We start from the raw sequence: 66,630 nt of genomic DNA, 5'->3' as shown, positions 1-66,630 counted from the left end.
AGTCTTTTATTTTGTCTACAACGATAAAGCAGATGAATCTAACTTGATATTAGTCATTCTCGAGTTGGGCAACCAATCAAGATCTTTCTAGTATACGTCTTCTAGATTTTCGAGTGTATCAGGTATCGTAAATTTGGTTTTATAATATCCGAAGTTGTTATACATATACATTGTACTCCTTATACGTATATACCTCATAGTTAGAGATTCGACAATAACCTCCTAACTCTGCTCCGGAGGAAAGGTTTCTACAAGCGCCCACTTTAGTACTGTCAAGTCTAAGCCTGGTCGAGTAAAGTGGATCACGCTTGCAGTCGAAAGAATCGAGCAAAACCAGACCATGTTCTGGGTATCGAGTGGAAACACAATTGGGTCGGATGCCCTGCTGTTAACCGCACTCGAGATTCGAAAAAAGGACTAAAAACTCGACTGATCGACACCCGACTCCGAGCATAGTTAAAAAACCTTCGAAACTTGAAACGTTGGGTATAAGCGCATTTAATGCATTTAGATGGGTGTATAGAGATTCGCACAACATCATCCCACCTTTCACGCTGATCGAGGCACCATAGAGACAGGAGTGGTTACCAAAAAGGTGATAAATTTTGGGCTATTTTATCTGTACAAACCTGGATTGTAGCAATTCTTCCTCACTCTCTTTTTCAACCTTCTCTCGCAAGCCTCCATCTTTCTCCACCCAAACACGCGCTCCCGTCGGAAGACTTGGACTCATGGATTCCGGCTCCCCTGCGAAAACCTTTGCTCCTTTCTCGCCATAGAAGCAGCCCGACGCGAAGACCGCCAGCATCTCCCCCGAGCAGATAGACGAGATGAAGCACCTAACTAAAATTTAGGCGATTTCATTGATGAAAGAATCAAGGTTAAAAGAGCTTGAAGTTTAAGGGATAGTGTCTCATCACGATCTTGTCGACTGGAGGCCTATATCTGGTGTGGAATTCCCATCTTGCTAATTCGACTACAAGATCGTGGTTTTTAAATCCTTCTTCCAATGTGGATTCAACGCTTCCCCTTCTAGGTTCTCAATATACTCAACTGGTACCAAATTGAGCTCCACCACTTAAATCAAAACTCCATCACTATGCTTAGTATCTTTGTTCATCTTTGCGAAGCCTTCCTCAGCATCGAGCCTAGTTTGAATCTGTTTTAGTATTTTTATCATCTAAATATGAACAAGGAGATCAAGTGTGTCAGAGGTTGTGGTCTCCAGTTGCGATTTGGAATGGAAAACTCCTATATCCCAGTTGCTTTAATCTCCTGACAAAAATAATGGAAAAAACACTAGTTTTATATCTCCAACCCCGACTCAGTCCACTCCCCCTTAGTCTATAGAGGCTTCTTTTCCTTACAAAATCCATCCTGGACGAAGAAGCACCGTGAATCCAACCACACCACGTACTACATCACGAAGATTGGTGAACTTAGGTAAAGTGGCATAACTGGGTGGCACATAGCCAAAGACTTCATTAGTCGGAGGTCAAGTCCTTTGAAAGCGCGGCATCGCTTTGCCGGGAGTATTATGGAGACAAAGACAGCTCCAAGGACGCAGTCGGAGGTAAGATTTATATAGCAATTTGCTGCTTCAGTTATCGTAGTCAAGCTCTTTTGAATAACTTTTTCTTTCCTTTTATAGCTTTGTCTCCTCCAGATATTGTTGCTCGATTTAGCAAACTCTTCTATGAAGAAGCACAAGAATGCTTTGTGCAACCCTACTCCCTCACGAATCCTGGACCAGAGGTGGGGATTTCTCAAGTAAGAGAGCAATGCTGATTACTACTTATTCAACCTTGTTCGACTTTTTGATTTCAGGTCCTAGTCTTTCATCAAGAGCAGATCCTTACGACTGAGGTCCTTGGCCTTGATGACACTTTCTCTTCTGGAACCGGCGACAAGGGGAAAACACCAGTTGGTCGATGGGCCGAAGGGTCTCTTCTATCCAAGAGATCGTCTCCGCTATATGATCCAGTGCCCCTCAAGCACTCGCGGAAAAGAAATCAACTGGTACTAACATCGAAATGTCATATGATTATTTAATCACTACTCTGGCTATCGAGCACTTGCATACTAACGCTTGGTCTGTATAGATGGCATTTCTACAGGAGACAACCGGAGCCACTCCTCGATCACCTCCTCGAGTAACCGACATGTCTAGTGACTCGGTAAGAAAGGTAACCTTTATTGAGTTACCCTCCTCACCTTGGTCATTCTTCTGAACATTGGCTCGGTGAATCCAGAATGATGATAAATCATTGTGGGCTGGTTTCTTGCAGGCAATGATAGCTTTGGCTTCATCTGTCCCCTAGATGACCCCTCCAACATAGCTGATACCAGCTGCCGATATGATAAAGAAAAGAAAGTTACCATCAAAAGATAGAAGCCGAGTGTTTTGCCCGCATCCTAGTCGCCACAAGGATAGATCTGATTATTTGTCTTGGTTTACGGTCTTCCTTCCTATTTCTAAGCCAGTAGATGGTAGGTTACCATGCCCAGAGAAGTCGAAGGAGAAGGAAACAAGTGATCCAGCTAACTAGCCAGTTCTGGCTTCTTCTGACGCCCCACTTCCACCTCTTCAAGTAGAGCAAACTTCAGTAGATGCTCTTGAACCAAGCTTGAGACTCGATGCACCCGAGGCTTCTGCAAGCCCACCGGCCATTGATCCATGGGCGGCAATGAAATCTTACCTCGAGGCCATTTGCACCCAAGCAGAAGTTGTCAAAGCCTAGCTTCTGGCGATCGACCCCACGGGCTACCAGAAAACTCTAGAGGAGAAGAATGGTGAGCTAACCGCTCAAAAAAGAGGATTGAATGTCAGTTTTACCTGCATATCAGTAGTATGTGATTCGAACAATGAGCAACTAATGATAATTGCCCTTGCTCGTCTTCTCAGATCTTGAATCTTCCTTAAAAAACAATGTAACCCTTCTAGATGATGCGATGAAAGCCATCAATTGAAAGGATAAATAACTTGCAAGGCTCAAAGAAATTTCGAAGAAAGCGAAAGTTGATCAGGAAACGATGGTTGAGGCTTTGAAGAAAGCTGAAGCTGAGCGGGATGGAATAGAGTTACTGCATGCTATTTCCTTATCGATGAAATAGAGTTAGCACAAGTAAATGCAAATACTGATTAGTAAATGTTGTAACCATCCTCGCGTTTAGTTGACCAAATATCCGTTAACACCTGAAAACTCAACTAGATAGATGATTAGATGTGTTGGCCTTCAAGTAACCACTCGACTCAACCATAATAACGAGAAAAAGACTAGTATAAAACTAGAAACATGATAATATTTTGTAAACTTTCACCGGCTTATGCTTTGACCAGCGCGCGGATATGAACTCGACAGAGAACACACATAGAATCGATTAGAACTTCAGAACCTTATTAGCCGTTAGGCGCGAGATGTCTGACAATCTCTTGTATCGTTATGCCTTATTAGGTATAGTTATCCATCATCAACCCAACACATGCCTCTGCTAGTTCTATCCAAAGCAGTCGATGCAAAGTCAGATAAACTTTTGCAAAAAGTACCTTCTTACTGAATAAATATGGTATTACTATGTAGCCCCAATTCTCTGGTTGAGGAGGAAAACATACTCGATCGGAAAGTAAGAATGAACATACCTATACCATCGAAAGTATGCGATGTAGCCCTCGACTCTCTGCTTGATAATTGGATCAAGTGGAGAATAAAGTCATAGCATTGAAACTATGTGATGCAGCCCCCGACTCTCTGTTTGATGTGATAATCAAGATAAAGAGTAGAGATGTAGCATCATAAGATACCAGACATGGTTCCCAACTCTTCGTTCAATAACTAAGTTCGAGTAGAAAGTGGAGCATAAGCACTGTGATCAAACAATGTAACTCCTGGCTCTCTGGCTAACGTGATAGTTAAATATAGAGTGAAGTATAAGCATGAAAAATACATGATGTGGCCCCTGACTCTATGCTTGATGACTGGATCGAGCAGAGAGTAGATCATAAGCATCGACTCATTCTTCTGAACCACATACTCGAGGGTATAAGCCCCTTGGTGTATGACATCAATTATGTTATGGTCATTGAGTGAAAATTGAGTAGTCAGGTAGGTGAGCATTAAAAACTCACTCTCACTTGTGCTCGTTTTCACCATAACCTTTGATTTTAACGTGTCATAATGACACCACACCCCTCTTTGCAGTGATTAGACAAGTCACAATGCCTCAATAGTGCTTTGACTTCCACCCAATGCGACACACGACCGAGGCAGCCTCATCATCACGCCTGGCGCTATCGGATCTCAACAGCGCCCTTTTTGTAGTATGACCCGTTTCCACAACTATAAATAGGTACATCTGAGTTAGTCTATTTTCACCTCGTCTCCTTCCTTTCTCCCTGGCCATTGCCCAGTAGAAACTCGTAAAGCTTGAAACCACAACTTCCACTCCGTCGTCATGTCCCGAGCCATTTTCAGAAATATGAGGAGTAGGACCTCTAGCCCCAAGGATTCTCGCCATGGTTTCATCATCATTTCCTCTAACGAGGATAAATTGATCAAAAGGCCTAAGAGGAGAAGGAACATAATGTTCGTCGAAGGTCATTGGCCCTTCACCCACCACATCTGGCATTTCCTCGATGCCAATGCTGCGTAATGAGCAGCACATGAGTCGATGATGTGAACTATGGAGGAGGGAAATAAAGATGGTGGTGATCATGATGAGATCATTGACCAAGTTTCCAACAAGGTCTTCAGCGAGGGCCCCCCCGAGCCTCCAGGGGTGAAGAAAGTGTGGTCGTCTTCTCCGTTGACAACCATCAAATCACCTTTGCATCCTACGGAGGGCCACTAGACATCGTCAGCGTCAGTCAGCAGCTCTAGCAGGGTCTTCGACTCGGCCACCATCCCTGCACTTACACTAGTCGACGGCCGATCCCCAGGATGATCAGCTGCCACTCCGTGGAGGAACAAAAGAGATTCCTCAACTCATTTGAGGGCAAGTATGGATCCACATACTTCTAAACTCTTGGAGGTGATGGACCTTCACTATTTGTAAGAGCTAGGTGAATCCTTTTTGTTAACATAGTGTAATAGGATAGTCAGTCTGATCAGAATATAATCGACTTACCTTATCTATGAATGGAACCATTGGAGTTGGTCGATATGCCCCGAGTTTTTGAGTATCTCGCTGTTTGAAGTAGATAGTCGTACTGATCGAGGTTGAGTTACTTAGACTACTATATAGGACCCTTCCCACTTAGGTGATAACTTATGCTGAGTCTATTTCTGTACCGTTCGTAAAATAAGGTTCCCAGCAGTGAAAGTCCTGGGTTGGACTTTCTGACTGTGATACTTAGCCTCTTGAATGGATGCTCGATCGCGATACTCCTTGAGTAAATTGTTACCGTCCGCTCGTGATTGCTCTTGCCCTTATTCCAAGTAACTTTCCACTCAAGGCGATCCATACTTCAAATCGATCGGGAGCATTGCTTCTGCTCAGTAGACTAAGAAGAAAAGAGTTTCACCAGTGGCCCTATTAGTCAAAGTGATAATGGCCCATAGTACCGAGGGAAGCTCTTTCACCCATCGTTTTGAGTAGACTTTTAGCCTACCGAAAACCTGAGCTTTGATACTCTGCAGGACTATACCATTAGCGTACTCAACATGACTGTTACTTTGAGGGTGAGCTACTGAAGCGAAACAAAATTGATGCCAACTTCTTCACTGAACGCAATAAAGGTCCCACTTTTGAACTAGACATCGTTGTCTATAATTATCCGATGTGGAACTTTGAATCAAGTAATTATGCTCATCATGAACTTCTTAGCCACTTCCGTGGTTATCTTCCCCATAGGTTCGACCTCGATCCACTTAGTGAATGTGTCAATAGTCATGAATAGGAACTTATAACCACCTTGGGCCTCTAAGCCTCAAACAGAGAAAGGCCAAGAAAAATGGATTGTTTGAAGAGCTTGGGATGGTTGAGTGCTCCGTCTTCCGAAAAATTAGCAGCTTTCGCACTTTTTGACCAGCTCAGAAGCATTCAGGAGGGCAGTTAGCCAATAAAATCCTTGGTAGAAATCTTTTCTGATCAAGATGCGGTAAGAAGTATGATTACCACACACGCCTCCATAGATATCGAGCAATATTTTATTGCCCTCTTCCTGAGTGTTGTACTTCATCAAGATTCTATTATTTCCCTTTTGGTAGAGCTTGTCATCTACCAAAGCGCATAGCTTGGACTTATGAGAATTTTTTCTCTATAGACGCATCATCGCCATGGACCTCTCGACCTTCGAGATAGGCTCGAAATGGGGTCATCTAAGTTGGCTTGCGTTCAAGTAGTGCATCTACCATGTTTGCAAGTTCTGCCTCACTGATCTGACCAAACTGCTGGTCGAGTTAGACAACATCTGTTCGCCGAACTATCGGGATAGATGGTTTGAAGAGTTTCTCAAAAAAGACTCTCATGGGCACTGGTGCTCGAGAAGAAGCGAGTCTAGTAAGTTCATCTTTACCAGAGTTATCACTCCTTCTGATGTGCGTTACTTCTAGCCCTTTGAACTTTTCCTCGAGTTTTCGCACCTCGTTCAGATAAGTCGCTATATTATCGTCCGAGCATTGGTACTCCTTTTGCACCTGGTTTACGACTAGTTGTGAGTCCTCTTTCATGAGAGGCCATCTCATTCCAAGTGATGAAGTTATGTGGAGCCCGTTTACCAGTCTTTCGTACTTTGTAACATTGTTGGAAGCTTTAAATTTTAATTGAACAACGTACCTGAGTTCATCGCCCATTGGAGATTTAAGTACAATGACAGCCCCTGAACCCTGAAGCATGAGTGATCCATCGAAGAAGAGCGTCCAATGGTCCTTGACCACACTTAGCCTTGTTTCTTTGATGCTTCTCCATTCAGCGATGAATTTTGCTAGTACTCCCGACTTAACGCTTGCTTGCGGTGCATAGTATACGTCGAACTCATTGAGCTCGACTATCCATTGCGTGATTTGTCTAGTAGCCTCCTTGTTGCGTATGGCATCTTTCAGCGGATACATTGTCACAACAATGACCTTGGCCTTTGTATGACCGTCTTCCCTTCTTGTCTATCTCCCTTCGGTCAGGTAGTTCTACTTCCGATGCTAGAGGAGCAGACTACGCTTATCTCAGGAAATGAGGATAACTTAACAGAGCCCAAACTCATTTGAAATAGGTTTTCTTGCCTTAGGCTTAAATAAAAGATCAAGCTAACTTGTGAGATAGAGCAGTCTTCCAGGCTGGAACAGGATGGTCCCTTATGACTTCAACAAGAAATGGCTTGCATGGATCCCATCCTCCTCATCGAATTAAAGTAACGTAAGGTTTCAAAAGGACTTCCCTATTAGAGATACCTAAACCACCCTTTTGATAGAAAGATCTCAACAATGAAATGCGGAGAAAAGATGAGTTTTTTTTTATCCTGGATCTGACGTACCAGAGGCAGATGTTCAATTGGAACTTTGGTGAATAAAGTCAAGGACACATTTGAAGAAATTCTCACCGTCGGTCGGGATGGTTTGTGGATTACGAACAGCTATGATAACTGAACCTTGCAAGATAGTAATTACGACCCAAGAAGTCATGAGTACTTGGGCATGAATTTGGAAACATCCTATTTGCCAATAGAAGTGTTGGCCTACTTCTACACCCGATATATCGTATAATCCCTTGAGTGTTTTAATGGAACATGGTAAAATATTCATATTATCCTTTGATAGAAATTGAACTTCAAAAAAGTTCTTCTTCTTAAGAAGCAAATAGCATTTCCTATTGATTTGTCCTACGGCCCTGCCTATTTACTCGTCTAAACTCGTCACACAATGAAGCGCTTTTGAAAACCTTCCCCGAAACAGTGGGTATAATCTTCTATTGCCATGTACATATCAGCGGGCAGTGGGATAAGTCGAAGCATGCCAGCTTAAACCCTCAATCTCTAAAATGGAATTGAAAAGCTCCAGTTTAAATAATGGTACCGGGGAAATACCCAGGGAAGAATCATTCTTTGAATCATCCAGATCTATCAATTTGCGAATTCAATAAAAAATGGACTGATCCTCGGAATACACCATTATCTTTCGGGGATCTCCTACTCATCCCACCTCATCTGGTCTATTAGGTTCGGGAAGCTCGATCAACCCTGAAGAAATATGTGAAGAACAACATCTTCATTTCGGTTTAATAAGCTCCAGCAAACAGGTAAATTGGAGTTTTTAGTCCTCCAATGGAACTCCGCCAGGGTCTCATCCTGCTTTCATTAATATGATACAACTGAATATCTTCCCACACTCTACCTTTGAATTTGAAGTGGCTATCATATCTTTTTATCGGGCACTCAACACCTTTGATATATGAACAAGGCTTTTACCAAGCTCTTGACATGTTTTCTCTCGAGAGTCAGAGCTTCGAGACGACTTTCGCAGATGTTCAATCTTGCGAGGCGTATGAGCAAGATTTTGAGTACTCTCCCGACCTGTTAGAGGCCGGAGAACGAATGGGTTTTGGGAAATAGAGAACATGGACTCGATTGAACAAAGGTGGCACCGGAATGAATAGCCCACTTGTTTCGGGCAAGAATGAATGGGACTGATCGACTCAAGTTACCGAGCGACCTCCACTCTTTGACTCGAGCTTTTGCTTCTGGCACTTAAGGCAGCAGCATATGATGAAGAAATGGGCGGTAGATGATAATGAGAAAGGGCGCCCCTTGGCATTTCCTGTGGGGGAGCCTGATTGATCCAATCACAACGAATGATGTCAACCCCCTCTTTTGCGCCTAACTTGACTCTGATTCCCCCACTATGAGAGCTCTTCGGCTTGCTTGAGAAGAGTTTCACCTGGAGTACAACATTATATACCCAAGGTCAGTAAAAAAAACAATATAGAGGAGGAAGTAAAGAAGCTGAAGCAACTCTGCAAAGGATGGCTCGTGCTGGAAGAACATGTCGATCGAGGCTAGGGTTTTGAAGGAGGAGATGGCTTAAGCCATTTGAATGAAGGAATGTTGAAGGCAGGTGTGTAGCTGGGTGAAAAGGTTTGGCTGTTAGGAAAGTAAGTTCAAGCAGAAAGAATGGAAAGGATCATTTACCAAAAAAGATGTACATTCGAATGAAAAAAGAGGGCCTGTTTGAGAGGAAATAAAGAATATTCATTTGTGGATTCTTCTGAACAAGCAACAGGTTGAGAAACTAGCGCGAAAGCCGTTGCGCTAACGTGCATCCGTTTTCTTGCTCGGGAACGTCTCGTGAATCCAATAATAGGGCTTTAGTAGAGGAGCGAAGCGTGGAGGTTGAGAAATAAAAAGGACACACAGTACCAGACCAAGTAACAAGATTAGCCTTACCAAAACTGGATTTTCCAAAGAAAGAGGGGACAGATCCTGATGAGTGGGTGATTTAACAGATCTCCAAATCCAAAGGGCTAATCTGAGAAACCAAGTGAAGAAATAGCTCATTTTCCTAGGCAATATGAGGCCTTTCACACTAAAGGTAGGAACACCCGAAGCCTTCCCTAAACATGCGATAGAGTCTGAGGCTTCGACCGTCGCCACAAAGATTCTTATGAGGCATGCTTCTGACAGGCTGCCACATGGGAGGTACTGGAAGACTTTTCAAAGGGCTAAGTATAGGCACCGCCGGGAAAGAGTGGGGGGTTGAAGTGGAGTTGCCACGACGATTTCTGGTAAGTCGATTGCGGAGGAACTGAGAGGGAGAAGGCCGGGCTTCCCAGATATTATTTAGCACGAACTTCACTGCCGGTACAGGAATTCTATTTGGGTAATGAAAACAATGCACGCAGGGATCTTTTTAGCCAAATGATAGACCTCTATAAGGATCAAGTGAACTTTTATATTGAAAAAGAGAGGGCCTATTCAAAAACGAGGACCCTATCTAACAAATAGAGGAAAGGGCAGAAAGGCCTACTATACGTATACGTGATTAGTAAGCGGTTCAAGACATCGAACGAAAAAGAAAAAGAGAACTATTGAACAGTGTGATTGATCAGACAAGTACCAAGGAGCAAGAAAATAGCCATGACAATCTCACTCAAATTACAGGGACCTACACATATTAGTACAGTGTACCGGGGTCCCCAGCCAGAATCACGCGTGCAAGTTTCCCTGCATGTGGCTCATCCGTGCATTTATAAAGAAGGAACGACCTTTTTTACGAATGAGAGATCCTATAAAATGAAGCTTTTGAAGCATCCTTCTACCTGCCATGGCACCATATATCTGAATTAGTTAGTATATTGTACATGCACTATTTCACCAGGTGTCAGAATAACCACTATTTTTTCGGGTTTGAAGGCATAAGCGCTGCAGAGATCTTCTTTCATTTAAGAAGAAGCTACCGTAAAGAAGAGGAAACAAGGCATTTATGGGATACTGACTCCCATTATTTTCTCCTGGCCTCCTGAGTGGATCCAAAAGCTTCATGCTTCCTGTGCTGAATATCTTACGCCGGGCTGCAGTGATCATGCCCCAATCCTCGTCTTATTCCGGCTATCAGCTCTAGACCAAAGCCGTGAAAGTACTTTCGCATGTGGGAATCCCACCCCTATTGATGTAGTGCCACGGAATGCAGAAGGGAGCAGCAAGAAATAGATTTTGCAGGGAAGTGGGGCATAAAGTGTTTTTCTGTGCCAAGAAAAGGCCAAGAGATTCCCCATCTATATCCAATCGAGAATAGAAGCGAGTCGCTTCCTGCATCGGCTTGTAGTCTCTGCAGTCGGCACACGCATGCGCCCACCATCATGCCTCCTTGGTTCGGGATGAAGCCAAGCGAGACACACGATAGACGAAGGAAGCGCCCACCCAACAATGCCGTCCGCTTTTCTTTTCTGAGTTTCCTTGGATCTCTCCGACGAAGTAGCGAAAGCATGAAATGCTATTCACGAATGAGCAGTGCACCTAGAAATAGTGTCGTAGCTTCCGGGAAGACATCAAGGCTACATATAGCAACTTCTGCATTTACAGGTACCATAGCTTAGCGTTGTGTAGGACTTCACTCATGTAGTAAACAGGTTCCTGGACCTTAGCCTTTTCCTCGTGACATTCCTGCTCGACCACCAGTACCATACTTACAACTTATGGGGTTGCTGCAATGTGCAAAAATAGCTCATCTTTTTCGTTAGGCTGTGTTAGAATTAACGGAGACGATAAATACCTTTTTAAATCCTAGAAGGTGTTCTCCGCTTCTTCTGTCCACTCGAACCGGTCGTATTTCTTCAGTAGCTTGAAGAAAGACATCCCTCGCTCGCCCATCCTAGAGATGAATCGACTATGGGCTGCTATGCATCATGTTAATTTTTGAACTTCCTTCAGTGCTCAAGGTGACCGCATTTGGTTGAGCGCCTTGATTTTATGTGGATTAGCCTCGAATTGACACCAGGAAGCTGAGAAGCTTGCCGGATGAAATGTCGAACGAGCACTTCTCAGGATTAAGCATCATACGATACTTCTTGAGGTTATCGAATGTCTCCTTGAGGTTGTTAATCAATGCGTCTTTGGTTCTAGACTTGACTACAATATCATCGATAGAAGTTTCAATATTGCGACTGATCTGGGGTTGTAAGCAGATTTGAATACACTGTTGGTAAGTAGCACCAGTATTCTTTAAACTGAAAGGCATCTTTACATAATAAAATACATTGAAGGGAGTAACAAAAGCAATTTTCTCCTCATCCTCCACCCTCATGCTAATTTGGTGATACCCCGAATAGCCATCAAGAAAACACAGCAAGACACAACTTGCCGTAGAGTCGACAATCTGGTTGATACGAGGGAGAGGAAAATGATCCTTGTGATAGGCTTTGTTGAGGCTAGTAAATTCGACACACATTCTTCACCTGCCATTAGGTTTCTTCACGAGGACGAGATTTGCGAGCCACGTAGGATGACGAATCTCTCGAATGAAGCTTGCATTTAGGAGTTTGCCGACCTCCTCCTGAATAGCTTGCTTCCTATCCTCTGAAAACCTTCGTTGTTTTTGCACCACGGGTTTAGCGTCAGGTTTCACAGCTAGTCGATGCTCAATCACCTCCCTAGGGACCCCGGACATATCAGACGGTTGTTATGTAAACACATCTTGGTTCGCCTGGAGGAATGTGATGAGCTCGAGTTCCTATTTGGGATTAAGATCAACTCTTATCTTGACTGTCTTGTCTGATTCAGACGGGTCGAGGGGTATTTCCTTGACACCACCATCAATCTTCTTATCCCTGGCACCGTCATTGTAATCTCCTTTGGCAGCCTCGTTGGACTTGGAAGTGGCAGCAATACTTACAAATTTGGAATCCTCAACCTCAACAATTTCTTGATGTTTCTAGCGCTTAGACTTCGCACATTTTGAAGTAGTTGTCATCTGGCAGAAGTGCTCGACCATATATAAGCTTTGCTTATCACATTTGACCACTACGCGCTGATCCTCTTTGACAGTGATAACCCCTTTAGGGCATAGGATCTTGAGTGTTTGATATGCGTAGTGCGCCATAGCCATGATCTTGCCCAGCATTATGCGGCCTAGAATCAAATGGTAAGCCGTCTCAAAATCCACGACATTAAAGGTTAACTTATCTGTATGGAAGTTGCCATGCTCCCCGAACGTGACTAGCAGCTCGATTTGGCCAAGGGGCATATTGGATCAATTTGGGGTTATACCATGAAAAGGCTCAGCTCCTGCCTTGAGCTCCAACCTTGAAATTCCCATCTTGTCTAACATCTTAGCAAAGATGAGATTAAGCGAACTATCCCCATCAATCAATGTTCGATGTATCTTGATGTTAAGGATAGTAGGCTGGATCATGACCGGGTATCGTCCAGGGTGTGGAACCGCAGTTGGGTGATCTGCTTGGTTGAAGGTGATCGGGACCTCTGACCACTTGAGATATCGAGTAGACCCTGTTGGCCCCATGTTGACATCTCTCTCAACCACTTTGTACTGTTTCTTGGACTCGTACGTAGCAGATCCTCCGAATATGTGTGCCAAGCTCTGATTGGCCCCGCAAAATTCCGATTTGTCATCTTTAGCATCCGGCTTAGCCTGTTTGCAGTGATACTCAGCAACAACAGCCTTGAGCTTATCATCGACCTTCATTTTAATGATATGGCATTTGTCAAAGCTGTGTTGGTTGGTCTGATGGATGCGACACCACTTTCCACCACCTCGACTCAGGCCTTTGTTAACCCCAGTGTTGCGCGACTTGCTCCTATCGACTACAGCTATAGTCGTGTCTGGACCTTTATGCTTGTCACTAGGTTTATTATTCTTCCTCCTGTTCTTCAAGGACTCAGGATTGTCCTTGCCAGGCTAAGGGTTTTTGGCATGTGCCTGAGCTTTAGCATGCTATGCAGACTTGTCCGCCAACTCAAAGATCTCTTTGACCGTTTGGATCTTTCTAGTAGCTAACTTGCCGACCAGATTTATGTCCTTGATGTCTCGCTTAAAGGTGATGACGACTGACTCATCGGAGATGCCTGGGATCTTGTTGCACCTATCGCTGAACCTTCAAATGAAGTCTCGAAGAGATTCGTCTTTGCCTTGGTTCAGCTAATGAAGATCGCTCTCCGTTCCTGGGCGCTAGAATGCACCCTGGAAGTTGGCGATGAACTGAGCCTTCAGCTCGGCCCACAATCGCATCGGGTTAGGAGGCAAGTTCAACAACTAGGACCGTGATGGTCCATCCAGCACAGTTAGGAGATAGTTGGCCATCATCTTGTTGTGACCACCTGCCGCTCGGATAACAGTGGTATAGATCTGTAATCACTCATTGGGATTGAGCTTTCCGTCGTATTTTTGGATCGAACCCATTTTGAACTCCACGGTCCTAGTTCCTTCGAACAGGGGAGTCACGTCGATCATCCCGTCCTGGACATCTTTGCTCATTATATCATCAGTCGTCCTCATGATGTTCCTCGCGACGGTTGTCTATCACTCTCTATAGATTGTGCCGATCATGAGGGATGGAGTTTCTAGGGTCTTCTTGGTTCCTGCACCTCTGAATAGGGCAGTTACAGCTTGGCCCGCAGGACTGCGCTCAACCCCGACCACTCGAGCTTCTCATCTGCAATTCCTCGACTCAGGGATGTCCGTGTCCGTGGCTTCTCAAACCAGCACCTTGACGACTTTGGTGCCTAGAGCTGTTAGGGTTGTTTACTCGAGCAGTCTGGATCTGAGCCGCATCAAATAAAATCTTCACTTGATTGAGCATTCAAAGTTAAAGGATTCGCTGAATCCAACTCGGGGAAAGACCTTAGAATCAGATGAGCTCCCTAGATGTTAGCCTCTGGAGTACTGAATTCACCACTACCGAGGTTGGGTTGCGGTTGTGTCAATGAAGCATTGTGACAGTTGTTCTGAGAGTATTCGTTCCTCGATCTCGGGATCAGAGCTGGTGGAGGGGTTCTTTACACAGACAATTTCTTATGCCGTCCGTCTCTAAAAATCGCTCAGACGATTTGCCTTATAACCCATAGGTATAAAAACAACCTAAATGTTTCGAAAATTAGTTTTTTAGTGGTGACCATGCGTGAATTCGACCTCACCATTTGTGACCAGCTGATGAGCTCGTGTGAGCTTCAGATCTCCGGCAGATTTATTGCTCGATACAGCTAGAATACAGCAGCCCAGATACGGCTACACTACGTCGCATGATGAGTAGGAGTAGCAGAAGCAGTATCCCGGCCGTGTTAAAGCGTCCCGTGCGCGAGTAAATGTGTCGCGCGGTCACGCGTTCCCTATGAGCGCCACGGCGGCGCGCTCCGGCGTTGCGACGCCCCCCCCCCCCCCCCCCCTCGGCTCTCAGGCAAGCGTCTTGCCTAGCTGCTTGCTACTTACTAGTCGAGTCGCTACTAGAACCGGCCTGCATCTGCATTCATGGATGCGACCATCCGACGGCGGGCAAATGATCGGATCGGCCCTGGCCTGGCTTGGCCGCCGTATGATTGCAGAGTGTACGTACCGGGCGATCGATCAATGCAGGGGAACCAGACTGGGATGCATGCTTGGGACTTGGGAGCTAGGTTCAAATCAAAACGTGTCGAGCTGATCATATGGTGCATCAATCGCGTGCACGTGATGAGCGTGGGTTCCGATCCTGAGGCACGCTACACCGTCGAGGCCTTCTTAACTAGATAAAAACAAATATGTATATGCATTGATCTACATCGAGACGGTGCTGCAGGCGTCCGGAGCATCCTTGCATAGAATTTTTTTATGGGAATTGTTAATTTTCAATCAAGTAAAAAGAAGGTATATTTTATTTGATAATAGTAATAGTTAGATGAAGACCTAATAGTTAATAAAAAAACTAATTCATAAGTGAATAATATTTTTCTATAGTAAACATATATAATTTTCTGTGAATATCAAATAAAAATATCTGACTAAGTACAGTAAAAAAATAGACGTACTATCGGATGGACAACCTATCTAATAAAACAAAACTCTGATTTTAATAAATTAAAATATAGTAAATCCGTTTTTTTATCCGTCTTAACTCGGGGCCGGGGCGAGCAATCATCGGCCGCGGTTACGTAGGAGTGTTCGATCGATCACCATGTGTATGCATGCGAGTTTGGAGATTTGAACGCTCTCGCGTACGTGGCGAGATTGGTTAAGGCTTGTTAAATGATTGGGATCCGTACCCGGTACTCTGTACTGTACCATCCGCTAGGCATGCCCATGGACCTAGCTGCTAGTGGCTTCGTAGTATGCTTTGCAAACAAGCTGCTGTAAAAAAGACGGAATTCTACCGTTGCTATACATTCAAATACACCGCATCAAAATGGCGTCAATGTATGGTCACAGAAAAACTTTTATAATTAAGTTTGACAACACATATCTTAAAACGGCATACTTTTGTGATTGAGGAAGAGTATTTTAATTTCAGTCCTACCTCCGTGAAGGGAGCTCCATACTAAGACCGGTGGTGATGTGATTTAAAAAAAACTGTGCTGTCAATGTAAGTAACCTCCGGTGGTGCTGTGTGAGTACATACGTGTGGTGTTATAAATATATGTGTGCATCTACGAATTGTACTGATTTTTTTTTAAAAAGTAACCCCTCATATGCAATGCTGGTTCCTCTCGGGGACACAGTTAATTACCTAAGTTCACTGCTCCTGTTACTAATCAAAACTCAAGAGCGTGACCGATCTTACGGACAAATGTACTGCGCTGCTCCGATGTTTAGGCAATCAGTAACGTAACTTTTGGGGCTGCAGTACGCACTTACCGACCATTGTTCTCAGTCAGATCACAAGTATTTATCCCACTAATTGTACGGACCAGTTGATTTAACTAGGCATTACAGCTGACTGAAAAATAGTAGTAACTGTTCTTGGCGAGCGAATTTGAACTGAACTGGTCAATTACTTCCGTTCTAGATCATTTTGATTTTTAACCTGGGACTGGGAGTAAATCCGTAACCTTTAACTTTTGTGTTCATGCATGAATTCCATTTAATTCTACAAAGCGTTGAGTTCAAATTCGCATGGTAATGAGCACGGATGTTGTACGAGTACCTCTAATCGGCATGGTGTGCCATGAGCTTATTTGAAGATTTTACCTCAACAAAATGATTTTTATCCGCTACCTTAGCCATTCTTTTTTCATTACACGAAAGACGTACAGGTACACACCGCACTCACATCAGCCTCGAGAGAATTATGCATCACAACGGGCGCGAGATTAAAAAAATGAACGCGATTTGGCAACGTAACATCGCTAATTCGCTATAGTGTACCAGTGCCTTGAACATATTTGAAAATTTGAAAAATTTAACCCCCACTGATTTCAAATTGTCACCAACAACTAAACTCGCCAGGCCGTTCAATCAGAAACAAACACGCAGGATCGAGTTACACCAAGACCCTCACCACTACTTGCAAGATCTCGCATACCCCTTTCGCCGGTCTCGATCACAGCCATCTAGCCCCTAATCCAACGGCTCCCAATCACATCACCTAGTTCCAGAGGTCCAGTCCACAAAAACACCAATGCCTGCTTGCCTACTGAAGGGACCCTTCTACTAGTCTTTGCCTATCCATATGTTATCACGATGGCTCATTTATATTAAAAAGATAGATAAAAATATATAAATAAATAAGAGAATTAATGGATAATCAATATCAAGTAGAGGAGGAGTAGGGATGAACGGATTAGTGCGGTAGCCTTTCCCGCTGCCTACCCACCTCCCCCCACCTGCAAGCAGCACCGCACTGCGCCGCTGCTGCGACGTACCACGCTATCCAGAAGAAAATCCCCTGGCCTGCCACTGCCCTGCTCTGCTCGGCCCGTCAGTAACAACCAGAATTCACAGTTCCATTTCAAGAGCAAAAGATAAAAATGGCAGCTCGGCACAGTGCACAGTTACCAGTACCAGCTTCTCTTCCCTGCAGCATCAACATGGGTTGCTCGCCCTCGCAGTTAATTCCTTCCTGCTCCTCCAATCACCCGGGACCATCGCCATTAGCAGAAGCAAGCTTTTCCAATATCATTCATCGTATTGATTAGTTGCGGCATTTAATTATGTTTTTTTAAACTTGCCGAGCTTTTCCCTCCATGGCTGCCGTTCCTTCCGGATGAGGAACAGTATATGGTATGCTTCTTCTTCTTCTCCTATTAATATGCGCGTCGTTGCCGGAGCACGAGGCCTGTGCAAGAATTCGAATTCCTTCGGTGTGTGTGTGTGTCCTCGTGCCCGCGCAGCTTGCTAACAATGGAGAATTGCGAGAGAGGAAGGGGGGCAGGGGCGGACGCGTTGCCTCTGCCTCTGCCGCCGCGTCTGGCGGCCATGTCGGCTTCGTCGTCGATGGCGGCGGCGGCATCCATCCGGGCGCACCTGGCGAGGACCGCGAGCGGGGTGGACTACCAGGCGTCGCCGCGGTCGCTGCTGTCGCGCATCCTGTTGCGCGGGGGTGGGGACGGCGGGAGCGGGGGAGGGTTTGGGTGCCGGGTGCGGCTGCCTCGGCGGTACGGTGGCGGCGGGAGGGAGGAGCGGAAGGACGGCGCCGAGCAGGGGGACACACCCAGGGTGAAGGTTGTGGAGCGGGCGCCGCCTGAGCTGCCCGTCGAGACGCCGCGGAGTTCTTTAGGTGCGGCCGCGGTCGATGAAATGAATGAATTGTGCTGAATTATGGAGATATTCCCGATGCTAATGCTAAATTTTTTTATGGATTATTGTGCAGGGAGGAAGAAGCCGGAGGAGGAGCTGGTGTCCATGAACCTTGGGCTGGGGGCGAGCCTGGTGCTGCTCCTGTCCAAGAGCGCCGTCGAGCTGAACAAGATGGTGGAGCTGCGCGCGCAGATGGAGGCGCTCGTGTCGGAGATCAGGCAGGCGGCGCAGAGGAAGGAGAAGCACTCTGCTGTTGCCCCTGCCTCCACCTCCCAAGAATCCAACGGCAGCACCACCGTGAAGGACCTCATTGCTTTTCCCGCCGCCGACGTCGACGCGGTGTCCAACTGCTCCCGGACGGCGGACCACGCGCTTTCCGGCCGTACGGTCGTCGTCATGGACCAGATGGAGGCAGAGCTCCAGGTCGAGCTGCACCGCCTGCAGCGCAGTACGGCGCACGGCGACAAGCGAATCGCCCCAATGCAAGGACTAGAGGTAATACAATAATTTCCCTGTAAGAAATCAGTAGTACTCCATGTACATGTGCACGTACCACGATGGCACGATCCATGAAACGCAGTACACATTTGGTGATTGTCTGCCATTGCTCTCAGTTGCCATTTTTGAAGTTGAAGACGAAGGGCAATATCTCCGATAGCCCGTCGCGGAGCTGCGTCGACGACGGCGACGGCGCCAAGGACGACGACGAACTAGACGGCAATGCCGAGGACGAAGAGGAGGACGAGGAGGCGGAGGAGGAAGAGGAGTTCTGCGAGGACAAGAGCCCCCCGCACGGCGGCGTGTCGGCGCGTGCGCTGGAGCGGCGGCTGCACGAGCTGCTGCAGAAGCGGCAGCAGGAGCGGATCGTGGAGCTGGAGTCGGCGCTGGACAGCGCGCAGCGGCGGCTCCACGAGAAGGAGCGCGAGGTTGTGTGGTGGCGCGACGCTGCCAAGCTCGTCTCGCACCGCCGGGACGAGTCGCGCCGGAGCGTCAGGTAGTTGGCGCGAACGCGCGTTCCCGCGCGCGGGGGTAGCAGTAGTTAGTTCGCCGCGGCCCAGGCGGCTGCTGCTGCTGCTGCTGCTGCAGCTGCTGCCAGGGCAGTGTCAGTTTCGTAGGGTCGTCACGCGCTCACGCTGCGCGGGTGACGCGGTGTAACTGCTGGGGGCTGGGGCGGCTATGCGGCCCGGCACTGCACTCCCGCAGCGTCTTGTCGTGCACCCGTGCTCTCGCGCGCGCGTGAGACCGGAAGCTTCGGGGCGTGCGTGCGTGTACGCGGCGGCAGCAGGGTGGTGTGTGTGATGTACTGATGTGTCGTGCTGTTGTCCGGTTCAGAAATCATTGTGAATCCAAGCAGAGTTCGTACTTGGCTCGTTTCCCGCGCTGGTGCCGCTTCTTGAAATGGAAGGTCATTTTCATGTTGATAATCCCGTGTATCAAAAATAAATGCTCATCATTGGGTAGGGATAGTATTGCAGGGGTTTCTCTCCTCTGTGCGAATAAAGTTCTGAAGGCATTGTGATTGTGACAGATGAAGCCAACCGAGATAAAAAATGACCCTATGGAATGTAGGAATGCAAGAAACTGTGTGATTCGAAAAGAAATCTTGCAAAAATCAGGAGACGACTCTAGCATTGTTGGACTTTTATGTGGTTTTTAATATTTATTCATAGTTATATATATTGTGGTATTTGACTTAATGTGAAAATATTTATTTAATTGTTATATGTGACGGGCCAATCTTAATATTCCATTCTATGACTCACATATGTGAAAATATTAAGATTTATATGTATGTATATATTTTAGTCATGTACCGGACTAAAATATTAAGATTGGCTCTGCATGCTGTTGGCCCACATGATCATATTAAAATTAATCTCATATACAATATATTCATTATACATGACTCACATATGTGTGCTAGGGATTAGTATATTGAAGACTCATATAACTGGTATGTTTGGTCGTGATTGGTGATATGGTTCAAGAGTCTAATAATTTATTCAAAAATAGGTGTAGCTCATGAAAATAGAGTCTATAAATAGATCTATATCCTTTAATCTTATTAGGCATTATGAATGACACCACGAATAATATGAAAGAATGGAGGATAGACAGTATAACCAATAAAACCCTATCAGCATTGCAGCAGGGTGGAGTGTGATTATTGTAAGGTGTAACCGTGCCTAGTTAAGATACTTTCCTGCAACAAAAGAATAGGACTCGGGAGTCGACTCTAGCATTGTTTTTCTCCGAATTTTGTGTGCTTCCAAATTCAGGGAGGGTCGGAGGGAAATAGAAATGGGGGACAGGGTAAACATATGCCCAAGCATTGACGTTTCGCTTTCTGAGTGAATTTACTTGGCCACTGCAGTTCGCAGAGGGCCTGCGTTACAGTACACTGCAGAGGCATTTATAGCTGGGCAGCAGCGAAAGGGCAAACTGGCTCTGGTAAAAAAACCAGACAACTGCAGAGCACTAGCGCGTCAGTTACACGAGGGTAGAATAGAAGCAGCGGCAGTTGCTGCGGCTGCGGCTGCAGCTGCAGTGGCAGAGTGTGTGCAAGTGCAAGTTCTATGAGCTTGTGCATTTGCACTGATCCACTCCACCAAGAGTGCTATTATGTAACAGTTAGAAGAACAGTACTGCCTCATAAGTTGTATCCGGCCTCAGCGTAGAATTTATTACTGGTAAATAAAATTCGTTTGATTTATCAGATATATCAAGTGTACCAGATAAAATTCAAATAAATTTAAATAAAATATTGATAAACAGTTAGAAGAACAGTACTGATTCATAAGTTGTATCCAGCTTCAGCGTAGAATTTATTACTGGTAATAAAATTTGTTGGAGATCACCGGTATATATGATTTTTCGGATATATCAGGTATACAGATAAAATATAAATAAATTTAAATAAAATATTGATAAACATAGTATTTTTTTTCTACCGGATCCAACGTAAACCGGTAAAACAGATATGCCGGACCGATTTTTCTCTAGTTAGGACGTCTTCTATTTTTCTTCTTCACAACGAAAGTTACAGTAATTCTGGTACTGCGGCACTGGCAAGACTACTCTTGGATCATAATCTACAGAGCAGCTGCAAAACCAGAAACTATTTAAAACAAACCGTGCGTAAGTTGCGAAATACAGTATGCGTTTAGAAATGCAGAGCTGCTCGTGGGGCATGGAACTAAAAAAAAAAGAAACCTCCACAGCAAAACAATTGCATCGGCTGCATACATCCTGGGCTAGGATATTTTTCTTTTCTTATAAAATAAAACTCATTTTATCTAAAAACAGAAAATTCATTTCATACCATCTAAATATCACGTGTTTCAAAATTTACCACCGAAAGAGTGGGAGATTTCAAAATATAACATTAAACCCACATGTTTTCAGGATTGCACACTTATATTACCATGATAAGTTGATTACTCTGAGTAACTGACATATAGGGTAGGGTGTAACATTTTAAAAGGCATGCAAATTTAAATATCCCACCAAAGAGTCCGGTTCAATTAAATACCATCTAAAAATGCAATCGTTCAGTTTTAACCACTCTGTTACCTTCCGTTTCTAGCCCATTGAACGTTTTTTTTCTTTTGACGAGAGAAGCAACTGCGAAATCCCCTTTCTACCCTTCTGGCGCTCGATCGGATCGGTCCCGGAGGCATCCCGTAGTTTTCCGCCATACCAGGATGGATCGAGTGAGCGATCGGCCACGCTGCAGGGGTCGTCGCGGCCAACTCGAGCGTGAGGACATCAATGCGATGCTCAGCGGCGCCGCTTAGGAGAAGCACGGCGAGAACTGCGAGCGGGCGCTCCTGGAGTCGCGGCCGTCGGAAGACTGGCGGCGAGCGCAGCGGTGGCAACCTCGGGGCAAACTGGGGCGCGCACGGCAGGTGCGAGAAGCACGCGCTGCCGGGTGCGAATAGGAGCGAGGGGAGCCCGCGGCTGGAGACGCGTATGAGCGATGGAAGCGCGCGGCTGGTCGCGGGCACAGGCGAATGGCGACGGAGGTCCGGCCAGGGCGCACGCGCCTGGCGGAGAGGGCATTTTTGTCAAACTTCACGGCAAGGAGACGGATGATAAAAAACGGAATTGAATCTTTGGGTTCTATTTAACTAAAACGGATTCTTTTGGTAGTAAATTTTTGAAACATCTGATCTTTCGTTGGTACAAAACAAATTCCCGATTAAAAAACAGCAAAAATTTGCAAGGCAGCCGCTGGTTGACTGGTTGCACTGAACAGAAATGTCCGACCCGGCTAGTGCAGGGAACTTTTTTATTTTTTATTTCTCAAATAAAAAATTACAAATATATACGTTTATTTTTTAAAATTGTCTTTTCAACAGGTGATATGTTTAAAAATTTAAAACTATTTTGTTCCAATGCTCTCAAAAAGCAAAACACTATCAAAATAGTCATAAAAAATATGATAAAATTCTATGGTATACAATATACTATCATCTAGCTCTTAAAAAATTTCAACTCCAAACATTAATTGTACATTACCTTTTTTTTCTAATTGTACAAATCATATTTTTGTTTGAAAATTTATAGAGGTCTAGCTGATTGCATCTTATATCCCACATAATTGTTTCAGAAATTTTCATAGCTATTTCAATAGTATTTTGAATTGTGAGGGCATTGAAATGTAATATTTTTTATTTTTAAACCTGTCACCGATTTAAAAAATATAAAAATATAAAAATTCCTAGTTTGGGGGCGGACGCCTGTTTTCACCTTCTGCTTGCGATAGCGTCGCCCTCCGGCCTAAATACTTCTGTGCTCCACCTGATCTGGGCCACGCAGCGCGGCAAATCCATCCGGCCTCGGTAGCGACTGACCGCGCGCACGAAAGGCTGGCCCGTTTCGGCGTCTCCTGCTTGCGTTGCCCAACGCTCGCTTCTTCGCCGCCTCCGCCGCCGCGCCGTCCCCTTCCTCCTCCATCGTCGTCGCTGCCGCCCCGATTGGCTCGAGTGCCCGGACCACGCGGTATTTTCGACTCGTTCCCGCCTCCCCCTCCATCTATTCCTTCTAGGATCTACATCGTGCGCTCCGCTACTATTTGCTTTCCTTTCGACTTTTGCCCTTCTATCCTCTGCCTTCTAGTAGAAGCGGTTTTGTAAGCTCCTGAGACGCGAGTAGGCCAAGTTTGTAGCTTCGCGTGCGTTGGATTGGGCTGTTCCATCCACCATGCGCGTAGCTGAATCGACGAGCGGTGTGTGTTGCGAAACCCGAATTCGAGTGTTCAAAGGGGAATGAAACCTGGATGCCCTAGCTGGTTGTGTTGATCGAGCTGTGTTCCTTGTAGCGGTTGTGCTAGGTTATACCTTGATGACTTGAGGTGTTGGATTGCGTTGTGGTAATTGATGTTGTAGCTGCTGTGTGGCACTTGCTTGCAGCAGTGAACAATGTTAAGCTGTTTGTCAGCTGGCACCCTTGTTCCGGTGTGCAGCTAGGATGCGACGACGGATAATCCGGCGTGCAGCTAGGATGCGACGACGGATAATCCGGCGTGCAGCCGGATCGCACAAGCGGCTTGGAACGATCTCAAGCGAACACAGAGGACACCAAATGGATTTGGTGCAGCGAACTGCTTGCTGCTTTTCGGTTTTTACTTCTTATTATATAGAAACGAAGAACATGAAACGGCCAAATGTGGCCTTGCGCGCCATGCCGCCACTCGCCATGATGTGCCAGACTCAGACTCCACACGCACGAAGTGGACGCGGTGTGCTCAACTACGCACACGACTCAAAAGGAGAAAAAATTTGACTCCTAACAGACTACTGACGCTAACTTATTGAGCATGAGGTTTATTCAACAATTCACCCCCTAAACCTTGTGCTCGTTGGAGATTGAGATGACACCAATCCGTGTGCGAAGGCCTTCAAATTTCACGCGCCCAAGCAGCTTGGTCAGGTGAGGATGTTCGTGAGTTGCCCCTCAGTGTCGATGGGAACGACGTCAACCTTCCCGTCTTCCATGCACTCCCGAATGAAATGGTATTTCGTCGCAATGTGTTTGCTCCGATCATGGAACACAGGATTCTTGCTGAGGGTGATCGTGGACTAGTTGTCGATGTTGAGCTTGAATGCGTCTGGCTGCTCATCTGTTAACACACGGATGAGTTGAGCCAGCCAGACACTTTGACAGGCTGTTGTTGTTGCTACAATGTATTCGGCCCCACAAGATGACAATGCGATAACCCTTTGCTTCTGGGACTGCCAACTCACTAGGCTTGAACCAAAGAAGAAGAGAATGCCACTGGTGCTCTTCCGTGTGTCCACATCGCCAGCGATGTCGCTGTCGCTGAAGCCGATGAGACCCTCCTTGATCCCCTTCTTCGTGTAGTAGCAACCGAAATCGATTGTTCCGGCGACATAGCACAAGATGCGCTTCATAGCTGCAAGATGTTCAGCTGTGGGGTTCTCCATGAACCGGCTCGCGTATCCGACTGAGAACGCAAGATTAGGGCACGAATGCACCAGGTACCGCAAGCTCCCGATGATACTCTGGTATTCCGTGGCGTCAACAGGCGGTGCAGAGCTTGCCTTGCTGAGCTTGAGGCGTTGCTCCATCAGAGTTTAGCAGGGATTGCAATCTGCCATCCCAGCTTGTCATGGATGCGCCTGGCGTAGGCAGACTGCAATAGCTTGACCCCGTTGATCCCCTGTGTGACTTCAAAACCGAGGTAGAAAGAGAGCAACCCGAGATCACTCATCTCAAAATTGGTTTTCATTTGCAGCTTGAAGTGCTCGATTTCCTGTTCGTCACCGCCGACAATGATCAGGTCATCAACATACACGCCTAACAACAGGCGTGAGCACCCATGGCCGCATGTGTACACAGCATGTTCGACCACGCCGAGAGGAGAGTGTCCGGTCCAGTTTGGCGTACCATGCCCGTGGGGCTTGAGCGCATGGCAAAATCATCAACTGCTTCACCCTCGTTGAAGCTAATTGCCTCGAATTGCTTCTGAAGATGTTGTGCCTTGGCCTTGTGCACGCGGCTGATGCCCATGCGCATGGTTTTGATGCAATCTCATGCCTCCTTCACGGTGCGCTTCACAGTGAGTGTGGCAAGCATCTCGAGAGGTACTGCACGCAGAATGGCCTCTAGTGCCATGTGGTCCTCTTGGAATTTGACTCCATCGGCGTTGACGGCGTCCCACAACCCTCGCGCTTGGAGCATCACGCGCATCATCAGCGCCTAATCGTTGTAATTGGTCCTTGTCAGCGTCGGGTAGCTCCCCGCTCCGCCAACTTCGCGCACCACCCACTGATGCAAAACGATGCAAGATGATGTCGCGCCCACCGTCATCACGGTGGCGTGGTCGACGTAGAGGTGGTGTTGGCGAGCGTGGACGGTTCCGGCACGGTGGTGTCCGCGACTATGCACCTGCCGAAGTTCGCGACGACGACATAAAGGCACCCAAATCTTCGTTTGGGCTCTGATGCCAAATGTTAGATGGCGCCCTTGTTCCGATGTGCAGCTGGGATGCGACGACGGATAATACGGCGCGCAGCCGGATCGCACGAGTGCAGAAGGCCTAGAATGATCTCAAGCGAACACAGAGGACACCCAATGGATTTATTGCAGCGAACTGCTTGCTGCTTTTTGGTTTTTACTTCAAATTATATAGAAACGAAGAACATGAAATGGCCAAATGTGGCCTTGCGCGCCATGCCGCCACTCGCCAGGACGCGTTAGACTCGGACTCCTCACGCACGACACTGACACGGCGTGCTCAACTACGCACATGACTCAAAAGGAGAAAAAACTGGACTCCTAATAGATTACTGACGCTAACTTATCGAGCACGAGGTTTATTCAACACTGTTAACACATGTTACCAGCAAACCTGAGTTTATATCAGTTTATTATGTTTCTTCGTGAACCTTACTGTGTTAGTGGGTAGTTGAATATATGCAAATGTTTTAGGACATGACACTCTGCAAGTCGGTGTCTGAGGATATGCTACCCTATGTCTCACATCAAGACCCAAGTGTCTCATAATACTTGAAAGATTGCAGAATGACATATCTCGCAGAATGACTATCTTATGTTACAGGTGATATTCGTGGGATTATTCTGATTTACATTCATGCATACAGTACCAGAATGGCCAGTGAAGACTCTAAAGATATCCTGAAGAATGTGGACTGGAAGACTGTGGGTGGCGCAGTGACTACTGAATCTAGCCAACCCATCGTTAAGAAGCGTCTCCCAAAGAAAATCAGACAAGTCCCTGACTGTTATTTTCTGCATCGGCGGTCTTGGCCTTCTGCACTGGCATTCTTTGGTGCTGTTTGTGCTGCTGGGGTTGGTGCAGGAATGCAGCTTGAGGTTTGGATAAACAAAAGGATCAAAGGTATATTCCTGTATATCATGTCAGGAGCAACCGCTCACTTGATTTTCTTACCTTATGACTGTATCTCAGAAACTTAACGCTATGAGTCGTACTCTTCTAAGAGCAAGATTATGCAGAAGGCTATGAGTCGTACTCTTGTATACTTTGCACATCTTCTTACTCTTGTTCATTGCTACATTCAGAGGATGGTGGTATTATCTGGGAGATGGATAAATGATGTGCAGCACACATTGATGCGACATAAACCTGCCTTGTCATTATGGAGATAGCTAACTCTGAAGATTTCTGATGCAAATCAACACAGCCTTGTTTATGTATCTGGATTTACCGTGCATAATACCAGTATGGTGCTCCAAATTTTTGAGCTTCATTTAGCAAGCAAAATCGAAGTATCAGTCAGAACCGCAATTCATACAGAGTTGCCATTTTTGTTAGGCATAATCAGTAATGCACCTGTAAGCATTAATTTGAACGTCTCATGTTTGTGGTTTGTCCAACGGTTGATTGGTATGTTGTGGTCGGATTTGGTAATCAATGTATCTGTCATAATGTGTCATGTTGATAATTATTAGATTTCTGCCATTTGTGTATATCAAACTACTAGTTTTTTTTTTTTTGAAAAAGTTATGTCAAACGACTATATGTTTCTCCTTATTATATAGGCAGAAAGCCAGAAGGGGTTGGGTCTTTTCTTCTGCCATATTCTCAGAGATTGGATCGATCAAAATTGAGATAAACCTTAGGGCCCAAAGTGTAGACAAGCTTGATGATGCTTAAAATGGGCTTACCCATGAAGAAACGAAGTCCCACATTCTCCCTTTATATGTAATAGTACTAAAATATGAGTTGACTTTCGACCTTAGTACTATCATTTTGCATGATATTTGCATTTTTTGTAGTCTTACAACCTTTTGTTGTCCTTACTGGTACCAGTAATTGATATTGCAGCATTCTAAATATTTGCATTCCGATTTCCTTTTTCCTCGTAGAGATGTTAAACACTCAAGTCTATGCAGAGCAAAATTGGAGTCACTGTTTCATAACCTGTTAGAAAGTGCTCTGGTTTCCCCTTTTCTTGTCCTTTCTGGTACTTCCTTTCCTCACAGTGCTGTTTTTTTTTTCTCTCTAATCTCTATCTTCTTTCTTGTGTCGATACACCTGGTTCAAGCATAGCCTGTGCTGTGTTCATCATGCTCTGAAAGCCGCACTCATCAAAATATGGGCGTTCATGGATGAAGTTCCTCTGCTTTTTTTATAATAACAAGATGGATGGAATTTCTCCAACCCAATATATGAACGACAGGACATTGATGTCCCCAGTCATTTCCATCCATGCATGCTGCGAAGTCCGGATGCAGGGGGGATTAAACTAATCCAGGGGCCATTAATGTGCAAGCAGATTTTATTAGCGCAGTTAAAGCGGAGATTGACCTAAACCTGCCATTACTCCTTCCACCGAGTCTCGGCTTGTTTTTGCTATAATTATCATAATCTAAATTCTATAGAGAAATGTATTTTCATCGGATCGTGGGTGGATTGTGAGATTCCGTAGTATAATGTAAATTGTAGATGTGAGAATCGGTTTTTAAATTGTAATTGTTTGTTTTTGTTTTTGCTTCTGCTTTTGGAATTTTTAGATTGTGATAGTTTGTTTTTGCTCCTTAGGCTAGAATCTATAATTGGAATAAAAAAACAAATACATTGCCTTCGATCTTCAGCCCTGCAAGAGGAATGTGTCGCAGTTAATGCGCGCGGCTGACTTCTTCGCGCCACCCGCCACTCCCCGTGCACTCGGCACTCGTCTGCTTTCTTTACAAGATGGAACCGTGCAGTGCAGTCGTGCTCTTTTCTTAGCCCCTGCTTGTTTCCAGATCACGCCGAGAGATCAACTGACCCTCGCTGATCGCATGTTAACTGGTTTTTATTGCCTTAATTTATCCACCAGGCCATGCAGTTTTTACATAATTTTTGTACACCGTGGTTGTTTGTTTTAACATTTGCCGCCTATGATTACTGGTGATCCGGAGAGGAGGGGAGAAGAATGGAGAATTGAGCCTTCTATCTTTCTGTAAGAGATTATAATATCAGTCCGTATGAGGAACATGCAGAAAACTAGTTCGATCGGTAAAATGCATTGAAGAGATTATCCCTTCAATTGTCCCTAGATGCCGTGAAGGCTTTGGAAATGAACTTAAGAGCCAATCCCTTCATCCATTGTATGCCCTTATAGTAGTGATGCATCAATAACAATATATAGTTAGCTTGTGCCGACGACGAGCCTCTGTAGTTACATGTGTACAACATAGTAGTATAAAGTATTAATCCTTTATTTTAGGGAAAAGTCTACTTTACACCCTCAGACTGATATGAAAGTCCAATTTTCAATCATTAACTACAAAACCAGACATCATATATCCCCAAAGTAACGAGACCGAATAAAATACCCCTCCACATCCAAACCACCTCGGTTTTTCTGACGTGGCAGTGGTTTTACTGATGTGCTAGCAGTTTTGCACACGTGGCAGCAGTTAGCAAAAAAAGAAGAAGAGGAAAAGTCAGAAAATAAAAAAATCAGAAAAATAAAAAAATTTAGAAAAAATAGAAAAATTTCAGAAAAAATCAGAAAAATTAGGAAAAATTAAAAATTAAAATAATCTGCAATCTCTAGCGGGGTCTTTACCAGTAATCTTTGGCGAGAATTATTCAAACTGATAGATACTCAGCTGCTTATGAGCTTTTCTTACCATCCCCAAACCGATGGTCAAACGGAACGCCTCAATCAGTGTTTGAAAACATTTCTCTGTTGTACTATTCATTCCTATCCGAGACAATGGAGCAAATGGCTGCCACTCGCGGAGTTTTGGTATAATAGATCTTATCACTCTAATCTCGGGTACACTCCAATCGAAGTTCTTTATGGCCACCTCCTCGGCATTTTGGTATTGTGAAGCTTGTATTGTGCCAGATTTGGAGGATTGGCTTAGAGGGAGGTTAGGGATTGGAGGTTCCCTCTAAGCCTAGTATCCATGGAAGCCCTGCAATCCTTAACCTCCTGATCTCGAAACCCTAATCTCGGTGAATTCCGGCATCAATTATAATAATGGCTAAAATTAGTCGCTTGACAGTTAGACTTTTGTGATAGTTGAAACACCAAAAATGGATTTTTCTAATTTTTTATTGTTCCTAATTTTTTATTTTTCCTAATTTCCTTGAGTTTCATTATTTTTTCTGTTTTTTCTAATTTTTCTAATTGTTTTCGATTGTTTCTGTTTTTTATTTTTTTTTCTAATTTTTCGATTTTTTTCTAATTTCCTAATTTTTTTCTTGATTTTTTTTATTTTCCTGATTTTTTTTTTTTTTGCTGATTGGTCTGCCATGTATGCGAAATTGCCACCACGTCAGCAAAGCCATTGCCATGTCTGCAAAAACCAGGGTGGTTTGGGTATGTGTGGGGGTATTTTGTTCGGTTTTGTTACTTTAGGGTTGTAGGAATTGTGGTTTTGTAGTTCAAAATTAAAATTGGATTTTCGTGACAGTTCGAGAGTGTAAAGTAGATTTTTTCCATTATTTTGCGAAAGTCGGTAGATAAATCTAACAATAATCTTGAACGTTGCAACTGTTATGATCATGATCTTTACCTCTTTGCTTTCACAAGTTGCAGGTTCTTCTCAATCAGCCAGACCTTTTTTCCACTTTTATCGAAAAATCTGAGAGTATTTTGCTAAGCAAAGGCATTGGATCCGCTTTATTACTTAATAAGCTACTACTAAACAATGATATCACTTTACAAGATAGAACCTTGGATTAAAGCCGAACTCGAGCTGTTTATTTTAGCTGGAAGAACACCGATGGCTAATGACCTTGTTCCTTGGCATTTTCTTATCCTAATCCAGTCTCTGAAACTTCTAATAACTGGTAACCACATTTACCCGTCACTGGATGCTGAGTACATTTTTGTTATTTGACTCGCTTGCCCTCCACACGCGCGCACGGGAGCTGAGCACGTGTGTCGTCGCATGTGTGCAGCGCAGAACTGCAGCCTGAACTGAAAGAGGTCAAACCGCATGAAGCCTCAGTCACCGACTCACCGTTCAGCTGTGACCTTATGCAGAACGTGGGTGTGGAGATCATCAGGTTGAGAAGAGAAAGGCATGAAGGTATACCAAGATTGACCAACACTAACAACTAGATTGAACTCGTTTTCAGTGACTGAATATTATCTGGAAGTTTGCTGAAATGTGTATGAAGCACTTGAATTTCGTTGAAATTCACTTGAGATTTCGTGTGTAAAGCACTTAAAATTAGTTGGAACCCATTTGAGATTACGTGCGCGAAGCATTTAAAAATTGGTTGAAACTCGTTTGAGATTATGTACGTGAAGCACTTGTGTCTGTGTAAAGAATAGTGGAGTCCTCTCGCAGGTGATCCCACGCCGGTAAGATATTAGCAGGTGCTGTATGCCACGTTTGTCCGGAACCGTGGCCACCCTATGTGACCAACCAGCGACCGCGCAACCAGGCTCTCCGACCAAGCTCCGCGACTAGTCGCCAGGTCGCAGGAGCAAATCCCGCGACCAATCTCCTCTGTTCGCGGGGCAGGTATGTGTCTAAATAGTCTAATCACAATAAATATTTTTTCACTCGAGTATTTCCCTTCCTCAGGTCCTCTTTCTAGTCGATCAAAGCGTGGTCGGCGCAGAGCTGCCGTGTCCCGCGTGGCAAGAGGACTTTTGCAGGTGCGAAGGCGGCGCGTGGGGATGGGACAGGGCAGTCCAGGTGACCGGGATGACGCAGACGGTGGAGCGATGAGACAGGCTCTGTAGCGCCGTAGAGCAAATGAGATACGTCTGCTGTTAGTAATGATGGACCTAGGTGGAAAGCTTTAGCTAGGCTTAGGTCTATGTCTTGACTCACGTGTAAATTCTCTCTCCCTCTGATATATAAAAGGAGGAGCACCAAGTTTGTAAAGGGATGAGGCCCGAGGAGAAGAAGGCTGGGCTCAAAGGAGGATCATCTGTAACCAACTTAGACTACAAGAAAAGAATACACAGGATGTAGGGCTATTACCCTGAGGGGGGTCTGAACCTGAATAATTCTCGGTGTTCTTGAGTCACACATACACAAACAAGTTCAGTAGGCACTCCCCGAACAAGGATCACGCACCCGTCGTCTGATACACACCGGAATCACTGTCAGTGATTTACCCTCAACAACTTGGAATTCAACTCACTTAAGACTATGTGCTAAATCAATTGAGATTTGTTGAAACTCACTTGAGATTGTGTGTGGGAAGCACTTGGAAATTTTGTTGAAATTCACTTGAGATTATATGTGTGAAGCATTTGAAAATTGTTGAAACTCATTTTGATATTATGATGTGAAACACTTGAAATTCGTTGGAACTCATTTGAGATTATGTGACTTGAAGATTTGTGGAAACTCCCTTGTGATTATGTGCGTGAAACACTTGAGATTTGTTGAAACTCACTTGAGATTATGTGCGGGAAACACTTGAAAATTTTGTTGAAATTTACTTGATATTATGTGTGTTAAGCATTTGAAAATTGTTGAAACTAACTTTGAGATCATGTGAGTGAAGCACTTGAAATTCATTAAAACTCACTTGAATTTATATGAGTGAAGCACTTGGAATTCGTTGAAACTCACTTGAGATTATGTGCGTAAATTTTGTTAAAACGCACTTGTGGTTATGTGTGTGAAACACATGAAACTTGTCAAAACTCACTTTGAGATTATGTGCGTGAAGCACTTGAAATTCATTGAAACTCGCTTGAGATTATGTGCATAAAATATTTGAAATTAGCTGAAAGTCGCTTGAGATTATGTATGTAAAACACTTAAAGTTTATTGAAACTCACTTGAGATTATGTGCGTGAAATACTAGAGAATCGTGAAACTAGTAAAACCATTTGTGTGTGAATCACTTGAAACTAAAAAAACCATCTGTGTTTTTTTAACAAAACAATTCAATTCTGTTTGCTAATCAAACAAGTCCAAAGGGTGGACAAGAAAGATCGATATAAAATGCAGAGATGACGCACAAACTGAGTATATTTCTGTTTTTTTTTAAAAAAATAACATTTTCTGAAATGTGTGTGAAGCACTTGAAATTTGCTGAACGGTGAACTCGTTTTCAGTAACTGAATATTATCTGTAAGTTTCCTAAAATATGTGTGAAGCACTTAAAATTCGTTGAAATTCACTTGAGATGAAGTGTGTGAAGCACTTGAAATTTGCTGTGACTCACTTGAGGTTATGTGCATAAAGCACTTAAAATTCATTAGAACTCACTCGAGATTATGTGACTGAAGCACTCGAAAATTTGTTGAAGTTCACTTGAGATTATGTGTGTTAAGCACTTGAAATTTGTTGAAACTCACTTGAGATTATGTTCGTGAAGGACTTGAGATTTGTCGAAACTCACTTGAGATTATGTGCGGGGAGCACTTGAAAATTTTGTTAAAATCCACTTGATATTTTAGGTGTTAAGCATTCGAAAATCGTTGAAACTCACTTTGGGATTATGTAAATGAAGCACTTAAATTTTGTTGAAACTCACTTGAGTTATTTATGTTCGTGAAGCACTTGAAATTCATTAAAAATCACGTGAGATTATGTGCGTGAAGCACTTGAAAATTTTTGGAAACCCACTTGTGATTATGTGTGTGAATTACTTAAAATTCTTCAAAACCCACTTTGAAATTATGTGCTTGAAGCACTTGAAATTCCTTCAAACTCGTTTGGGATTATGTGTGTAAAACACTTGAAATTTGTTGAAATTCAATTGAGATTATGCGCTGAAACACTAGAGTATCATGAAACTCAGAAAAACCATTTGTGTGTGAAGCACTTGAAACTAAAAAAAACATTTGTGTTTTTTAACAAAACAATTCAATTCTGTTTGCTAATCAAACTAAGTCCTAACTCCTAAGGTGGACAAGAAAGATCGGTATAAAACGCAGAGATGACGCACAAACTGAGTTCAATTATGTTTTTTTATTTAAAAAATTCTGTTTTTTAAATTAAAATTTGCATTAGAACGCTGTTATAAAACCGCGCTCGCCACGAGTTCCCCTCCCGCTCTCATCCTGCCTTCAGCCTTCTGAAACGCCTTTACTCACCTAGCCGCTCTCCTTGCCAAGAGCCGGGGCAGTTTCAATCAGCGCCATGCAGCCGAGCGTCCGCGAAATGGCCGGCGGCGACGGCGGGGGCGGGCCGCAGGCCGACGACTTCTTCGACCAGATGCTCTCCACGCTGCCCTCCGCGTGGGCCGACCTGGGCGCCGGCAGCAAGTCGCCCTGGGAGCTCGCCGCGGGCGCCGCCGCCGAAGACCCGGCCGCGCAGGCCTTCGGCGACGAGTCGGCGCTGCTCGCGTCCCGCCTCCGGCAGCACCAGACCGGCGGGGACAAGTCCTCCACTGTCATGCTGCAGCTCAGCGACCTGCACCGTCACGGCCTGGCTGGCGGGGGCGGCGGAGGCGAGGAGAACGGGGGCGGCGGGTTCTCCGCCCCGCTGCCACTGTTCACGGACCGGTCGGCGCCAGCGCGGGAGGAGATGGAGGGCGGCTTCAAGTCGCCCAACGCCACCGTGCGATCCCTCGTTCTAGACGCACTCGATTCTCCATCTCTCTTCTCCTATCGATCTGATCTTTCGTTACTTTCTTGAGCGTGCATGCAGGCAGGTGATCATCACGCGCTGTTCAACGGGTTCGGGATGCACGGCGCTGGCGCCGTCCAGCCACAGTTTGGGCAGGTAAGGCCGCCGGTCACCTCTCAACCGCTATATGTTAAGAACCCTTCTTTCATCCATGTTTCTCGTGAAGTCGTGATAATAATGAGTGTTTCCTTTCCCTCCATCCTGTCGCAGGGAGGAGCAGTGTCGCCTCAGAGCCTGGGAGGACCAGCAGCGAGCGGCGGGGCGGCACCAGCTGGAGCAGCTTCATCGGCCGGCGGCGGGGCAGCACCGCCGCGGCAGCAGCGGGTGCGCGCGAGGAGGGGGCAGGCCACTGATCCCCACAGCATCGCCGAACGTGTATGCAACATTGCGACTCCCCGCCCACCACCTTTCCCTTCTCTGAATTATTCTTTTTTTTTTTGGAGAAGATGTTCCTACACGGACGTGGAAAAAAAAATGGCGAAGCCTCAACCTTTACATTCTCTGCAATTCCACATTATTGCGAATTGCTAATTTTCTCAGAAGAACTTTGTGTCGTTAATTGACCTATAAGGTAACCAATCAATGTCCATGAACCATCCGAGAATTTTCATCAGCAAAAAATGACAAGCCTGAAGCCCGTACCCTACATTCTATGATCATGCACATTATTCTACAAACTTGCACAGCCCTTTTCTGAACTTTTTGTGTGCCATTTTGCAGCTTCGGAGGGAGAGGATCGCGGAGCGGATGAAATCGCTGCAGGAGCTGGTCCCGAATGCCAACAAGGTCTGCAGTTCTGCACCCCCTCCTCTCTCCTTTTCCCTCCCCCTCCCTCGCGTCGTCGTCGTAGCTTACCACTGTGCGCTACCCGTCGTCTCGCTCTCCGGCGAAAAAGCGCCGAATCTTTCCTGACGCATCGCGCGCGTGCGACGGGGTGCTTGCCCATTTACGTGATCGCCGCGAGCGAGTGGCAGCGATAGGCCAGCTAGGGCAGCGAAGAAATGGGCCGGCAGGTAGGTGAGGCAGAAGGGGCTCCAGTCTTGTCTAGATCAGGGGCCGGCTGATGTGATGTGCTGGATACTACGTACTGTAATGTCTCAAATCATTTCTCTCTGTTCTTTTCTTTTTTTAATTTTCGCCTCAGCTTTGAGAATTTTGTTTAGCAGGACTCTAACTCTAATCTTCACATGTTTGTATACTAAAATAAATTGATTTATATATTTATTTTTAGTGTAAAATAAAAATAAAATATCTCACACAAATATTTTCGGTGTAATCATAACTCTAACATTACAAATTTTTAGAGCTAAAAATACTCAACTTAAAAAATTATTATATAGAGTTCCAGATCTGAATGAACCGGAGAACAGTCTTCCGCCACCGCCCAACCGGTGCCTGCCTTTGGTGCTGTGCACTGTAGTAGTATATGTGGAGTGTACTAAATGGGCACGTGAGCGCATTCCATGCCTTGTTTTGCTCAATTTCTCGTAGTTTATCACCAGATCAATGGCGGCATGTCTATCGATCTGTTTATCACCAGATCGAATTTGGCGCTCTTAATGAAGTTACTGCTAGTGTGTGCAAAACAGTAGTAACAAAAATGAAAAGAAAAGAAAAAAGTTGTGGACGTCGACACTGAAATGGCGACGTGGGGTTGTTTTGCAGACGGACAAGGCGTCGATGCTGGACGAGATCATCGACTATGTGAAGTTCCTGCAGCTCCAAGTTAAGGTGATGCTACTTCTGAACATTGCTGGCTACTGATAGTTCAGCTGTCTTTGATCCTGGCCAGCGGCAGTGCTGACTCGCTGACTGCAGGTTCTGAGCATGAGCCGGCTGGGCGGCGCCGCCGCCGGCATGGCTCCTCTGGTTGCAAGCATGTCCTCAGAGGTAACTGATGAACACTCTACACTGGCAGGTCAGAGATCAGTTGCTTGTAGTTTCAATTCTGAGAAGCATCATCATCACTTACACGTGCAGGGCAATAGCAATGGGAGCATCAGCAACAGCGGTGGTGCAAAAGGGAGTGTTGCAACCAAGGGCAACGGCAACGGCGAGGGCGGCGGCGGGCTGCGGGTGACGGAGCAGCAGGTGGCGAAGATGATGGAGGAGGACATGGGCACGGCGATGCAGTACCTGCAGGGCAAGGGCCTGTGCCTCATGCCCATCTCCCTCGCGTCCGCCATCTCCTCCGCCACCTCGTCCGTGTCGCTCCTCTCCCGCCCACCCGTCCGCCACGCCGCCGGCGTAGGTCAGCCGCACGACGGGAACGGCGCCGCAGCGATGTCGCCGGCGTCGGCTAACGGTGCCGGAGGTGACGATCCGCGGCCGACAGTGGCGGCGGCGCCGGTGGCGGGAATCAGTGAATGAGGCTGGCCACGCGACAACTGTATCAAAAGAAGGGTGTAACTAAAACCATGTCATTTAGCATCATGTCATACTATCGTATATTCGTTTCTCTTAATCTTTCATTTGTTAAAGGGAAATCCAGTGGATTATTATATATGCCCTTCCTCCATTGCCACACGTCCTTTGACCTTTTAGGCAACAATGTCATACGGATGTGCATAATTTATCATAATAGTTCGTTTGTGTTGAATAAGCATATAAAAAAATCATAAGATATGTGAGAAATTCAACTGATGAATGAATATAATGTAAGAGAAATTAACAAACGAGATTAAACATGTGTACGTGAATGGATGTGGAGTTATATTTCCTATCAATGTTGTGGCTACCGTGCATGAATGCAGGATGATGAAGACATCGTTCCTCTTAAGATATGATGCAGTGCAGCGATTATCGATGGAGACGTCTTTGATTTATTTCCTCTTGAGAGATGCGGCGTTAGTGATTGAGACGCCGGTGAGCGATGATTACATTATACTGTCTTTGATTTATTTCCTCTTGAGAGATGCAGCGTTAGTGATTGAGACGCCGGTGAGCGGTGATTACATTATGCTGCTCAATGATGGGCACGACGAACGAGCGAGCGATGTGCAGGCTACTAAGCTCGATCGTCGATCCTCCCTCCAGTTCGCACGTCGTCGTCATTGCTGGCTCAAGAAAACAAATGCTGAGGAGTAAGGGCATGCATGTTTAATTACTCGATACGACGAACTGGTTGAAAGATTTGCAGGGGGAGGAGAGGAGGTGCACGCACGTTACTGAAGCATATAGCTTCCAATCCCCGTATTAGACATTTGGCTTTGCAGCTGTTTGGTCATGCACAGAATCCTTTATTTGAGGTGCCCAACGAGTAGGCAAAGGCCGGCATATGGGCGCTGCCGGGATCTTCCTCGACACCAAAGCTGGTTCGGATTCACATAGTGTGTTTGTTTACTGATTTTCTACATCTTGATCTTGTTGATAAGTATAATTTTAAAGAGAAATGTGTTTAGTTATCAATATCTACTGTTCAGTTTAGTCAAATAGATGCAAATATATAACTTTATCCTGACTCGGAAAGCGAGCTTCACTGATTAGCAGTTTAGTCCAACGGATACAGACTTTGTATCCACTTATACAGACAGACTCACTTATCAGTGTCATAAAATTATCTTCATGTGAATAACCAATCACAATCTCAATTATTCTATTTGCTCATACAATCTCAAATTCAGTCAATAAAAATAAGCATAAATCAGCATGTTTAGACAAATACAACCAAACAAACACTTTTTTTTCAATAAATATGACTCCGCTCAGTTTGCTTCTCTTCAGCATGATTATATGACGTAGCTCCATGAAATCTCATCCGAAAAACAAAGCTCACTCATACCTTCTATATAGGGATGGGCATGAACTGATCTACGTGTATCTATTGATATTCAGCTTACTCAACTAAATAGATAAGTTTTCTAACTCATTTTATCTAGTTGATTCATTAAGTTGAATCAGAGTGGAACAAAACCATACGTGGTCGGAAACCCGCCAGCCTTACTGTGACCTAAAACTAAAATAGCATACATGCGGAAATTGGTACTGAACCCGCGCCCGTGTGCCCACCTGATTTCAGACGCCCGTCGGATCTGACCCTTGGGCACTAGCGCATACAGCAGAAGCAACAATGCTTTTGCAGGGCTAGTTCGTGATAGCATACATGCTCCGATCGATGCTCCCACCGTACGTATGCAACCAGGCTAGCTGGTAGTAGTAGTAGTCATTGCCTAGTATGTTCATTCTTCACGAGTAGAGATGCAATAAATACATGTTACTTTCTACCCGGAGGGGTATTTACTCTATTAGTAGTTGGGATAGAATATTTTTTATACATATGCATCTGTTAGCTGATAAAAGACACACCCATTAGATAGAGCGGGTTCGGTTACATTCTTATAGTACCTAAACTTTTTTACCCTTGGATCTCCCAGCAGGCCATAAGCCCACCTCCATTCTATTCATCCATTCATCCGGCCCATCGCCCATGTAGCCCGATTGCTGAAACCGCAACGGCTTGACCCCGTGAAGGTGTGATTGTATGAACCCTAATAGGTGCATAGGCCAACCTTGACAACCCTGTGAACTCTATGTGGTGGTTGTGGCTGTGTCCCTCACACCCTCGTATAGGCGCACATTCGTCGCTACTTATCGGTTGCCTTGTCCTTGGTGGCTCGGCCCCTCACAGGCTCACACTGCCGCTGATCGCGATCACCGCCACACTATGATAGTCAGTCGCTCTTGCCTCCCAGGCTCCCGGCAACCCGGCTGCCACCTCCCAGTGCCCCAGTCGGCTAGGTGTGAGGTGCCTAATGCCCTAGCCCGCCACACGCCCCAGATGGCTAGGTGTCAGCATCATAGGACGCATTGTGTCGTCGCCCTCGCCACGTGCCCCCGTCGCCCGTTGCTCCCTCTTGGCCACTGCCAGCCACTACCCAGTTCGGCCAGTCCCGACCAGCCACCGCCAGATCTCCTTCTAGCTAATTGCTGCCTGCTGATTGATGAAATGGGTGTGGGTAACCCATTAGGTACGAGTATGGGTAAAATATGTACTTGTGGATGAGTATGGGTATTGTAGCAAACGTGTTTGTTTGAGACAGGTACGAGTATGGGGTAGTAAAACCCGGTAGGTCTGGACCTATTGCCATCTATTCACATGTCGAGATGAGACAAGCCAATCCAGGCAAACTAGGACCTTGCGTGTCCATAGAGAAAGACGGTGGCCACTGGCCACTAGCCAGATGCAACTGCATGGGTAGGTGAAGGTTTATCTAGCCCTTAAGTATGATTTTGGTAATCAAGGATAATACATACGAACTAATAATTATGTTGATAATTGTTAGTAGGTTGTTCGATAGGTAATGCATGAAAGATTGAGTATGGATTCATTGAGAAATGTCATATGATGAAGAGTGATGCATCAAGATAAATGGGGCTCTAGGTGGTGCTCATGAGATAAAGTAAAATCTCAAGAATATTGACAATAAGTGTGAATGCTAAGTTATTTGTGAAGATCAAGTAACTAAATGTATGGGATTGTTAATTAAGTTTTTATGAACTAACCCATGTGTTATATGTTTGAGAGTGAGTGAGGTTAGGTTCCATATGAAGATTGATAATAAGAGTGAAGATAAAATTACTTGTGAAGATCAAGTGACTTAAGATATAAAATTGTCAATTATGTTTTATGTACTAACTCATATGCTTTGTACTTGAGAGTGAGTTGGAGTTAGGTTCCATAAGAAGTTATAAGTTGAATTGGGATATTCAATATGCCAAGTTAGAAGAGCAAAATCAAGTCAAACTTAGTGGACAACTTGTGTGCTTGATACTTGTGGTTCATATCTTAATGGTAAATTGGATGAAGATGATGTGAAAAAAAAGGAGTCTTCCACAGCTTGTTGTGTGTGAAAGTGCATCTAGCCATTATGTGTAGTTTTAGTAATTAATGACAATACATATATACTAACAATATTGTTGAGTTTGTTAGTAAGTTGTTCCATATGTGATGCAAGGAGGAGACATATGCATCAAGATGAATGAGATCTTAGTGATGCTCATAATAAGAAAGAAAAACTCATATAAGATTGGCGATAAGTGTGAATGCTAAGTTACATGTGGAGATCAAGTAACTAAAGATATGTCATTGTCAATAGAGTTTTATGGACTAATCAGTGTGCTTTATGCTTAAGAGTGAGTTGGGGTTAGAATACATAACAAAGCATAATTTGAATTGAAATCATATATGCCAAGAGTGAAGAACAAGAGTGAGCTCTATATATGATAAAGTAAATTTATTGAAGATGTTGGATACAAAATGGTTTTCTATGGCAAGACGGTGAAGTGCAAGCAAGACTCGGCTGCGATGGACCATCCGGTGGTAAAGGGCAAGCAAATAGCTTGACACTAAAGGATCAAGACGATGGTGAAGAGTGAGTGAAGGCTTTGCGCAAATAGACCGTGTAAGTCCATAGGAAGCTATGGGTGACTCGCGTCAATCCTATGAAGAATCAAGAAGAGATGGAGTGAAGATTATATGAAAGTTGGCAACGCTCAAGGTTTGAAAGAAATAAGCGATACTTAAAAGTATTCAAAGGATCAAATTAGATCAAATGGGTTTTACATTTGAATTTGAGTATATGTATGCCGCACTATTAAGAGGGATGCAACGTAGAGCTAATTTTTGTGTCTCAGTGCTCAAGAGTTTTCTAACAAACCTAAAGTGAGAGTTAGCTTAAGGAGTCCGGTGCGAAAAGTGTGGAAGCGTCCGAATTGGGTTTTGGAGTATTTCTAGTTTGATCCAATGTGTTTGAGATCATGAATTCAGTTGGTATGTGTAACCTTCTGAATAAGATTTCCATAAGTCCAAAATCGTCAAAATCGGACTTCGAGATCAAAAGTTATTGTCGTTTTTTAGGGGTCAGTTCTGTTGAACTCAGAGGTTCCGGGTGGAATCCGTATTTTCCGGGTTTTGGACCCTCCGGATGAGGCTCTAGGTTGGGGTCTTGGTTTGAGCCTTCTTTAGTTCACCCAGAGTCATCGCGTTCACCCGGATACTCCCAATTTTGGTGTTCTGTCCGAAGTCTCCATGATGAGCTTCGAGCAGAGTCCTCGGTTAAGCGTTCTAGTGCCAACCTGGAGTCTTCGGGTTAACCCGGATACTCCGGGTCAGTAAAAAAGCTATGTAACGGTTAGTTTTTGGGGGTTGGGTATATATACCCTCTCACCCCATCCTTTGTTGCTGTTGCTTGCGCATGAAAAAAAAACCTTCTAGAGCCAAAAGAACTCCGTCACACTCCAATCTAGTGTATGATTTGAGAAAAAAAGTGAGTTGGGTTGAGAGATTACAAGTTTGAGTGCAATTGAACATATCTTCCATCTTGAGCACTCGGGTTCATTGGAAAGAAGCTCGCGAAGCGTTTGTTACTCTTGGAGCTTTGAGCTCCAAGGCGGCTAGACGTCGCCGGCGAGCGCTCAAGGTTGTGGTGTGTTGCGAAAAGTTTGTGAAGGCTTCAATTTCACCTCCGGAAGGGAAGAAATCAAAAGTAGAAACCCAAGCTCAAGTGTGACCGAGCTTGGAGAGAAAAAAGGTTGAAAGAGACCCGGCTCAAGTGTGACTGAGCTCCTCAATAGAGACGCAGGAACCTCTAGAGGAGGTGTCCAAACTTCGGGAAATAAATCTTATGTCTTCTCTCTTGTATCCTTATTCTTGAGTTATTGCTCAGCATTTATGAATATAGCTCGATCTACTTGCTCATGTGAAATTGATTGTAGGTTCTCTGTGGATCTGAAATCATCACTTGAAAAACACGACTTCATTTGGTTTGAGATAGAACTCTTTAGGCGTACTTTAATTTCAGTTTCAAGTTTATTCTCTGCTAAACCCGGAAGTTCCGGATTTAACCCAGATACTCCGGATACTGTACAATAAGATCTGAACCCGGAGTATCCGATAAACTGTATTTTCAAGATTTTCAACTAGAGTTTTCTTGCATATCTTTTGCTAGTTTTGAATAATCCTTTGAGCTCATGAGGGTTGACGCATGCTGGGGGGGATCATGTGCTTATGTTTTTGCATGTTGACACGAAAGGGGGCTTATAGCATGAGCACATTTGTGTCTCATGCCCATACGTGGGTTGACAAATGGGATCAAGCTATTGAGGATGTTGTGGACGAGGAATGGCTGCACTTTGAGGAAGCATATGTGGAGTACCTGTCTTGGTTCGTGCCTTGGACATGGATCTAGGTCACATACACGCTGATCGAGCTTTCGCGATACGTGTCGAATGTTTGTAACATGTACTTTACACACCGAGACCATGTGCGTTTGCTTGAGGTACGTAGAGTAGTTCGTGACTCCTCATTTACCACACTTGTTTGTACAAAAAAATGTCTAATCAAATAAAACTTTCCTTTACAGAGGGACATGCTACACCAGGTTGAGGTTGAGGCACAAGCAACCAACGTGTGGATTGACAGTAGCCTCGAGGTCTCCAGGTCCTAAGTGAGTGTGGTGTTAGGTTGGATCATCTGGCAGGTGAACAAGGTCTTTAGGTCACTCAACTGCAGGTCGTCCTCAGACCCTGCAATGGGACCATGAGCGTTGGCTCCTCTCCTGCCATGCCCATGAGCCCTCTTCACCAAGCCACTGCACCTACTGGTATGTCCGACCTTCATCGCCAAGCCGTTGAGGCCATCTTTCACCCCAAATTCTAACCCCTACTACGGTGGCACCTCCGTGAGGAAGTCCTTCTTCGGGGCCAGTGACCCGCACTACAGTGGCGTTTGGGCTAGGCATTCTTTCTCTGGCATCGGTAACCCGTGCTATAGCGTCATAGCATCCAGGCTAGCCTTCATCAATGTTGACGACCACTTCTACGTCGGCAGCATGTCCACGCACCCTTCCTCCAGGACCTGGGTCCTTCAAGTTCTCACGTCCTCGGCTTAGGTACGACACTCACTTATTTAATATCCAATTGTTACATATGTCATGCTTTTATCGGTGCTAATATGTTTTCTTTGTTGTTCCATGTGTAGAGATCAACGATCTCGTGGATGTAGAGATGCAGGGTAGCTACATGGAGTTACTCACCAGGGACGATAGTCAGGTCCCTAGGCACTCCTACATCTTCAGATACAGTGACGAGCTTAGTGCGTTGCAGCTACCTGGCGCGCCATTAACGGGGAGACAGACCTCCCAAGATGACTACGCCATTCCATTGTCCACTGGATGGCCTGCGCAGGCGATCATTCCACCGGACTCTCTGATGTACTCACTTGACCAGGTGAGAGCACAGAAGTGCAGGGTCCTAAGGGCAGATGTGACCTGGGGATCGTCCCTAAGAGGGGACGTAACATATATGCTACTATGTCATTGTTAGGTTCATGATGTTATATTATTATCGGTGATATGTGCTATGCTAATATCATTGTAATGCTACTTTCTTCATGCTACTATATTATTGTTAGTGTCATAATATTTTTCATGTACCGTGTTTTTATTTTTTGATTCTATTCAGACCAAAGAGTCGTACCACGAGCATTGCAAAACAATCATAATAAATACGTCGACCTGGCATACAATGGCTTATATGATACCCCTAGTGGTGTTCCAGAGTTTCGCCTAATATGACTTAGGGAATGTAATAGGGCGAAGATCGATGGGACGGTACACAAATTACAATGCCGTCCTGATAGTGGTTCTAATCGTATTAACTTAGAGTGAACTACGAGGAGGCTCATAAGTCCCAATAATCTCCAACACCATATTGCACTGATGAAGGAGGGGGAAGAGCACGAGGTGGATGATGAGCATCCCTATTATGGCACGGGCACGTGCATCATGGATTGATGCATACAGAAGGGTCATTCAGGTGTATTATAGAAGGACTTGGCATATTTTTCACCTCCCTCTGCAAGTCAAAGATTTGATCTCATAGGTGACTGATGTAACCTTGGATATGCTGTAGAACAAGAGGATTGACCCATCTCATGTACTAACAGTTGTCGGGGTCATCGTCAGAGGTCTGTAGAATTATGAAGGTCGCAATGTATAGTGTTCTCAAAAAAGGATATGAACCGGCATGGTGATAATGTTTTCACCCTACCAGGAGGACATCGGAATAATTGACAACCGCCTTAAATGCTCTCATCATACATCTAAATGATGCAATTGTAGCCATATGAGCACTTGAGCTATGGCTCATTCGGGTGCTCGTAAACCCTTATGTGATCTGGAGGACGAAAATTGCTCCTATCTTACAAAGGAAAGTTATAGAGATGCTCCTCGTACTTAGTTAAACCAAACGAACCCTCCTATCTCACTACCGGCCGCCCTGCTCCGCTTCTTCCTCTCCCTCTCCTATCCTAGCCTCCATTGATCGATATGCCTTTAGTTTCAAGATATATGAGCCTTCTATAGATGCGTTGAGCAGTATACGTCCTTTTATCGTGGCGTAATATTACTGTCAAATTTATGCTACACTCACATATCTAACCGTGATAATAAAACATGTGTCATATTTTCAGACATAGCATTTTAAGACCTAACATTTTCACAATTAGCCTTCTTATCAATAGACTTTTCAGATATAGCCTTTTTAGAAATAAACTTTTTAGACATAGCTTTTTTAGAAGTAGTCTTTTCAGAAGTAGCTTTTTCAAAAGTAGCATTTTTAAATATAGACTTTTCAGAAGTAGCCATTTCAGTTGATATGATCACACCTTACTGCAGAATCAACTACTTTCTTAGGGCCGATTTCTATAGATTTAGTTCATGCATCAGTACGAATCCGCTGCATAAATAGATGATCTCCTCGTCACATGTAGAATTAAACCATTAGCCTTAATCTCCACAACTCTGATAAAAATGACATCCGATCATTTCCTAGAGAAATACTTGCCAAATACTACGCCTAACGGGGTCGAAGTGCCTATGTGCTAGTTTGGAGATCTTTGTAGGGTCATGAAGTCCTCTGAGTTCTCCTACACCTACGAAAAAAGGTTCTTCATATGCTGAAACTACGAGTATGATCCACACTACGGAAGCACCAATATTGGCTTCTATCGTCAGGAAATAACTTATGACAAAACTACTTCATAAGTAACTAAGATTTACCACTTAACATTTTGGTCTTCATTGCAGTCACCGCCACCACTATGTGACTTCTTATAGTGGCTGAATAATAAACATACGGAAGCGGATGTGTTCCTCTTTTACACCCAACACCACACTGTTTGGAGACACTTACATGAGATGGAAGCCGATGATAGGAGGGAGGCTATGCGCAAGCTCATTTAGGGGTAGCAGCAGAAGATGAGGGTGGAGCATAACCACATGATGATGGAGACCTGTGAGGTGGAGAGGGCGAGGAAGTGCGAGAGGGCACATCGGATGCGTGAGGCAGGACTGGAAGTGGCTAGGAAGAGAAAATACATACGTTGCACTCAGTAGACTAGATGTTGTGACCTTATTGTTTGCATTCACTAATGCAGGTTAGGTTGACACGCGATACTTGTTTAGATTATAATGGTAATGTGATGTGCATACCTATGTTCGTGTATGTCGTAGTTCCCATTAAAATCACCATGTTCAACTTTCCGTTTCCGTCAAATCCAAGTATCCAAAATATCATATAAATATCTAATAGCACTGGACAAATCAATAACAAAAAATTTAGGGCACATTTACCCTACACTGTTGCAAATAAAATTAAATTTAGCTGTAGCAAGGTGTCACTCGTTCACGGGGCGAGATTAAAGTGTCTACAGCAAGATCTTTCCCGATGAACGGGAGACACGTGCCCATTACCTATTTTTAAATCTCTAATCGGCAGGGCCCATAAAGTATCGCCTGTTCATGAGCCAAGATAATTACACAGTTATTTCAAAAATTGTAACAATGGGCTATCGTCGTCCATTTATCAGACGACAATAGTCTATTGTTGCATCTCGCCTGATAAACGGATGACCGTAGACTATTATTATAATATTTTAAAATAACTATGTAATTTTGCAAATATTAAATATAAATTCGAGTTCCGGCCTGAAGTACCCCCGACTCGTCAGAAAACGACCCGCGGATCGGCCTCCCTCCCCAGCCCGAACCCAATGCGTAGCGCACGCCTTCTCAAAGCCCAACCCAACGACAAAAAGGTCACGCCGAGACCGGCCTTCGTTGCCGCCACGACCCGCCCAGCCCAGCCCACTCCGCCGCGCGGCCTCAACAACGTCGGTTCGGGCTCACGCCTCCGGCGAGTCCGCGTCAAACTTTTCCATAGCCAACCCGCGCCGAACCGTCTCGGCTCCCCTTTCCCCCATCGTCTTCGTCCGACCTCCCCCTCGGACCCTCTGCTCCCGATCCGGCTAGCCTCGCCGAAACCCTAACCCTAGCCCGCCATGGCCGGCTCCGTCCCACCCACCGGTGCCGCCAGGGCCGTCGTGCTCCGCCTCGACGACCTGGCGCTGCCCCCGCGGTACCTCACGGTCCCCTCCCACCTCCCTGTCTCCGACCTCCTCGGCTCCCTCCCGCTCCCCTCCTCGTCCTACTACCTCACCTCCGATGGCCGCCCGCTGCCGGCCTCCTCGCCCGTGTCCTCCCTCCCGCCGTCCGCCTCCGTTCAGCTCCGCATCCGCGCGCTCCGCGGCGGGGGCGGCGACGGCGGGGCCACGGGCGCCGAGTCCCGCGACTGCTACCTCTCCATGTATCTCTCCAAGAAGCCCGACAAGGCCGACCCCAACGAGGCACGCCTCTCCCGCTTCACCTGCTGCGCTCTCTCCGGGGTGCCCCTCACCGCGCCCGCCGTCGCCGACCGCCTCGGGAACCTCTTCAACAAAGTGGCACTTGTCGAGGCGCTCCTCCACAAGCGCCTGCCCAAGGCACTCTCCCACATCCGCGGCCTCCGCGACATGATCCCAATCCACCTGCACCCCAAGCCGGACGCCGACGCCTCCGGGGAGGAGGTCCGGTTTCAGTGCCCCATCACCGGGCTCGAGTTCAACGGGAAGTACCAATTTCTCGCTCTCCGCGGGTGCGGTCACGTGCTGAGTGTTAAGGCATTCAAGGAGGTGAAGACGTCCGTGTGCTTGGTCTGCCACAAGGAGTTTGATGAGGCCGACAAGATGCCAATCAATGGGACCGAGGAGGAGGTGTCGGTCTTGAGGAAGAGGATGGAGGAGAAGAGGGGGAAGTTGAAGGAGAAGAAAGACAAGAAGGACAAGAAGGTGGGGAACGGCCTCAGTGGGAGTATACATGCTGCTGCTGCTGTTGAGGCAGGGGCTGAGAAGTTGGGGAATGGAAAGAATGGGGAGGCTGCTGCAGCCAAGCGGTTCAAGGCTGCGGACCATGCACCAGCCTATGCGAACAAGGAAGTGTATGCATCGATTTTTACATCTTCCAGGAAGTCGGATTTCAAGGAGACTTACTCATGCCGATCACTTCCGCTTGGAAGGAACTGAATTGATGCCATGCCAGGAGAGGTTGCATGGAGGTTAATCTCTTGTACTGATTTGCTTCGTATCGTGGCTCACTCACAGTTTTGAGGGTTTTTGTTTTAGTTGGTGGTGTCATTTATGTTTGATTGCTGATGTGGCGCTATGTATTTTCTCTGTTAGAGCAGCGAAAATTTATATGAATGATGTGTGAAATATGCAATAGTTCATCTTGTTGTGCTCAGAATGTGCAAAGCTCACGGCACGCCAAAAGCTTATTGAAGACATCAGTTGATTTTGTCTCACAAAAGATTTAACACCACGGTTGTCTAGTTGTGCTCAGAATGTGCAAAGGGTGATGTGGTTGACTCCAAACCTTTTTAATGGAGGAACACATCCATATTTGTTTCAATGAAATGTAGTACCTTTCTCTGTCTGTTTCTTGATTTCTAGTCTTTTTTATCTGTAGGCTTGAGTTTTTTTTGGCTCGTATACATGAAAAATAGTTTCAGGCATAATCTTCGGTAAGTGTATGCGTCCATTTTGATTTTTGATTTTATTTATTTGATGGGTGTCATGCTCCTATTTTGAATTGAAACTATACAGATGTATTCCTAAGGTACATTGGATTTCTGAGTGATTAAATATATTTGTAAAAGCAACCTTATGAGTATTTAACTGATATATCATTGTGTTTTTTGTTGACTCTTTCAGACAAGAAAAGGCCGAGAAAAGTGTAATTCCAGGATGCAAAATTTGCTTTAAATTTGAGACAGAAAAGAAAGCCTGGCATAAGAAAAGGATAATACTTCTGTGCCCTGTTTTAAATGCACGACTGTCATATTGCTGCTTCATGAATCATGATACAGCAAGCGGCACATAATAGTGTACTGTCGTTTGCTCATGACTCAGCAAGCACATATGCAGCATTCTACTCTGTTTCGATGTTTTGTATGTGAAGACATGTCTATCATATTTGGAGAAAGCACCTTCATTCTTATGGACCCATGTTCTTCTAAAAGCTGTATTCTCATGGTTTCTCAAAATTACAGAGTGCTTCTTGCTTTCTTGTATGAATGTTCACCAGATATTTGCTTCGGAGCCGTTATTCCATTGGAAATCAGAGACCTTTTGTCTTTGTGATAGATCCGGCCATGGTCACTGATGATGACTGTGCCACTGACAGAAGATTTTGCATCAATAACCCCATCTCATTTTTCTTTTATTTCTCCCTCCATTCTTGTCATTTTGGATATCAACACACTCAATGTACACTTTTGCACTTCGACCATTATTTTTTTGGACATGTTAATGAAATTTATAAAAATAACGACCATTATTCCTGTCATCGGGCGGCGCCGCTAGTGGGGGGAGGGGAGGGGTCCGCTCACCTTGGGGCCGTGTCGATTTGGTCGGCCGTCTCGGGTAGGTTGGGTTGGTCCGCCGCCGCTGACTGGATGTGTGCCGCCACATTACGATGTCGGCCTCGGCAGGCGCTTCCTGGTACTTGCGTGCTCATGGACTCCCCTCGTCCGTTGTTGTAGATGGATGCTGCAGCGCTTGCCACTCTTCTGTCGAAGATGTAGGACCATATGCCGGAGGCGGTTACCGTGTTGAAGAAGGTGGCCAACGATCACTTGAGTTCGGACAGTAACCCTGCAACTGTGTAGCTCAACACTGCACTTCTAGAGGTTGACTCCATTGCGGTGGACTTGGAGCAGCTAGTGTTCCAAGTTGAGGATGTCCTGCGCGGCGTCTCGTGCCCAACCATATTGGTTTGGTCGACAATAGCAGCGTGGCAATTGAAGAGGAAGCATCTGGATCGAAGGACATTTATGACGACGACGTCCTTCCTGCTAACTGGAACTCGGATGACGTTCCGTGTGCTGATACGGATGATGGCGTGTCCATTGAATCTGATCGTTCATGGAGGTTGTAGTCGGGTCGGATGTTGGTTACTTTAGTAGTGAGAAATGGTGTCGAATTGTTGATAGTAGACCTTTTGATATTTTGGGAGTTCAACTGACAATTTGAACCCTGCAAGGCCTAAAGTTGGTGACTTTATGAATGCCTGGTTTGCGATGGTTGTATGCTATTTTAGTTTATGTAGGGCTAAGTTGGTTAGTTTTAGATTGCAAAGATTTGGGATTGCAATGTAAGAACTATGAAGCTAGATTTGTTCTAAATTTGTAAGGTGGTTTAGCTGACCTAATGTCTGAGTGTAGCACCTAATATTGTTGATCTGCCTGCTTGCTGCTGGCAGTAAAATGCAATTGGGTGCAATTAGTATCTGAATAGATGATTTTTGCATATGTGTGCCCATCGGATAGTCATCATATGATATAATGTTATGAACTAAAGGACTGCTTTCTTTTGTAATAATTGTTACATTTTAACTATCCTATTAGATCGTAAATTCATGCATCATGCCTGCAGCCTTGAATGCTATTTTTTTTCCATTCTAATAAGTGTATTAGTCCATATTTGCTTATGCAGTGTACAATGTGATCCTATTTGCTTGTGCTCACTGAGCAAGTTGGTACTGGTTTATGGCAGCACGCTAAACTGCATTTGTTTTTTAATTAGACTGCAGTGCATTGGGAGCAGTTTATGTTAATTTATATTTTGATTCTTCCAATTTGGTTTGTAGCTTCCAGGAGAAGAATCATGCCCACAAATCTAGCAGAGAATTATGTTAGGAATTACAACCGTTTACGTACAAAAATATATGTATGTATTTCTGGTTCATTAGTGCTTCGTGCCATGAAATGGGTATCCTACATGCTGCTCTGCTCTTTGAATTTGGAAACACAACGAACCAGAGAAGAGAGTGCTATAGAGATTGGTGGCGGAGGGGATTTGGATTTGAGACGCAAGCACATTCTTCTCCCCGTACAGAATACACATATAGTGTATATGTATCACGTATTGCAGTTGTATTATATGCGTCGTGGCAGTTATGTGAAAATGATAGAATATTAGAAGTCTGTTGGGAAAGAAAATCAGGAAGGAAATGCTGTTGGAGTGCTGGAACATAAAGGGAACGAGTGGGAAGGAAATCCCTCTTGGAAGGGATTTTGGACTGGGAAGGGAACGAAATGAAGGGAAACGGTTAGGATGGTCTCATGAGCCTCACGTGCCTCTATGCATATCGGTGTTGGCCATCTGTCCCGCATGAACTCTCTACGTTCGTTTTTGCTGGAACTTTTTTATTTTTACATTTTTAAATAAAAATTGCAAATATATGGACTTGCTTTTAAAATTTTTAACTCAAACAAATACTTGTGCAATGAGAAACAAAAAAGACAAATTTCAAGATCTTTAAAATTTATCTTTTTTCTCATTGTATAAATGATATTTTTATCTGAATTTTTTTATAGAGCTAGATGATAGCATCATCTATACCATATAATTTTTCATTACTATTTCGATAGCGTTTTGAATTTTGAGAGTATTGAAGCACAATACTTTTATTTTAAACCTATCGAGCGACGAGAGTCTAAATTTGTGACTTTTCAAAATAAATGTATATATTTATAATTTTTTTTCCAAAAAATAGAAAATACTTTGGGCCGAGCTTTAGGCTTGTAATATAGTAACCATCCTTGATTTTGGGTCACTTGAGTTAGTTGGCCTTCACTCCAGCTCTCTCATCTCCACCGGCCAACTCTTGGATCACCCCCCTCGTTGCCTAGGCGATGCCCCACGAGGCTCTCAACTTGTTGCCGCCTAAGGCCCCATTTGGTTGGGCTTATTTTCATCTTCTCACTCTTAGAAGTTGAAATCCTAACTAAATGGATCACTTTTCAAAGATATTTCTCATAAGTTGGTCCTCTATAAAAGCCAATTTGTATAGGAAGTGAGAAGCAAGTCTAGGTAGACTTCTCTAGCTTTTGCAGGTGGGCGAAATGAGAATGCTCTCAAACTTTGGTGATATTTGCCCGCAAATGCCATTATAGAAATACTGCAAACCGGTGCCTATCCAACACCCCTGCAATCGAGACGCCAGTGCAGTTCCTCTAGAATGGACCTCTTGAGGGAGGGCGATTAGGGTTTCCCTGCTACCGCTTGGGGACGCTGCACAATCTTTCCCCAACATTACAGAGCTCCTCCAAGCCACACCCTCCTTCCTCCACTTCACCAAGCACTTGCCGCCATTGAAGTCCGCACACCGGCGAGCAGTGGCAGAGCTAGTATTTTTGCGTTGGGTAGGTGCTCTAACTTTTCATAAGACCACAAAATCAATATATAAGTAAAAAAATCCCTAAAAGCACAATACAAATGTATTAAAAAATACCATAATATCATAAAATCAACAAATAAGTTCAAATTTTGCAAAAATTACAATATAAATTGTTCAAATATGAAATAAGGTCTTACATAAATAGTAGATTACAATATTATTCTAGACTCGTCACCTTACATTTTCTCGTGGCCACAAAAGTCTCAATTATTTTATCATCGCTTACTTTGGAGAAAAAATCTAGCTCAATACATATGATTAAGCCATATAATGGTTCAAAATTTGGCCTCCACAAATTTGAACACCACCACTGGCCTCCACATGCCACTGAGGAGAGCTACCCAAGGTATTGCTCCTCTTTCTTCCCTCCTCTCAGTCCTCCTAGATCTGTCCCGCTTTCTTAGTTCCCCGCTTCTTCCTAGATTTGCACAAGAAGGGTGGCACCATGCTAAATACCACGTGGGGCGGCTTTGATCTGGGAAAGATCGTGCGACATCTTCGCTCGTGGGTATACCTAGGTAAGAACAAAACTAGGAATATCACTGCTTAAACCTTATGGCTACTTAGGTTCATTCAATACATTTTGGTACTTGGCTACGATATACCTCTTTGCTTTGACAAATGGAATCATCTTAAAATGGATTAGTTTAATCATATGGCCATTTTATTTCTCTCTGCAGATATACCATTGAGTAATGTCATGAGTCAGTTCTTGGAGCAGGACCTACATATATTTTCGTTAACTGCTGCTACATCATTGACACATTAGATTTGTGGATGCTATCCTAGCATTTGAAACTTGTTGTTCTTCAGATTTGAAACCAGCAAATTGGTGTAGTTTCAGCATCAGAAAACATCTCATGTTCATGATGATGAAAGTGATAAAAATCTCATCAAACAACAGTTCCAAAATATCTCCAGATCTAGATTTCATCTTAAATCCAAATTTTTGGAACTATTTGTTTCATTCAACTGAGCACCCCTGTCCCTGTCACCAGGATCATAGGTCCCAAAGCGTGAAACTGGATTGATGCGGTTTGCCGCCTAAGTAGCAGTTGGTTGTATAACAATTGACGTTGGTTGCTTCTTGTGTTGCCAATTGAGTTGTCGTGGCAACAAAAAATGGGTAAATGACGATGGCGCGAGTCTGATATGGTTGCCGGTGGCAAGCGATTTAAGGTGGCATCATCGCTATATTGTGGAAGGAGAGAGAAATAGCTAGAACATGGAGAGACGGCGACAGCTTTCTACGAACGCTCCCGTGATGATGAATTAGGGCAAGTGAATAAAGTGTACGTGGGCTGGGTGGGCCAAAATACAATAGCCAATCTCATCCTTTATTTCCTTTTAGCCAATGATATTTAATTGTGTTGACAAATGGACCCTAACATATGTGTGATACAATTTGGTATGAATCTATGGCAACGATAAAAAATTTTGTATCTAAATATATTTTTTGTTAAACATTTAGAAAGTACTAATACCCATAGGATTACGAACCATGGCCCTTATGTAGCGTTCTAGTCACAACGAGCGTGTCAAAGTCACCTCCCTACCTAGTAGTCCTAAATATGCTCTCTTTACAGGTGTGTTTGGTCCATAATCCTATGGAGCGAGTGTTTTGAACCTAAAGTGACGTGACTTGTTGACCGATCACATCTCCTAAGAGCTTCCATCATTGGTTATAAAACATCATGTGTTTCTCTGAAGCACCTATGTCGAGGGTAAATCTCTGATAGTGATTCCGGTGTATGTTGGACAGTGGGTGCGTGATCTTTATTCAAAATGCGTCTGCTGAATCTGGCTGTGTATGTGCAACTCAAGAACACTGGGGATTATTCAGGTTCAAGCCCCCCTCAGGGTAATAGCCCTACATCCTGTGTATTCTTTTCTTGTGGTCTAAGTGGGGTACAGATGATGTTCTTGCCAAGCTTTCTTCTCAGCCTCTTTCGCCTCTAGGCCTCTCTTTTTTTCGATCCCTTTACAAGCCTGGTACTCCTCCCTTTATATATCAGAGGGAGAGAGGATTTACACATGAGTCAAGATATAGACTCAGGCCTAGCTAGAGCTACCCACCTAGGTCCATCATTACTAAGAGCAGACGTATTCATTTGCTCTACGGCGCTACAGATCCTGTCCCATCGCTCCATCGCCTGCGTCATCCCGGTCGCCTGGACTGCTCTGTCTCGTCCCCACATGCCGCCTGCGCACCTGCAAAAGACCTCCTGCCACGCCCGTTAGTCCGTCCCATAGCATTTTAATGCTACGAGACGGGACACGGCAGCTCTACACCGACCATGCTCTGTACGACCATAAAGAGGACATAGGGAAGGGAAATACTCGAGTGAAAAGGCATTTATTGTGATTTAGACTGTTTTGACACATACCTGCCCTGCGACCAAAGGAGACTGGTTGCGGGGTTTGCTCCTGTGACCTAGGGACTGGTCGCGAAGCTTGGTCGGAGAGCCTGGATGCATGCTCACTAGCTGGTCGCGCAATCATTGGCTGGTTGCGTGGGGTGGCCACGGTTCCGGACAAATGTGCAGCACTTGCTGATATCTTACCAGAGTGGGTCCGCCCACGAGGGGATCCCACTATTCTTTACACCAATAGTAGCCCCCAAGCTCCTTCGCGGATGCGGTAGACTGAGCGGTTTTTCAGATTGTCATGGCTGGACCCAGTCGAACCACTTGGGCCCTATGTGAGCATGAGTTCACCCGGGGAGTGGTCAGCGATACGGTCCACTTTCGTGGTTTAGCCCAGAAAACCGCATCCCGAGGGGAGGTTAATCGTCCTTAGAAAAAGGATAGTGGGAGAGAGAAATTACGAAAGCGTGCACAAGGGAGAGAATCGTGGGAGAGAGAAAACTTTAATAGACGCTGGATTTCGAGGGAATTTGGGTTCCCCAGATGGATCCTCGGGAGTCAGGGCGGCAGAACCGAGTCGGTCCTATAAATGGTAGGATGGAAGGCCCCAGAAATCTCTCCGCCACCCGAGCTCTTGAGCTAGAGACCTCCGCCTACAGCCCCCACCAGAGTCTTTCAAATAACCACCATTGCATCCCTATGGTGCCGTGCACTAGAAAGGAGGCCAACTTCCCTAAGTCCAAGTGCGTCGCCGCGAAGCTGAAGCAGATGTATGAGAATTGACTACTTCCGCATCGTCTTTCCTTTGGATACCGCCCTAAGGGAGATGTTCCTGCTCCTCGCCAGGGGGGATCATAATCTCCGCTTCATTTTTCTTGGCGGGTCTCGTTCCCTCTTTCTCCTTGAACGGGAGTGGACCAGCTGTGAACATGCCCTTAGTTCCATCACAAATAGGCAGTCTTCCATCACAAATAGGATTGCTTGTCCAATTTAACGAGCTCGTTAACTATCCATATGTTTCTTTCCCGTGATTTCGATTCTGGAGTAATCGACACATGTCTTTGTTGGTGGTGTGGAAACGGCCCCGCTCTCGGCTGCGGCACGACCACCTCGCGCTGTGCCACCGCAATCGCCACGACCGCCTCCCCGACGGTGCCCCGGCCTGATACCCCAGCGCCTCTGCCAGCGTTGGCTTTGCCCTTCGGCGTATCGATGGTGGCTCCAGGCCCCACGGGCTCGGTTGAGGAGTTTGCTTCGACTCCTGACTTACTCTCGTGGGTCGACCGTTTCCCGGTAGTCGTCCGCAAGCTGGTTGAAGAGAAGGAGATGGCGACTAGCAGATGCGCCGAGCTAGAGAAGCAGCTGGCTGAGATGCAGAGGAGATGCGATGAGTCCTCCCAAGAGAAAGCTGCGCTGGTCGCCGAGTGCTCCCAACTCAAGGAGGATGAGCTCACTACCCTCAACATTCTCCCAGCTTAAGGAGGATCCCTATACCATGTTGCTACACAATTACTATACCCTGTTCATGTTGCATAATCATTAGTCAAGTTTAAGATTTACCCCCAACCATGACAACAACTAGCATATCTACCATTCATTTCCCATGACTCATCAATGGCGATAAGGATAGTCATACAAAATCTAGTAAACCCTAATCATAGTCTTTTAAAATTAGACAAGCATGCAATGAAGAATAAAACCTACATATAAACCCTAAAATAGGTGAAGGATGTTCAAGGACACTTTCCCTGAGCTGAGGGTTGCTCGAAGTCTTTAAAAGCTTGGTCTTGCAAGCTCGCAAACTGCTCACCTCCTAAATGGCACACCGAAAAAGCACACAAAATAAACTACTAAGAACAGTATACCAAATAGTACTTAAACTTAGTAAAAATATTCTATATGTTTCTACGAGAATTTGAGCGCAAAAATCACCCAAATCGGAGCTACGAGCTGAAAGTTATGAGTGTTTAAAGTTCTAGGGGCTAATATGCAAATAAACAGAGGCTAAAACTAATAACTAAAAAGAAAACTAGGTGGTTTTTCTGCTAAAATGCAGGACCTAATATTGAAACTAAAAAGGGGAGGGTTATTCTAGAAAAATACCTAATTCCTAGAATATTAACATTATTTTTTTACTAGAAAATCTATGGAAAAGGTTCACGGGTTCATGGACCATGGCCAGAGGGCCAGTCCATAGGTCCACAGTGGGCTAGAGATGCCGGCAGCACTCTGCGTGGTGGAGGGCGATTGGAGAATGGCTGGAACAAGGCTCCGGCAGTCGGGGAGCTCCGATGAGTGGTGGAAAATGGAGAAGGGGAGCCGACGACTTACCTAGAGCGAGGACACGGCTGGAGCGAGGTCGAGGCGGCCGAGCGATGGAGAAGGTGGCAACGGCGGTCGGTGCGGCGTCGAGGAGGGTCTTCGAACGATGACGGAGACCCTCGAGATTTACTCCGGAGGGACCTACGACATCAGAGAGACGGTTAACATGGCTAAAGACAGAGCGAATGCGAAGAATGGTGGCAGTGGAGCTTCTCATGGGAGATGAAGAAGGAGCAGGCGGCGACGGTGCTATGGGCATGGAGAGGTGGTGCGAGAGGGTGAAAAATGTGCTGAACATTGCTGTGGAGGTGGACGGCGGCTTAAATAGGTGCGAGGGCTACCGGAGTGACTGGGGCTTAGAAATGAATCGGGCGGTGCTAATGGCCATTAAGGCATCAGTTTCCTCAATGAATCCAGCAATAGAGATGGGGATTGAAGAGAGGGGATAATGGGGGATGTTAAAGGGGATTTAAAGCCCCGGATTTGGTTGTTACGGGTGCAGGAAGGTGCCAAAATCACAACGGCCAGTGAAGGGGATCGGGAGCACCAGAGGAGCAAGAAGGGGAGCCAGCTCGGCACGACGTGGCTCGACGTGGGCCCACAGGGCATAGAGAGGTGACCGGCTCGGGAGCAAGAAGCGGCTAGCTCTGCCAAAAAGGCCAGGCCCAGCACAGGAGCGTGGGGGAAGGCCCGTCTGCCCAGCGGGGAGAAGGAGGGGGAGCTGGCCTGAGAGAGAGAAAGGGAGAGGGAGAAAGATGATTGGGCTGGGCTTTGGGTAGGAAAACACCCCAAGAGGGTTTAGGAATAAGGAAAAGGCTTTTATTTTTACTTTTGAACCATTTTCGCAAAGAGATTTCAACCGAGCGCATTCTAGTGAAATTTTGCAAATATTTTTCACACAAAAACACCTATTGCAACTACTGCAGCATGAATGCATAACCTATGACAATTTAATTTACAAAATAATTTGCTTCTAAATTTTAAACAAAATCTATAACTCCTATTAAATTCTAGCAAAATTTAAACTATTGAGAAAATTAAAAATTTAGGTGTTACAAACCTCAAAAAAGTCTATAAACATATGTTGAACTCAAGGAAAAACATCAAACCACATGGGAGAGAGCTTCATAAACTATGATCTAATAAAGTGATACCACTTATAGGGATTCAATTTAAAAAGATATGCGAATATCAATTGATATTAAAGCACATAGATCAAAATTCATAAAACTCATATAATATAGTCTAAACTCTCTAAATATGTATGCATACATATGATGAGAAAGAAACATATGCACAACTAGACAATATATCAAGATAGAAAGTTTAAGTCATATTATGCATGGAGGTATCTTAAACAAACAAAAGATTTGACAAAGATACCAATTAAAGCTTTTAAGCGTTGCATACCTCTCGGAACTTGTCGATTACTCCATGAGACTACAAAAGATATTACTTAAAATACATGTTAGTCTCAAAATCACAACCCATAGGATATACTCCTCCTAAATGTGTACATACAAATGTTGAATACTTGCGAGTTAATGCACTTATTATTGATAACAATGGGGAGGGTACCCTCTAGATTGAACTCATGACATATAAGTAATACCAATTGTAAAACCAGTACCATGTAAAGAATTTGCAACTAATAAACCATGTAGGTTGCTCATAAGAAAGAGAGAAACACAAGTAATCTACCATATAAAAAATCTACACTAGGCATTACAATAATTTGAAATAAGCAAGCATAATCCTAAACAAGGTAAAAGTACTCATTAACGGAAAGGATTTTGCATCCAGTACCATTACCTCTTTTACCTTTGGATGAGAATTTGGGTATATAATGATCATGATCTTCATCAATATGTCCAATCTTCTACACTTGGTTTATTTGCTTGAACCTTCATTTCATCTTGTGAGCCAAGTATCTAAATCCCCATAACCGTCTCGGGCTTCAAGTCTTCTTTAGAACCCAAACCGATTAGGACCCTTTCATGTTGATGATGACTTTTTTGGACACCCAAATGGGTTGGTTTCACCTCCGGTCCTTTCTCCCAACCTTGTGTGCAACCACCTTGTCATTATCCTTCTTCTTGAGCTTATAGTGATTGCTCTTGGTCTTGATCTTGTAGTTGAGATTTGTGTAGAGGTTGGAGATCTTGTTGGAGAGATTCGTGTCTTCTTATTCTCCTTGGTCTGCTTCTTGACTTGCTTGCATTGGAAGGACTTGTGAATTTCTTGATGACATTTAAAGCATGTCACGGTGGACCCATATGAAAGTTTGTTCACCATGTTATCACGGTTATCTTGAGGCGGTTGAACATGTCTTTTGCCCTTTAATCTTGCCAAGTCCTTCTTGACCTTCTTCACTTCTTGTTTGTGCTCATCATTCTCTTGTGCAATGAGGTTGTTAGGTGGTTGTACAATAACATTCTCAATAAAAATCTCATTGTGAAGGGATGAGCTAGATAAATCAATCAAATCATAATAAGAAGGAAAGCATCTACCTTAGCATTAAAATTAAATTGAGATATAGATTACTTCAAAGGGACCTTAGTTTGAGATTCAATACACTCAAGTTTAGCCTTAAGCTCTTCTACTCCTTGTTTAACAAATTGAATTTGCTAAATAATTGTTCATAATTAGAAACAAAGGTAGTATAAATGTCATTAAGTGCATTGAATTTCTTATGCTCTTTTGATTGTTTCTTTAAGACCCTTTGTTGCTCGTAGATCCATTCAAGAAGTTCTTCATGAGAGAAGGAATCCTTATCAAATTCATTATCACTTACATCGTTATCCATACCTTTGGCCATAAAACACTTTTGAGATGGCTTACGTGACAACTTGTGTGATGATGATCTTGAGGAAGAATTTTTCTTAAGGAGTGGATGATGAGGCTTTCATCACTTGAGCTTGATTCTTCATTTTCGCTCACACATCTTCCTATGCTTGTGAATGCTTCGACTATTCCCCTTATCTCCCTCTTATTCTTGATCTTCTTTTTCTTCTTGTATGATCAATTATTTTGACCAAGTCTTCAATAGAGATTGGATGATCAATCTTAGTATTGATCATCTTCATATTCTTCTTTAATTTTGAGAAGAGCTTGGTAATCTTGGGATCAATTTCTTTATCACTTCATGTTCTTTGATCATCCTCTTTATTGCTCTCTTCATCTTGATCACCAGCATCTTCGCTTGAGCTTGACTCTTGCTCTTGTCTCCTCATCACTGTCTTCATGTGTTGGCATTGAGCTTACTTGCTTGTTAAAGTAAGGTTTTTAGTGTCGGATGAGGAAGAAACTTCACCCCCATATTCATGGTCATCTCATGGGCAGTGATCTTACCGATTACTTAGCTTGGAGTCATCTTTTTGATGTCGCCCTTGTCGTATATGATAGAGACAATCAAGTTGTACTTTAGAAGAAGAGGTTGAAGTATTCTTCTCACCACTCGATTGTCTTCAATTGGCGCCAAACCTACTCCATTGATTTCATTAACAAAAATATTCAAACAAGAATAGATATCATTAGTACTTTCATGGGTAGTTGTTTGATGTCATTGAGTTTAGTAACTAGCACATGATATTTTTTATTACACATATTCTTTGTGCCTTCATGTATTTTATTAAGATTATTCTAAATATCATGTGCATTGGTGAGAGGATAAATACAATTAAATGCATCAACACATAAAGATTATAAAATGATACTCTTTGCCAATGCATCTAATTGTCTCTCCTTGTTGGTGACACGCGGTCTCATCCCTTCTTCGGTGAATCTCCAAACATCTAAACCTTTAGCTTGTAAATAATAAGTCATAGAATTTCCAATAAGGGAAATTAGTGCCATCGAAAACTAGAGCGCTATAGGTATCCATCCCAACTCTAGACGTCACAACTCTAGACGGTTAAACATATTAAGAGCACAAGGCTCTGATACCAATTGTGAGGACCGGTGATGTCCTAAGAAGGGAGTGAATTAGGACACTTAAAAACTAATAGCTCCAAAAACTTCACAAGATAAACCTATATCAGGTTCTATCTAAATGTGCTATAGATTTATCTAGTGTGTCTACTCTACTGTTCAAGAAAGTTTGCAACCTACTCTTAGAAGCTAAATTGCAAATATATAAATACAAAAACATAAATAAGGTAGAGAGAGGAAACTCGGTATAAGAAATTTTTATCCTATTGGGGCTTCAGAAAGGATATACTCTCGGTCACCAAGACTCTTTCGATCACAGCTCTTGAGCTACCAAGCCATTAAGGTAAGGCCTCAAACAAGATGAGCAACTAAGCTACTAAGGCGAGGTCTACCACTAATCTCTCTTTCGGTCACTTGTACGTCGTCTTTACTTTGGAGTTTTAGCCATAAAGGCAAAGGTCTTTGTGTCCTCATACATGCTTCTTACCACCGCTCTACACCAAATTGGAGATTCAACAAGTTTTAGCCACCAAGGCTCTAGGTGCTGGTGAGTCACCAAGATTCCAAGGCGTCAGCGTACCTCTTGGTACAAGGTTGGATTACTCCTTGATCCACTCTCTAGGCTGCAGCATCTAGCAACACTTCTCTCTAGGCTATAAGCACTAATCACTCTCTAATCTTGTGCTTAATCACCTTGGATGATCATTTTTAGCACTTTGATGACTTGGATGTTTTCACAAGTATATATGGGCTTATCTGGACTCCATCACCTTCAAATGACTGAGTAGAGGGGTATTTATAGCCTCAACCCTATGGACTAGTCGTTGCCCCAACGGCTCAAATTCTTTATATTTGCCGGATCTTTTGGTGTAGACATATTGTATCCACCGAAACTTCCGGCGTGTACACCTTCCAAAAACTAGCAGTTGTAACTCCATTCAAAACCAATGCGAACACTGGATGTTCCAGCGTGTTCACCAGCTCCATTATCAGACCTTCTGGCGTGTTCAACTGAGTCATCTCGCACCTTCCTCAGTGCAAAATACTCTACCACAGCTTTGATTAATCGCTTTACCATTCAGAGTGTTAAACAACACCAAACCAGACTTTGACATATTCTCTGCAACAAATGCTCTGGCGTATACTCCGGCATGCACACTTCAGTCGCCAGGCCTTCTAGCATGTAGTCCTTCAGTCTTCCCATAGTTGCAATCCTCTTTGCAACAATTACTCTGGCGTATACTCCAGCATGCATACTACCGATCGTTGGACTTTCTAGCATGTACCATCCTTGAGCTTTAACTCAGAAATACTCCAGCGTTCATATCTCCACATCGCTAGATCATCTGGCGTGTAAAAACACCTAGCAAGAAAACACTCCGACGTTCACAACTCCTCCACGTCAGACCTTTCGGTGTAGTTATTTTTCTTGGGACCTCTCCAATTCAACCAAACTTTATCCCAGCTACTATTGCATCCATGAGACCTACTAATATATATTCTTGATAAACATATTAGTCTCATTGAGTATGTTGTCATTAATTACCAAAATCACAATCATAACCTAATAGGGTTAATTTCGCTACAACCTTGCTACTCTCATTCCTTCCCTGCTTGGAGCATTACATAAAGTGCTCACTTGCTACTACCTTGCATTATAACGACCTTCTCTTGCATACCACCTTGCGTCGCCCTCATCTGCAGAAGATAGAAACTTGAGTACTCACCACTGTTGTGCTTTTCTTGCTCGTAGCAGCACAAAAAGTGTCTACTTGATACTATCTTCAGTTCGTATCACCTTCTCTAACACGGCATTTCATGCCCTCCTCATCTGCCCATGTAAATTGGAAAACATCCATTGCTGCACCACCCTTGTGGCTCCCCCACCCACATATAGAATAAATATGTCTACTACACTTTGTATTCTCTCGAACCTCCCTTGCAGGTCACCCCACCACTCATGAATCTATACATACCCACAACTCTCTCGTTCTTCAATTGTTGAATTCCACCTGATTTCTCAAGATTTTTATTCCAATTCACTCCCTACTATCACAATTGAACTCTCTCGTTGCTGCCTCCAGGCCATCTTGCTTCCCCAAATTCCACCATGCTTGCCTCTAAGGTAAGCCATTCTCTTTTGCTCCTTGAAGACCAACCATATATGAGTTTTCGAAATAGATTTTTTCGAAAGCATCATGTTTGGCCTAATGTTTAACATGTATGCAATATTGTTGGAGAATCTAGTTTTAGTGATTGGCACTGATGGTAGGGGTTCCACCATCTGTGGTTTGGTTGCTATGGGCAGGGCGAAGGTTCATGAGATATTAGGGTAGGCAGGGAGGAGGTGACAAAAATGAGGGCATCGACTGCCATTGGTTAGGCATGAGTTAGCAAGAAACTGTGCCTATGATAGGTGGAAGCATCCATATATTGCCACAATTTGCCACAACTTAGGTGAGTTTGGCTAGTGTTTTGTTACTACCACACTTTTTGCCCTAGGATATCTTGTAAACAGGAAAGTTCTTATCCACAAGAAATAACATGAGGCAAACAAGTTCTTTAGTGCTTTGCAAGTCACTGAAACCGTTGGCAACTTTAGATCTGTTTTAGCATCTCACCTTGACTACAAGTAAGGGAGTCCTTTGACTAGGTTTAGATCCATTTAGGCTAGCCAAACACCCTGTTATAACAGTATCAAAGATCAATACAAGACAAACATGACGTAGGGTTATTATTCCAAGTGAGGCTTGAACCTGTATAAAACTCCTCTGTGTATTTTGTGATTCGTCTACTCAAAGCATCCCCTACTTCTATAAATTCATAAGATCGACAGTTCACCAATCATCAATAGCTGACACCGCCTATGGGGATCATGACAATAGGCGTTAACGCATGTACACATGACATGTCATCGACTTTTCCCAAGCCTACACCGAGGACCTACTTCTTGGACGAGGGTTCTACGACAACTTCACCCCCTCGGTCGACAAGCCGGTATCGATCAGGTGGACCTTGACGAAGATCTAACTTGCTATGATCAGTCGATGAGGTAAGCCACTTTATGGATCAATGTGCCAAGGACTATGGTATCGAGTTCGAACCACTTGGCTGCCAAGACAATCACGAAAGCGATATTCACCGCAAGTCGGAATCCTCCCCCGCAGCTTCCGACAACATGGATTGTTAAGATACCTACTCAGAGTAATCCGATGAAAAATCCTTGATGGATCTAAACTCCGCTCTAGTGGAGATTACCCTCAAGAAGTCTTCGCCATTTGAGACGAGGATGATGGTCTGGGTAATCATGATGACGATCCCGGAAACATGTGGGTCCCCGACGCTCCAATTCCGGGGGACAACTAGCCTCTATTGGCTACGCCCCCCCACCCAAGATCCAAAACCATAATGGAGAACATGGTCTAACGTCTCCTAACCATTAGCAAGGGGCTCAACGATGCCCTTGTCATGGCCTTTCGCGCTTTGGGGTATGGAAATTTTGGGGTCCCTTCCCAGGAGTGTTCGGGGGCTTCAAGTTCATTTTCTTCTCCTTTGTCATCTCCACCAAGAAAGGACTCAAGTGCTGATACGATCAGCGAAATCTCAAATCTCTCCAGACCTAGTATGACCAAGATGTTTGACAACGAACCCTTCAAGCCAAGAGCCTGATTCTATGACCTATTCGGAGCCAACGTAACAGCAACAAGCTATCTCCAAAATAGGAAGGTGTCTACACGGTGGTTGAGTCTACTCATCCTAGGACCCTTAGAAATGGAGGATGGATGAGTCTTCAATAATTCTTGGAATATCGACCAACTCCAAAAGTTTTATGTGTAAGTACCAAGAGCAAGTTTACACTAATAAAGGTTCATATTTCCCGTAAGGTCACTTTAATCTCCTTGTGTTATTTTTTGTCTTCCCTAAACTAAATGTCTGGCACCTGTAAGATAGGTACACTGACGGTAAGTCACAATCGGGTACCTTTACCTATTGCGCGCACCCGGATAAGCCCGAAAAATATCACATGAGAATTGACTTCAAAAACAAGAGTTTCTACGACTAGAGGGGAAGTATGAACATTCAATTCTTTTCTCTTATCCCGGTCGATTAATGCATAATGGCCGGTTAGCAATTTTATCTTATTATCTTTGACAGTTTATCTGAGTTTTCTTCCCATATAACCAATTGGGGCTGGATGAATACAATATAATAAGAGCTAACGATAACATATTGTGCGTGTGCCAAAGTAACTTCCTTCATGTGGAGACAATGTTCTAAGTTATGAACTTGCTGGATGTGACAAATGTTTCTTATCATGTCCTCGAGTGTCTGGGGACTGCGATGCCTCCCACTCACATCGGATCTAGGGCTAACCCAATTAAGCTCCTCAATTAGTAATGAAGTTATCCTACCCTAGCCGAAGAAGGAAGCAAGTAGCACTAAGCATGTTAGGTTATCGTTATCTCCTCAGTATCAAGTTTCCAAGAAGTCAAACCATTTTCATTTTCATTCCTTTTTGTTTTTTACTAACAAAAGAACCAGCTTCTATTCCTAAGCACATGTTACAGAAGAAAGTCTAAGAGGACTCAATGATTCTCTGAATAGCCATCACGTTGTATTCGAGTACTACTGAGAGCAATGACTTTTTTGTGCCAGGGTCCCATCACTTTTTCCTGTTTGAGATATCTTTCGATGCATGAAGGGGCTATAGGTGTGAAATACCAGGAGAGCCGGCGCACTACACCGGCAAATGCGTTCAGTTTCCAGACATCATCGTGATCTTTTGCTAGAAAAGGAGGAAATATTCTTTCACTACCACGTGAAATCTTTGCTATGACGGTTCAGCTTTCAAAAAACCTACCAGACGGAGAGCCGTATTTTCTCAACCTTCTTGGGATCCTAAGAGGTTGTTGATGCTTATTAGTTGATTCGGATTTCCTACTCGAACAAGGTTCCTACTCGGAGGCTCACATAGCTACCCAAAGAAGGCTTAATATCCCGACTAGATGACCCGATGACAACCAGGAACTCAGATAGATGTACATCCTACCCGGGAGCCCAAATTATCATTCGTAGAGGTAGCCTATCGAATTGTCTTCCTCGGCTAGGCTAAGGTTTTTTATCCATCATAGCCTCATTGCACATACTGATGGGGGGCTTGACGATGGGTAGTGTAAAACTATAGTATTTAGACACCCTAGGATTTTTCTACATTCTCGGGGTATATCTCTATCCCTGCAAAATGAATCCTTATACGTATGAAAATTTCTCGTGGGCACCTAGGATATCTCGTAAATAGGAAAGTTTATCTCCAAGAATGGAAAGGAAGACTCAAGAGGACGTACGATGCCCCCTATATATATGGAGTCTAGGGACCCTGTGGAGGAACAGGGCCACAAGAAATAACATGAGCCAAGAAAGTTCTTTAGTGCTTTGCAAGTCACCAAAACCTTTGGCGGCTTTTGATCTGTTTTAGAATCTCGCCTCGACTACAAGCAAGTGAGCCCTTCAACTAGGTTTAGATTCATTTAGACTAGCCAAGCATCCCATTATAACAGTCTCAGAGGTTAATACAAGACAAACATGACGTAGAGCTATTATCCCAAGGGAGACTTGAACCTGTATAAAAAAAAACCTTCATGTATTATGTGATTTGTCTACTCGAAGCATCCCCTACTTCTTCTATAAATTTGTATGATCGGTGGTTCACCAATCGTCAACAGGTAGATATATCCCCCTCCCCATTTCCTCACCCTCCCTGAACCCACCAAACCCTGGCCCATTCACTGGCGGCATAACGAGAAGTGGATGAGAGTTTTGTAGAGACAATGAGGGAATGACACTACTTGCTCGCTCCCTAGGGTTCAATCCCGGTGTGAGTGGAGCTGTGATAGTAGCACGATGAGTATTTTCGTGGAGCAGCTATGCATGCTATCAGAGATGTGGCTATTGTACTCCCTCGATGAGTCCAACGATGACCTCACGCCCCATGACGGGCTGAAAAATATTGTTGTCACACTTTTGGGGTGCCACACTTTCTTAGGAGTATGGCCAACAAGTCCTACAAATAATTTAATGCCAAATCTTGCCACACTTGTGGCGGATGGTTTGTTCACAAAAAGAAGTGTGGCACGCCAAAGTTTGCCATAGAAAGTTTGGCAAACTATGGCTTGTAACCAAACAGGCCCTTTGTGG

At 44.5% G+C, this 66,630-nt stretch overlaps 5 protein-coding genes across 7 annotated transcripts; 4 read left to right on the top strand and 1 right to left on the bottom strand.

Annotated features, from left to right (window-relative positions):
- Positions 1-17,128: 17,128 nt before the first annotated feature.
- On the top strand, positions 17,129-19,221 carry LOC133925788 (protein POLAR LOCALIZATION DURING ASYMMETRIC DIVISION AND REDISTRIBUTION-like). The gene is made up of 3 exons (XM_062371542.1): positions 17,129-18,123; positions 18,217-18,638; positions 18,758-19,221. The coding sequence occupies exons 1-3, from the start codon at positions 17,748-17,750 to the stop codon at positions 19,139-19,141; spliced, it is 1,182 nt and encodes a 393-aa protein (XP_062227526.1). The 5' UTR covers positions 17,129-17,747; the 3' UTR covers positions 19,142-19,221.
- Positions 19,222-22,988: 3,767 nt separating this feature from the next.
- On the top strand, positions 22,989-27,085 carry LOC133926370 (uncharacterized). 3 transcript variants are annotated; one of them, XM_062372290.1, is made up of 3 exons: positions 22,989-23,147; positions 26,273-26,529; positions 26,712-27,085. In XM_062372290.1, exons 2-3 carry the CDS (start codon positions 26,280-26,282, stop codon positions 26,744-26,746), a joined length of 285 nt encoding a protein of 94 aa, XP_062228274.1. In that variant the 5' UTR covers positions 22,989-23,147; positions 26,273-26,279; the 3' UTR covers positions 26,747-27,085. The 3 variants fall into 3 exon arrangements, with proteins under 3 accessions (XP_062228274.1, XP_062228275.1, XP_062228273.1); XM_062372291.1 differs by having other exon boundaries at positions 26,209-26,529; XM_062372289.1 differs by having other exon boundaries at positions 22,991-23,147; positions 26,230-26,529.
- LOC133927544 (secreted RxLR effector protein 161-like) lies at positions 24,227-24,736 on the bottom strand. Its single transcript, XM_062374014.1, has one exon. It carries the CDS (start codon positions 24,734-24,736, stop codon positions 24,227-24,229), a length of 510 nt encoding a protein of 169 aa, XP_062229998.1.
- Positions 27,086-33,652: 6,567 nt separating the features above from the next.
- On the top strand, positions 33,653-36,798 carry LOC133925787 (transcription factor LRL2-like). The gene is made up of 7 exons (XM_062371541.1): positions 33,653-34,136; positions 34,227-34,301; positions 34,416-34,580; positions 34,926-34,991; positions 35,871-35,936; positions 36,024-36,095; positions 36,186-36,798. Exons 1-7 carry the CDS (start codon positions 33,717-33,719, stop codon positions 36,573-36,575), a joined length of 1,254 nt encoding a protein of 417 aa, XP_062227525.1. The 5' UTR covers positions 33,653-33,716; the 3' UTR covers positions 36,576-36,798.
- Positions 36,799-46,392: 9,594 nt separating this feature from the next.
- LOC133926368 (uncharacterized) lies at positions 46,393-48,710 on the top strand. Its single transcript, XM_062372288.1, has 2 exons — positions 46,393-47,633; positions 48,289-48,710. Exon 1 carries the CDS (start codon positions 46,543-46,545, stop codon positions 47,599-47,601), a length of 1,059 nt encoding a protein of 352 aa, XP_062228272.1. The 5' UTR covers positions 46,393-46,542; the 3' UTR covers positions 47,602-47,633; positions 48,289-48,710.
- The last annotated feature ends 17,920 nt before the right edge of the window (positions 48,711-66,630 follow it).

This window comes from Phragmites australis, chromosome 8, assembly GCF_958298935.1.
Source record: "Phragmites australis chromosome 8, lpPhrAust1.1, whole genome shotgun sequence".
NCBI lineage: Eukaryota > Viridiplantae > Streptophyta > Magnoliopsida > Poales > Poaceae > Phragmites > Phragmites australis.
This window is presented reverse-complemented; position numbering and strand designations above follow the sequence as displayed.

Coding starts and splice junctions, on each gene's coding strand:
- LOC133925788 (XM_062371542.1), top strand. CDS start 17,748: ATGGAGAATTGCGAGAGAGGAAGGGGGGCAGGGGCGGACGCGTTGCCT. Junction 18,124..18,216: donor GACGCCGCGGAGTTCTTTAG/GTGCGGCCGCGG, acceptor ATTATTGTGCAG/GGAGGAAGAAGCCGGAGGAG. Junction 18,639..18,757: donor CCCCAATGCAAGGACTAGAG/GTAATACAATAA, acceptor CATTGCTCTCAG/TTGCCATTTTTGAAGTTGAA.
- LOC133927544 (XM_062374014.1), bottom strand. CDS start 24,736: ATGGAGCAACGCCTCAAGCTCAGCAAGGCAAGCTCTGCACCGCCTGTT.
- LOC133926370 (XM_062372290.1), top strand. CDS start 26,280: ATGGCCAGTGAAGACTCTAAAGATATCCTGAAGAATGTGGACTGGAAG. Junction 26,530..26,711: donor GATAAACAAAAGGATCAAAG/GTATATTCCTGT, acceptor TGCTACATTCAG/AGGATGGTGGTATTATCTGG.
- LOC133925787 (XM_062371541.1), top strand. CDS start 33,717: ATGCAGCCGAGCGTCCGCGAAATGGCCGGCGGCGACGGCGGGGGCGGG. Junction 34,302..34,415: donor TCCAGCCACAGTTTGGGCAG/GTAAGGCCGCCG, acceptor ATCCTGTCGCAG/GGAGGAGCAGTGTCGCCTCA. Junction 34,992..35,870: donor TGGTCCCGAATGCCAACAAG/GTCTGCAGTTCT, acceptor GTTGTTTTGCAG/ACGGACAAGGCGTCGATGCT.
- LOC133926368 (XM_062372288.1), top strand. CDS start 46,543: ATGGCCGGCTCCGTCCCACCCACCGGTGCCGCCAGGGCCGTCGTGCTC.